Raw genomic sequence first — 72,089 nt, forward strand, 5'->3', positions numbered from 1 at the left:
AACCGCAGATACACCTAGAGAAATGGTCAAAATCAAGACAAATAAGCACTCATAAGACTGGAATCAAGAAGCCCTTTATGGCCTTAACCAAGTTTTCCAAAGAAGGAGCAAAAGCTGAAACCATTTCAAAATCTAGACCACTTCCGATGACTGCATAAAGGAAGGAAAATTTTGCTAGCCACAAATTGGGTACAAAATGAGACATCTCTGGTCTCATTTTCCAGGACCCCAGTATCTCAGCTGGCCATCTGTACACAAAGGCCTGACAACCCATGTGCCACATGGACAGAAAAATGAAAGGAGACAAATGTTTTGACAACAGGAAATTAAAAAGCTGTCTATGGAAGAAGAAAGGATTATAAACAAATGGATACCCCCAAAGGTCAAGAGTCATACAAATATAAATTAAAAACAATTTAAACTAATTTGTATAAATGTTTTTCTTTTCCTTAGTCAAAGGATTTACATTTGCAAGGGACTGATTTCATGACCTGGAATGAAACTTGGGTTGCATTGGAGAAAGTGCCCAATCCTAGCCATTAGGCTACAAAGTAAAGTGCCTTTCTTCCAAATTCTGCAGAAAATCCAAAGCAGACAGTTTGAGCTTTCAAAGGATTTTAACTTTTCTGGGTCAGATTTCTGCTCTTTAATTTTTTATCTTTTACCTAATGTGATCTTTCTTTCCATAAATACAAATAAGGTAATTGTTTAGAAAGAGACATCTGTTTTTTTTTTTTTTTTTTTTTTTTTTTCAAATATAGGAGACTTTTTAACTTAAAGATCCATTGTCTGGCCACTGATGACTTGAATGTCTAATGATGTACTTGTTTTAATAGTGACTCAATCTAATAAGGCTCTTTATGGAAAGACCAGAAGGTAATTGTCAGGCTTAGAAAACGTTTTACCATATAAGCAAAAGGAATTCCTGGAAAGAGTATTGAAGAAACAGTGCTCATGATCACCCAAAATTAACGCCTATAAATAGACTAAGAGAGCAAAAAAATGGTTACAGTCACAGATGGTTGAGAACGGTGTTTTCGTGTATTGTGTCTTCAGAATCTCACAAATTTGTGGAAGGCTGCCAGTTACAGACCCGTTAATCTGTGATAATGGGCAGATGTCCTGGAATTGGACTTTCCCAGTACTAATCAGTTAGCAAGAGTTGAGACAGCAAAAGCCCTTTATGGATGGTACTTTTTATTAATATAAACTCCTATGAGACCTTGGCACATAGAAAGCAAAGAGAATGTTGTTTAAAATTATACATATCTTGAGGTTTTCAGTCCTTCCAGACTAATCATCAGATGAGACCCAAAAATTATGTCCCTCAAATGGTGGAGATGAACAGAGTGCTCCCACTTGGTAACAAGTCAAGCCCTTAAGAACATAAAACAAGACAAGAGGAGAAACTCCCCAGTTTTTTTTATTTTTTTTTCAGTGACCCACACAACAAAGTTTGTCTGAAGTGCAGATCTGATGAGAACTGTAAAACTTCCCAGTCTACGGAGGCTGGCTCCAACAACAGACTCTCAGGGATTTTAGGTCTGTATTTTATTCTATGATAATCCTCTTTATAACAAAATGACAAAAGAAGGCAAAGGGAAATCTGTCTTCCGAAAGACCGCTAGAGTAGCTAAATAGAAAAGAGTGTCTATTGTTGGCAATATTGTTTTTCAAGCCAGGAAGAGGAAATCTCCAGCATGAACTTGAAGGTGCTCTCTTCTCAAAGAGGGGAAAGACAGGTTGGGTTTTATGTCATTCAGGGCCTGTATCATACTTATTTAGCAGCATTAGGGAAAAAACTACACATATTTTTTGTATATGAGGGGAGTGGAATGCATGAGCAATGGGTAAACATGTATGTAACATACACACCATGTTTATTCAGGGCAGTGTTTTAGCATTAACATGAGGTGGAATTTGGCTCCTTATATTAAAAGGCAAACTGCAGGACACAAAGACAAAGACAATTTGTGCACAGCCTCTGTAAGATGGCTGAAACTGGCTTAAGAACTGTAATAGCGTATCAGGAAATATTTTAACGTCAGTACTTTGTCCAATCAGAGTTGTAGTGGTCTTGGTTTGAACCAGGTGATAGCTCCTATTTTTAGGGAGCTGAGCAAGGGTGTAGGTTTTCTTATTGTAGTAGGAATTTAGAATTTGCTATGTCAGCCTGTCCCTGAACCCTTGACCTGTAGATGGCTTTTTTCCCCTTAAATGAAGGGCCCATCCTACTTGATAAAGGGGTATCTATTTTGGTCTCTCAGATCACAAAACATATTTTTCTGGGAGAAAAATGATCAGCCAGTATGAATATTTATATCAAAAAGACACCAGAGTTGTAACACGTTAGACTAGTCACAGAAATGCTTTTCTACTAGCAGTCTTGCATTTGGGAAGGAAAAGAGAAAAACAGTAATATTTATCATCTGCTTGACTGGATTCCACAAAAACACATGCAGAAATCTGGACTGGTAAGAAAATTTTACTTATTTGGCCAGTCATGGTGGCTCATGCCTTAAATTCCAGCACTTTGGAAGGCTGAGGGAGATGGATCATGAGGTCAAGAGATCAAAACCCTCTTGGCCAACATGGTGAAACCCTATCTCTACTAAAAATACAAAAAAATAGCTGGACATCATGAGATGAGCCTGTAGTCCCAGCTATTCAGGGGGCTGAGGCAGGAGGATTGCTTGAACCCCAGGATTCGGAGCTTACAATGAGCGGAGATCAAGCTACTGCACTCTAGCCTGGCAACAGAGCAAGACTCTGTCTCAGACAAAAAAAAAAAAAAAGAATATTTTACTTTTTTTTTTTGGCCAACTTGTCAGGTTCCTGTTTCTGTAGACTGTGGTTTCTAGAAGAGCAGAGCTGTTTGGTTACCCTGCTTGCAGTGCCCAAACTGTAGGGACCAAGAGGAAAAGCTTCTCCCTTTAGCTTCTGAAGTTCACTTAAAATCAACTAACAAAAGGCAGAATAATAGTAACAAACGCTATACGAAGTTGCTTTTAACATTCATAGCCTGGGAGAATTGCAGGAGCATGATCACCCAGTAACCTGATGTAGTACAGAAGCTTATATCCCCTTCTTCATAGGGGAAGGAGAAAATGGGGAATTTAAGCAATTATTTTGAAGAACAGTTAATAATTATTAAGGAGAATGAGTGAACCCAGTAGACAGAGTAGACAGAAATTAACTTGTAATTGATTCTCATTGGACTTTGAATGAGCTGAGAGGCAGAAATTGCTTGAAAAAAGCCGTCCAGGTATGGTTGCATTCCTCAGTCATTTTCTGAGATAGATAATGAGATTTCAGGAAAGGCGTGGAAGGCAATTGTGTTCTTTAGGGGTCTGGTATTTAGGCAGATGAGAAAACTTTAGTGAACAGTCTCATTTTGTGCTTTGGGAACAACAAAAGCATTGAGACATAGTAGTGAGGATGTGTTTAGGGGTGAGGTTAGAGAGACCTTGAAATTTCTTCTTTAGCTTAGCATATTAAAGAAAGTGCCATATTTGGGGACACAGTTTTCTCTGTGCCAAATTAGCATGCCTTGCAATATTTTTAAAAAAAAGCTGGAATGTTGACTTGTGTAATGGGAACTGAAGTGAGTAAGCCTTTTGTGTATGCTTTTGATATGGTTTGCCTCTGTAATCCCCAATGTTGGGGGAGGGACCTGGTGGAAGGTGATTGAATGACAGGGGTAGGGGATAGATGTCCCCCTCCCTGTTCTTGTGATAGTGAGTGAGTTCTCAGAAGAGTTGGCTGTTTAAAAGTGTGTAACACCTCCCCCTTTGCTCTCTCTCTCCTGCTGCCTTGTGAAGAGGGTGCTTGCTTCCCCTTTGCCTTCTGCCATGTAAGTTTTCTCAGGCCTAATGTGGCCTCATAAGGCCTCTGAGTCTTTAATTGACCCAAAATTTAAAGCATGACTTTAAACTATGGGTCAATTTAACCTGTTAAGCCTGTAGAACTTGCTTCCTGTTAAGTCTGTGGAACCGTGAGTCAATTAAGCCTCTTTTCATCATAAATTACCCAGTCTCAGGTAGTTCTTTATAGCAGTGTGAGTATGGTCGAACACAGACTTTATGGTAATCCAGCTAAGAGTTTGACTGTTTACTGTACACTGTAGCTGTGGGTGCCGAAGCCTTCAAATTCCTCTAACATTCTTATTGTTGCCTCCCATCTTTGCTTGGAGTTTCCCTTTTTTCTGCTCCTCAGATACTGTGTGTCTTGCAGCTCGTTCAGCCGTAACACACATGTTTTACTGAAGTTTGTTGTCATGGTCCTGAAGTATGGGGAAAGGGAGTCTTCTCTACTCTTCAGAGTAAATCTCAGTCTGTACTTTGAAGCTGTACCCTTCCTAAGTGTTTCTCCACTGGTGTAAGTTTCCTTTCCCTGCCCTCTATTTATCTTCCTTGGCTGCAGTCACTATCTATTTCCTTGAAGCCCTGGTCCCTGTGATCATCCCCCGTAGGTTTCACAGAAAGACAAGAGAAAGCTGTAGCTGGGATGAATTCTCTTCCCTCTGCTGGGGTAATGCTTTGGAGTTGAGCTCTGGAAATGTCCTTTTCCTGGATGCAAGGCCTTTGTGATAAGACTATAAATGAGCCTAGAAGATTCTAGGCTCATTTCCCAATGGTAACTCTTCTCCCTTGCCAGAGCTATGAAAGTTTTTCCTGGATTCTCACTTTGAAAATCTGGTGGGGTTCTCAGAGGAAAAGCCCACAAAAGTGTGGTATTCTTCATGAGACTGCAGCCCCTAGAGGTTCTCACTCTCTTGCTAGTTGACCTGCATTCTCCAATCATTCATAAAAATTACCATTTAAGTGATTTTACCAGCTCATGGCTTAATTGGCTTCTCCTCCACATCAGCACCTTTTCCAGATTTCAAGGTGGCCATTTTCCTTGTGACATCAGTTCCTGGAAGGGGCAAAAAAGAAGATGATTTTCAGCTTGTCAAATTTTATCTTATTGTAAAGATGAGAGTGAGAACTTCTAAGCTCTACCTGTGTTTCAAAGGTGAAACTGGATATTCCTTCTCTGCTTATTCACTTATATATTTATCACAATCTAACAGGTTTTATCTATTTATTTACTTATTTATTGTAAAGTTTCATGAAGGCAGGACTTTCTGTCTTTTCAAGAGGCTTTTACTGCCGTATCATTAAAGTTTAGAGTAGTATCAGTTTCATAATATTACTCAATGATGTTTATTGATCTAATGAGTTCACATTATTTTATACATATGTGTATATATATGTACATATATACACCCTAAGTATCAAGTAACCCTACTTTCATTTAATCTCCTTTTCTGTTTTTTTTTGTTTGTTTGTTTGTTTTTTTTTTTTGAGACCAAGTTTCACTCTTGTTACCCAGGCAGGAGTGCAATGGCGTGATCTTGGCTCACTGAAACCTCTGCCTCCTGGGTTCAGGCAATTCTCCTGCCTCAACCTCCCAGGTACAGGCATGTGACACCATGCCCAGATAATATTTGTATTTTTAGTAGAGACGGAGTTTCACCATGTTGACCAGGATGGTCTCGATCTCTTGATCTCATGATCCACCCGCCTCAGCCTCCCAGAGTGCTGGGATTATAGGCATGAGCCACTGCGCCCAGCCCATTTAATCTCTTTTTCATTTCTTTCTTTCGATATCACTTTCATATGGCTTTCTGTCTCTATAACATTCTACTTATTGGCAGCAATCCAAGATGAATGCCTGCTCATTCATGAAAAAACAATTGGTTGGATGGTGGTTGTTTAGGTAATTCAACCATTTCTGGAATAATTGATTTCAGAGATGAGAAATAATTCTCATCTCATGTACCAGTTCTATTAGGTTAGTAGTAATTGCTTAGAAAGCTGAGCTATGAAGTATAATGTAACCAGATTGAAAATTCCATTGTCAGTGAGGTTTGCTGTTTTACTTGGTAGGAAGAAAGAGTTATAGCTCTTTTGGTCTGTACACACCATTTCTGGCCACTGGCACAAAAGCTTAAGTTAATAATTTTTAAGTAGGTGGCACATGGTTTCCGTAGTTCTGTCTTAGCTGTGCACTTTCTAAATTAGTCAATCCCTACAACTATTTGTGTATAATTTTAATACATATTAATTACTACTACTATATAATTATGTCATAGAATTGCCTATTTAAACAAATACATTTAACTTGATTTTAGTTCTTTCCAGCAAAATATCTTTAATTTTTGTTTTATTTTAAAATTTTATTATTATTTTATTATTATTAGAGACAGGTCTCTCTTTCTATCTCTCTCTCTCTCTTTCTGTTTTCCAGGCTGGACTTGAACTCCTGAGCTCAAGTGATTCTCCAACCTCAGCCCCTCAGTAACTGGGGCTACAGGTGTGTGCCACATTGCCCGGTTCAGAAAATACCTTTAACTTCCAGTAACTAGTGAGCTTTCTATAAATTTGAGTCATCTTAGTTCAGCTTACTTACATTTCAGTTGTATTCTCAAATAGCTTATATGTGTTAGATTTTTCATTTGAATCAAATTTTCATTAGCCCAATAATATTACATTCAGTAGGATTAAATGCAATCAATTTTAAAACTATTTAGATAGATGTGATTTCTGGGAATTCATATACAGATAAGTGGTTGGAATTTAACATCTTTATTTTAAATGGTAAGAACTTTCAACAACTGGCAGTCTGAAGTTATGAACATAATTACTTAAATCCTTGGGAAAGCCTACCAGATAGCATATCCAATGCAAAATAACAAGGAGGGTTTTTGTATTTTGCACAGAATACGTGTTGAATAGAATATTTTAAACATTTTCCTTTTTCTTCTTGGTACAACACTATCAGTAAAATCATTTGGACAAAGAGCTTCTACATTTCATTTTTAAGTCTAAAAAGTATTAGGAATTTTTTTTCCACTATACTTTACTTGCACCATAAAATATGGTGGCTATTTTTTCTCTTTGTAAAAGCCTTGACACAATATAGTCTGGCTTCTTGTCACTGACATATTTATTATTATTACATTATTTGGTAATTTTATCTTTTTTGAATTAAAATTAATTCAGATTACTGGTCATATTTTCAAAAATTAGCAACCCTAAAATAACCTTAAAACAGTTAAATGCAGGGAACTAAGTCTGTATCATCTGAAAGCAATGTAGGTTTGATTTGCTGAAAGATAGAGATGAAGCATGAAGTACAATAGGATGTATACCATTGATGTATTTGGACTGAATCCAGGTCTGCTCTAGAAATTCCATTATTTTTATCCCATGGAGTAGTTCAATATAATTGTTTGATATCCTGCCCTTACTGACCTTCTCCTACATTACGCCCTTTTTGGTTCCTTGGGCTGGCATTTAAGGCTTGAGAGTAAAGCACGAAGTAAAATTAAACCTGGTTATATGTTCTACAATGCCTTAATGCAACTGGATATATTAAAACCTAGCTTAAGAAAATTAGAAGAATATTTCAGTTTTAAAAGTCACTAAACTAGAGCTAATCTCTCTAATATGTCTAGGGATAGGCAATATCTTTCTTTTTCCCTCTCTTGATTTACTTTGCTTTGGAGCTATGGAGGTATTAATTTCGTTCCATCTAGTTTTTAAATATTAATTGCATGTGTCAAAACAAAAAATTTCTCCTGGAACTGGATGTCATATAAAAATGTCATACTGAAAGAAACTGAAGCATGAACTCTAAAAGCTTTGGTTAACTAAATGAATATTGACTGGCAAATACTGCATGTAATGAAAAGCACTTTATAAGATCTTAATTAATAATATGAAGGCTGTGTCTAAGTTACCAATGTTTTATCACATCTAAAACATCGAAGATTTAACTTTATTAAGATGGTCAGACTGATCTGAAAGTATTTGTGACCTCCTATTTAGTCTATCAGATGTGTAAGGACTAGACTAGAGTTAAATATGTAATTCTCTTCACTATGTGCAATTTGTTGTGATGGCGAAAGTGCTAGAGCTTAAGTATTTTCAATTGTTTTTATACTATACAATGAAGAACAAAGAAGTTGCATCATAAAATGATTATCACATCAGAAAGTTACATCATTGGCAAGGTTATTCATGCAATGTTCATTTAACAGCAGTTTATGGAATATGTTATATACTAAAAAACAGTTCCAGGAAAGATAGGAGGTAACATTTATTCTGTACCAAGGATTGTACTGAGCACTTTGCATGGAATAAAGCACTTAATCTTCAAAAGTACTCAGGACAGCATGTTTTTATCACGACTTTCCAGGTGCAAAACACTGAGAAAGCACAGGGAGCTTAAGTCACTTGCCTGGCTCCCTAGGGCCACATGATTAGTAAATGGATGGTGGGATTTGGATCAATCTCAGCATACTTTACTTTCTGCCCTATTCTCAAATACAATAAGCTATATTCTTAGAAACATAACTAGAGGCAAAAGTAATTAAGGAGTGATTTGAAACATAGTTCATCCACTATGAATATTAGGTCTCCTCGCCCTGATTTATTTCCTTTGTTGCTGCTGTGTAGATGTAGTGTGGTAGGCACAGTAGCGGCTCCCCAAAGATGTCTTTGTCCTAATTACCAAACCTGTGAATATGTTACCTTACAAGGCAAAAGGGACTTGGAAATGTGATTAAGGATTTCAAGATGGGGAGATTATCCTGAATTATCCTCATGAGTCCAGTGTAATCACAAGGATCCTTACAAGTGAAAGAGGGAGGCAAGAGAGTCAGATGATGGAAGGTGGGAAGAACCCAGTCCATCACTGCTGGCTTTGAAGATGGAGGAAAAGGATTGTAAGCCAAGGAATTCAGACAGCCTCCAGAAGCTAGAAAAGGTAGGGAAACAGATGGTGCCCTAGGGTCTCCATGAGGAATATAATCCTGACAGCATTTTGGTTTTATTCCTAAGAGAGACATTTCAGATTCCTGACCTCTAAAACTATAAGAAAATAAGTTTGTTGTTTTAAGTAGCTAAATTTTTAGTAATTTATTACAGCAGCAATAGAAAACTAATATATAGACCCAAAGCAAAATCTTTATAAGGAAGTCTTCCTCCCCTCCCTCCCTCCCTCCCTCCCTCTCTTTCTTTCTTCCTTCCTTCCTTCATTTCCCCTACTCCATATTCTATAAAAGGCTTGGAATGTTTGAGCAACACATACTTCACTGAACTTTATTACTTTATTACATAACTTCACTGAACTATCCTGCTTAAGAGATAATCAAAGCGTCAATCACTGCATTGCATGCTTTGAACCTGCAACATTCTGTCACCACAATCCCGTACCCCCTACCCCGATCTCTGATGTTCTCAATACTAGTTCATTTAAGGCAAAAGATGGATTTTCATTTCATTTGCCATGCTGATCCTGATCAAATGCTAGTGTAATCTTGAAGTGCAAATTTGAGAATGACTCTGAGGCTGTGATGAGGTTCAGTAGAAAGAAGTGCTGTGGTCAGTTATCAGTATAAATATTTGTCATGAGCCCAGAAGGACAGAAACATTGCCACAACCAGAGGTGAGAGAGTGAGAAGGCTTACTTTAGAGAAATGAAGGTGAATTGAGTCCTCGGGAACTTTTAGAGTTTATAAAGAATCTTGGAGGTATTGAGTAAATGGTGAGAGAAGTACTCAAAGGGAAAGATCTTGCTTTATTTTAAATATGTTTTTCTTAGGGATTAGTTGGAATGGTATTTCCTGGACCTCATGACTTGCTTAAGAGTGTGCATGTCACCGTGTATTTGAAAACAGACTTCATAGCCTTCAAAGTTTCCAGCCATCTGTAATCCATGCACAATAAGAGTTCCTTTGGTTCAGGGAGATTTACACACTATTCAAAACCATGAGTTTTTTTACTCAGTTTTATAGTTGATAAAAATACTGTCAGGAACTTTTTGTCACTATCAAGTATCCCAAACTTATAAGGCATATGGCCAAGGAAAACCTGAAGATTAAGTGGCACAGTTATGAATTTTGGATTGTGTTTGTTGGGCTGTAGTTAAATATCAGATTAGTGATTTTTCTCTCTAATTCAAAAACAAATTACTTGAAAAAAATTTGTGTTAATGATTTGTCAGACGTTCCATTTCTTCATGACAGCAATGTCTTAAAACTAGAGAAAAAGATCAAAATACCAATTTTTGCTTGAAGTTCTCAATGTTTCCTATCTGCAAAAGCTGCAAAGTTCTTAGCTTCAGGGAACAGGATGGTCCAGAATGCATTATTAAGCAAGGGGCATTGCTTCTCAAATATTAAATTCTTGAGTTTTCATTTTTATTTGCATATACCATATGTTTCCTTAAGTCATTTTTATTTATTGTTTTTATTAACAGATTTATAAACACATTATTATCCAACTGTAGGGGAAAAATCTTCTCAATTAATGTGTTTATCATTTTAATTGGACATAGTTATAATTACATAAACTTGACAAAGGACACATTTACAATTAAAGTCTCTCTATATTTGTTGTGACATTAGCTTTCTATGAGCCAACTCAGCATTTCAATCATGTGCTAATTTAATGCTAGATACATGCTGCAATTGAAATGTTTGCAGTAACAAAATATTAGTAGGTAAAAAAGTATCTCTTTTATGCAAGTAAGTCCACAAACTGGCAATCTATTCATGTTGAGTTTATGGCACATAAACTTATCACCAATCAAATTAATCTCGTTGCCAGGTTAAAAAGAAAAAAATAAGTACTCTGTGAATATTCAGAAAATATAGATTCCTAACATATAATAATCATTTAAGACTCAATCTAAAAGTCTGTGGTTACATATAAGTAGGGCATAACACAGGGAAATGAAAAGAGAGCAATGTTTTAGGGTTGATATACAGTGAATAGATGCTTCTGAACCTACCTTAAATAAAGCATCCGGCACATGATAGAGATGGATCGCTTGCTCTCATAAATCTGGCATTTAAACTGAACTAGTTATGAATATTCCTGACAGAAAGATTTAGCTGTATGCCTCATCCCCCCTACCAGTGACTAAATAATTAGTCTTTCAGTTAATCTTCATTACCATTGTCATCTTCCACCTTGTCCTTTGAAAACAAGATTGAAATAGAAGGATATCTAGAAATTCATGTTGAGAAATATGAGGGCTGTAAGCCATTCATATGACAAAGGTGCTTAGAAGAGACAGCAAAAGTTATTTCATCTAATCTATAGATACACCAATTTAAATTGATTAAAATTTCAAAGGAGATTTCAGCGCATGGTAATGCTGATGAATAGTCCATGAACAGCAAAGGGTAAGATGAAATGCAGGCTAGGGGGAAGCACTAAATTGTCTTTCACATTCTTTGTAGCTCTCTATTGTTCCTGCTCCCTGCCTTCCAACATATCCAGCTATTACTTCAATCTTACAGTACAAATTTGCTACTGGAAAGGAGCTTATGTGATATGAACTAAGGTCACAGATACGCTTGTTGGATTCTCTCATGGGTTCTGTAAGAGAACAAGAGAGACTGATTGAAACTTACTCTTCGGAGTTAAATACTCATCAACAGAGGGCAACTTCATTTAAGCACTGTTGACTGGTAAATCACCAGAAATAGATTTCCATTAATTTAAAAACAAAAATCAAAACTAAAACTAATTATAATACTATTTATTAAGCATTTACTAGGCACTTGGCAATTTGATCACATGTTGTCTAATTTTTACCACCATCCTACCCTATAGATATTAATTCCTTTTAATAGATGAGAAAATTAAGGGTAAAGAAATAAAGTAACCTGTTCAAAGTAATTGCAAGTTTGTGGTTGAATAGGAGCTTGAAATGATATTTCAAGCAAAAAATTGTCAGATGGTTGTACTTGTTTGAAGCACATCTCATTGACTTTTTTTTGGTGAATCAATGAGAGAAAAAGGGCATTGAGAAAAATTAAGCTATGTGAAGAAAATTAAAAGTAAAGTGATCAAGGTAATAGACAATCAAAGGGATATAGAGTTTTCTTAAGGTTAGATTGTTAACCTGCAATTATGCTACTGATCACTATTTCATTAATTAAAATAAACCTTTTTGGCTGTACGTCTGTCCGGGAATCACAAGTTTCTGTGTTGGCAAGTTGCATTGATACTGGCACTTATGAAATACAAGTTGAAGCTATTGATAAAATACTGAAGTTTCATCCTTTTTGGTTTTTACATTTACAGACAGCTTTTTAAGGAGGTCCTCTGAGCTCCTTACCTGACCCTCCATTCTTTGTTTACATGAGTGCATAAACAGAAGTTTTATTGTCACTCAACCAGAGTGAATCTTTTCAGTGACATTTAGAGAATTCACCTTCCTGTCAATAACAGATTTAAGAAAGTTTTGTTTTTAATAGTCCTACGTAACCTGAGTTGCTTAGTTTTTGATACTTTCTTTCAGGAGCTACTACCTAAATCAAGCAACAGCATCTTTCATTGTCACCAAGTGATAAATTCATTTATGAAAAAGGTGTTGCTCTTTTGTTTTTCCTTTAGAAATAAAGAAATGCATTTTTCTTCCTAGACGTAAATTAATTAGTGCTTTTCTGTCCCAGACGTCTATGACATGAAAAGAATGTAAATCCACAGCTATCAAGGTGATTAACATTATAAACAGAAGAGTTGCATTTGAGAAGTCCAGCAATAAGTTTATAAACTAACAAGACTATTATAAGCTAATAAAATATGTTGTGAATTAAAAGGAAAAAGAAAACTCATTTGATTCCTGATGAGTTACTTTCTAGCTTCGCTGTGTTATCTTCCATGTTATCTTCTTGCCACAGTAAGCTATTAAAACTGAAGTAATTGGTTACTTTAACATACAAAATTGTGACATTTTCAGTCCCCAGTCTGGAAGAAACAAATGCCTATAGGTGTCCCTTCCTTGGTAGTGAAGTTTCTTCTAATCAGTTTAGAAAATTAGTTATGATTTAAAAGTAGAAAGCTTTTAGAGATGTAAATACTTTGAAACTAAACAGCAACACAAAAGCATAGAAGTTTGGGCTGTTTTCAAAAGTTAGGTTCAGGGAGGCATTCAGCCATTCCTTAAAAAACTTTTAATTGAAAACCTGGATTACTGTAAATCACCAGAAGAGTACCTAATTAGGTGACATTAGTTCAAGTCAGGGAGAATAAATATGGGGTGCTTCATCATTCTTCCAGGTCAAGGAGGACATTGCTCTCTGAGGCCACACTGATTCTAGAACTGGCTATAAACTCATTTTGGAGAGTATTATGTTTGCTATGTTCCCTGAAATTGTATTCATAAAATTGTATTTTAATATTACATTGCCAAGTTTTCTTAGAGGATGTTTAAGAAAACACAAAATTTCTGTTTGTATTTGCCACACAAATTTTGAGAACATGAATCTCAAGAATAAACCTTGTCTCTTCCTGATAAATTTAAAGTCTTCCTCCTTTCTAATAAGATCACATAACTACGTGCTATGGTCTGAATGTGTCCCCTAAAATTTATGTGTTGGAAACTTAATCTCCAATGCAACAGTGTTGGGAGGTGGAGCCTACTGGGAGGTGTGGAGGTCATGAAAGCTCCATCCTCATGAATGGATTAATGCTGTTATAAAAAGGTTTCTGGGAGTGGATTTCCTCTCTGCCACTGTTTTGTTTTGTGAAGACATAATATTCATCTCCATTTGCCTTTCCACCTTCTGTCATGTGAAGTTGCAGCAAGAAGTCTTTCACTAGACACAAGATGCAGTGCCTTACTCTTGGACTCCTACCTTCCAGAATCATGACAAATCAATTTCTATTATTTTATAAATTACCCAGTGTCAGGTTTGGGTTGTGGCAGCATAAAATGGACTAAGACATGATGTTTTCCATTTTGATTTCACTACTGGAAAATTCAGATTTTTTTTTTTTCTAGCCTCACCCAGGCTAGAGTGCAGTGGTGTGATCTCCTGCCTCCTGGGTTCAAGAGATTCTTCTGCCTCAGCCTTGCGAGTACCTGGGACTACAAGCCTCCTGAGTAGCTGGTACTACAAGTGTGCACCACCAGGCCTGGCTACTTTTTGTATTTTTAGTAAAAATGTGGTTTCACCATATTGGCCAGGCTAGTCTCAAAACTCCTGATCTTGTAATCTGCCGGCCTTGGACTCCCCAAGTGCTGGGATTACAGAAATGAGCCACAGTGACCAGCCCAGATTTTAAGCAAGCACAATCACTTTAGATATGCAGACACTTGTTCTCATCAATATAGCTTTACAATCCTTTTCCTTGGTTCTGTTTTCTATTTCTCTTTTACTTTTTCTTCTAAGTCTTTTTTTCTTCTTCTTAGAACCTGCTCTAAGTCCTCTGTTGAAAAAACAGACTATTTATAAGTAAAAATTAACAAAAAGCCAAAATGGTTTTGGACCATACACCATCAACTAGAAAATTACCTACTATTTTTTTCAGTGATATTTTCATTGAAAAAAAAAAAAAAAAAAAAAAGGATTCCTGTTCCAAGTAACTTTCACATATTTGAATGCTTAAGATTCTAAAGCTTATGCAATGTATTAAATATTAATGATGACATAAGAACCTGGGGTTTTGAAGTTCTTAACACCTTGGTCCCAATCCATTTGCATAAACATGTGTCTTTATATTGTGCTTTACATTTACTGTGTTTTTTTTACAAATTGAAGGTTCATGACAACCTTGCATCAAGCAAGTCTATTGGCACCATTTTTCCAACAACAGGTGCTCACTTTGTGTCTCTGTGTCACATTTTGGTAATTCTCACACTTTCAAACACTTGTATTATTATTACGTCTGTTATGGTGATCTGTGATTGGTGATCTTTGATGACATTGTTGTAATTGCTTTGAGGTGCCATGAACCATACCCACATAAGACAGTAAACTTCATAAATAAATATGTGTAGTCTAATTGCTCCAACAATCAGCCATTCCTCTATCTCTCTCCCTTTCCTCTGGGCTCCTTATTCCCTGAGACAAAATATTGAAATTAGTCAATCAATAATCCTACAATAGCCTCTAAGTGTTCAAGAAAATGAAAAATGCTACTCCAGTGTACACACAAATTATAAGAACGTGAAACAACCTTATTGCTTAGATGGAGAAAGTTTGAATGGTCTTGCTAGAAGATCAAACCACGTAAAACATTCCCTTTAGCCAGAGACTTAATCCAGAACAAGGTCCGAACTCTTTTCACGTCAGTGAAGGCTGAGAGAAGTGAAGCTTCAAAAGAAAAGGTAGAAGCTAACAGAGGCTGGTTCATGAGGCTTAAAGAAAGAAGCCATCTCCATAATGCAAATTGAAGCAGTAAGTTATCCAGAAGATCTAGTTAAGGTCATTGATGAATGTGGCTACACTAAACAACAGATTTTTAATGTAGATGAAACAGCCTTCTCTTAGAAGACATCATCTAAAACTTTCATAGCTAGAGAGAAGTAAATGCCTGGCTTCAAAGCTTGAAAGGAAAGGTTGAATCTCCTGTTAGGAGCTAATGCCGCTAGTGATTTTAAATCAAAGCCAATGCTCATTGACCACTCAAAAATCCTAGCACCCTTAAGAATTATGCTACATCTACTCTTCCTGTGCTGTATAAATGGAACAACAAAGCCTGTATAAATGGAACAACAATAGCAGATCTCTACAGCATGGGTTACTCAGTACTTTAAGCCCACTATTGAGACCTACTTCTCAGGAAAAAAGATTTCCTTCAAAATATTACTGCTTGTTGACAATACACCTAGTGAATCAAGAGCCCTGATGGAGTACAAGAAGATTCATATTGTTTTCATGTCTGCTCATATAGCATTTATTCTGCAGCCCATTGATCAAGAAGAATTTTACTTTTAAGTTTTATTACATAAGAAATATATTTCATCAGACTATAGCTGCCATAAATTTCTCTGGTAGATCTGGGTGGACTAAATGGAAAACATTCTGGAAAGTATTCACTATTCTAGATGCCACAGGAACATTTCTGAATCATGGGAGTAGGTCAAAATATCTATATGAACAGGAGTTTGGAACAAGTTAATTCAAGTTTTCATGGATGACTTTTAGGGGTTCAAGCCTTCAGTGAAGGAAGTAACTATAGATGTGGTAGAAACAGCGAGAAAACTAGAATTAGAAGATGGAGTCTGAAGATGTGACTGAATTGCAATCTCATGATCCAACGTAAACAGATGAGGAGTTGCTTCCTGGGAATGAGCAGAGACTGGTTTCTTGAGATGGAATCCTCCCCAGTGAAGATGTGAACATTGCTGAAATGACAACAAATAACTCTGAATATTACAGAGACTTAGTGAATAAAGCAGTGGCAGTTTTCGAGATTGACTTTAATTTTGAAAGAAGTTCTACTGTGGATAAAATGCTGACATCCCAGCCTTCAACAACCACCACCACCCTGATCACTCAGCATACATTAACATTGAAGCAGTACTGTCCACTAGCAAAAATACATTACTTGCTAAATAAAGAGTCGTTAATATTTTATGGCAAGTATGTGTTTTTTAACTAAAACATATAGATTTTTTTAGACATAATGCTATTTCACATTTAATAGACGATAGTATAAACATAATTTTTATCTACACGGGAAAACCAAAATATCATGCGACTTACTTTATTGTGATATTTGCTTTATTTTGATCATCTGGAACTGAATTTGTAGTACCTCAGAGGTATTACTATATATATGAATTTAGCTCTATAGCATGAGTTTCCCAAAATTCTCATGAAGGTTAGGCCTGGGTCCTATAATTTGATTGTCATGCCTTAGTTCTTTAAAACTTACAACCTTAGCTGTAAAATATAAGCAAATTTTATTGTCATTTCTGTTCAAAACTGCAAATGACTGTCACTTACCTGTAGAAATTAGGTGGTAAAGAGATATTACATAAAGGTTCAAATGAATAATTTCTCATTTTAGGGAAAGGGAAATAATGTTAAGTTCTAAAACTACACAAGCATGTAGACTCTAAAAAGCATTACAAATTTGTTATTCAAAGATTAGCTTACTAACTTTAAGAAAAACATTTCATTCTTTTGTTTCACATACATGCTTATTAATGCATAAAACATATGATAAACATACTTTCAAACATCATATAAGTTCAATAGGAATTTGCAATTGAAAAAAATAAAATATTTCATTTAAGTCTAAAATGATTTTTTTTTGTTTTTCAAAGCAGTGGGTTCTTTTTTTTTTTTTTTTGCCATTCAAAATAGAAAATATTCCCTGGTTTCTTTTCCTATGCTTTTTTACAGTACCAGTCATCTAAGGCAGTGATTGTGAGATTATGATCCATAACAACTAATTTGTACCCTGAAAATAAAATAGTGACAATTAGCATCTTAATATTTCACAAACTAAAATTATTTTCCTATGTATTTTTGACAGAGTTAAAAATTTATTATTGTAAATCCTTGTATTTATGTGACCCATTTCCTAACATCTCCAACAAATAATCTGTATCTCTCTACTTTTAATGCATTTAAAATATTGATAAGAATTGTTATTAAACCTTTCCAAATTGTTTCTTAAACTGAAATAATTTCTTTTATGAAGAGTAATTAACATTATAGAGATGCAGAACCAGAACAAGACAATGGTTGCCAATGTTTAGTACAGGTGAGCTTGCTGTGATTATCAACAGGCAGAATGAGGAATTCCTTTGTAATAAAGAGCCGACTCTGTATCTTTGGTTATAAGAATACATACATGTGGTAACATGTCATATAATTATACATGAAAATAAAAGAACACATTCAAAAATTGATGAAAATGAAGACCTGTAGTCTAGTTAATTGTATTATGCCAATTATATTGTTTTTTTATGTATTTATTTATTTTTTATAATAATGTAGTCTACTTATGTAAGATGTCAACACTGGGGAAAGTCGAGTACCCGGGATTTCCTTAAAGTACATCTGTAACTTCTTGTGAGTCTAAATTATTTCAAAATAAAAACTGTTTGTGTTTTTAAAAAAGTAATTATGCGGCCGGGCGCTGTGGCTCAAGCCTGTAATCCCAGCACTCTGGGAGGCCAAGGGGGGTGGAACACGAAGTCAAGAGATTGAGACCATCCTGTTCAACATGGTGAAACCCCGTCTCTACTAAAAATACAAAAAATTAGCTGGGCATGGTGGCGCATGCCTGTAATCCCAGCTACTCAGGAGGCTGAGGCAGGAGAATTGCCTGAACCCAGGAGGCAGAGGTTGTGGTGAGCCGAGATCGTGCCATTGCACTCCAGCCTGGGTAACAAGAGCGAAACTCCGTCTCAAAGAGAGAAAAAAAAAAAAAAAGCAATTATGCTAGCTGAGAAAGTAAGGTAGGTTTTGGTGATTTTGTTTTCAGTAGACAATCACTTAATACATAACAAAAAGAAAATGACTTACGTGTCAAATAAATAAAGGAACCATTTTAAAATATTTTTGAAATAAATTTGCTGCATTTTTATTTTAATTTGATATTATAATTGGCTAAAAATTTATACTCTATTTTATTCTATTCTCTGTCACAGAATGTAAGATTTTCAATTCACTTATGTCTTAATTTAGATGGATGTGAGACTGCTTCACATGTAATACCATCGTTACTGAAGAAACTGCAAGAACATCCAGACTCTGTGCCACACATTCTCAAAAGGCTATTTCCACATCTTCTTGGGGTATGTGATGTAATTTATGGTGAATGTCTTGTCAATATTCAACAATAACTTTTTAATGTACTTTATGACAATAAATAGGACACATCTATTGCATACTCATTATAGTAACAGGGACTGTGCTGAAAACTTTATATATAAATTATATAAAATCACCCGGTGAGATGATAGGTTATTATCATTCTAGTTTTACAGATGAGGAAACTGAGGATTACTATTAAAAGAGCAAACTGTAGGTCAAACAGTTAAATTATGGACCCAGAACAGCTAGAAAAATGATGGTGTCAGAACTTCTATTCAGGTCTTTCTGGTCTGCAAAACAAATCTAGCCTGTGAAGCAAAGGCTTAAAGTCACCATTCTTCACTAACCAACTCTAACATATATGCAGAGTTATGAGTGCATCTGTGGATGGATATAACCAAATTCCTGGTGAAATTCTGAGATCTTTGGAATAAAATAAATCCATATTTTCATGTTCAAAATTACTTTTATAAAGCAACCATATAAAATGTGGAGCATATCTCTTCTTGGTTAATTTTAATTTTTATTCTATTGAAAAATGTTTTTCCTACTGATTAAGCAATTAAAGAAAAAAATAATGGTGTTACAAATGCAAGAGAAAATTTTACTGTACTCTAACACTAACACAATCTGAAGAACGTTTCAACTTTCATTAACACAAGGTTGCCATAATATGGCAGAGGTTTTCTTTGTAAAAATGGTCTGGGTAAGTACTGTATGGAGGGTTCTAAATATTTACCATTAACCTGTATCTACTTAAGCGTCGACTTTGAACTAAAGTCCACACTGTCTATTTTGAAACAGCGTCATCATCTCAGGCTAGCCACAAAACACTGCAACTTTTAAAAGTTCTCTACCACTACATTCAACTCATTAATTTCTTCCCACTCATCAATAAAACTAATTTATTCAGCCCATTTTATAGTTCAGACTTCCAGAATGAGGTACTATTGGCAGCATCGGCACCCCAAAAGGGATATCTCTTATCTACTAGTTGAAATTTTTCTGTCCATAGTAAGGGCCCAATGAGACTTGCACAGTTGCCCTGATTTATAAAAAGTGATTTATTCAGCTAGACTTCAGAAGGCTTCCAGTTCAGTTCCCAGTTGCATAACTAAGGCAGGATTTAAAAAAACAAAACAAACACTTGCTCCAAACTTTAAATATGCAGATTCCTCAAATTTTAAAATGTTGAAAATGACATAATAAAAATATAACAAAAACTACACAGAAGATTGACTCATTTTTAGTGAGAAATTTATTGACTTACCACATAGATTCTGTATAAATTAGATTTTTGTGGTTGATTTCAGTGCAACACAAAACTTGTGGTAGTCAAATAAATCTTGCTATTTCTTATTATTGTTAACTTTAATTCATCATTTTGAAAATTAATTTTTTACAGCTTTAGCTCTTTAAAGTTCTCTGAGAGTAATAACAGTATGAACTCACTTCCACAGTAAATTTCTAGCATATAAAAGACCCAGTAAATATGTGATGAATTAATATTTGTGGATAAAAAGTATAACGGTTTTTTTAAAAAATGCTGTAATACTTCAAAACCATTTAGAATAACTGAATCATGATATCTCTTCAAATTGCCACTATTAAGAAAAATTCTCTTTTTCACAGTTCTATTGTTCTTTTTTTTTTTCTTTTTCTTTTTTTTTCTTTTTTTTTTTTTTTTTTTTTTTTTTTTTGAGACAGAGTCTCGCTCTCTAGCCAGGCACCAGGCTGGAGTGCAGTGGCACGATCTCGGCTCACTGCAACCTCCGCCTCCCAGATTCAAGCAATTCTCCTGCCTCAGCCTCCTGAGTAACTGGGACCACAGGCACGCGCCACCATGCCCAGCTAATTTTTTTTGTATTTTTTTAGTAGAGACGGGGTTTCACCATGTTGGCCAGGATGGTCTCGATCTCTTGACCTCGTGATCCACCCGCCTCGGCCTCCCAAAGTGCTAGGATTACAGGTGTGAGCCACTGCGCCCGGCCCACAGTTCTATTGTTACATGTTTCTATGGGGTATAATGTGTTATGTGTTATTTGATATAAATCATTATAAAATTATTTATGTACATATATGTTATGTATATATTCATTATGTATACATATTTAACTTATTCTCCTTAAAATACTAAAATTTTTTAATAAAATAATTACAAGTAAAAATCAAAGTAGTAGCTAAGTTTAAAAAATCATGTTTGGGTCAATCTCTGTTCAACAAGTAAATTGGCTATTATTTACTATTTTTAATATAAATTTTGGAAAATTTACAAATTTTTCAGTTCTGTAGGCTTCTACATAAAATGAGCAGAATGTCTTGAACAAGCAGGGGAATGAGGATGCAGAAAATAATTGCCATGCAAAACAATTCAATTGGGATTTAAATTTCTAAACAAACCTGTTGTTTCATAGTTTTATATTAAGCCCTGTTAAAAATAGTGCTTTAGCCCTAATTCCCCCTCCTGAATTATTAAAGCATAAACACACAGAGAAATGTATGTAGGAGAAAGTGAAAAGCATTAATAATCTCAACACCCAGAGATAATTGCTATTAATGTGTTGGTATGTAAATAATGATCCCAAACCAAAAGCAACCTAAATGTCCATCAGACAAAGTGTGGTACACCTATGTGATGGAATACTATTCATCAATTAAAAGGAACAAACACTGACACATTTTAAGTCATGGACAAACTTCAAAAACAATATGCTAAGTGAAAGAAACCAGAATGAGAGATCACATACTGCGTAATTCAATGATATAAAATGTCCTGACAAGCCATATTTATAGAGACAGAAAGTAGATTGTTGGTTGCTAAAGGCTGGTAATGGGAAAGGGAATTAACTAACTTTAAGAGCTCACAAGGAAGATTATTGGGGGTAATAAAATGTTCTGAAATGGATATATAGTGATGATTCCACTACCTGGTAAAGTTACTAAAACCACTGAATTGTATATTTCAAGTTAGTAAATTTTGTGATATTAAAAAAACAATAAAGTGGTTAAGCATATATATGTGAGTATAAAACTTTCTCAACCTTCTCTCATGCATATAAAGGCCATAATATACATGCTGGTTTACTACACACACACACACACACACACACACACACACAGACACACACACACACACATTTATTGAGCATATACATTGGACATTTTCTACTTCAGCATGGTGCTACATCACCATTTTTGAAAAACTATAATACTCTATTGTACAGGTGTATAATTATTTTTCTAGTGTTTCACCTTTTATGTTCTTGTAAATAACAAGAATATTTTAATGTATGCAAATAATAAAACCAATGTTTGAAGGTACATACACATATAATTTTTCTTAATTTTTCTTACGTATCTATCTCTCTATATATCTTTACAAATTGTTTATTTGAATAAATTGAATTCCTATAATTTGAAGTTCTGAGTTACAGTAGCAAAATTATGTATATATTTATCCATAAAATTATGTATTATACCTATCTATATCTACTTTCTATTAGCAGATTGTCCTCAGAAAATTATACAAATTTTTATTTCATTTTTATATAATAGAAATAGCCATTTACCTTTACCCCTTAGAAGGAAATGGATATTGTCAATCTTATTAAATCTGAGCCCATCTTTAAAAGAGTAAATCTGTGCTACATTAATTTGTAGTAGTTACATGGAGAGGTTAAACGTCTCTTTATATGTCCTATGGTCATTTGTATTTCTTCTTTTATGAATTGCCTATTTGTTTACCATTCTCAGTTTCTCAATTGAGTTGTTTGTTTTTCATTTCTTGCTTGGTAGTATTTATTGATTAACATTATTAATAATATTTATTTCATATAGTTTTCAAATATGGTTTATAATTTTTTCTATTTAAAATTTTAAATATTTATCATATAAAAGGTTTACATTTTTATGTAATCAAATCTATTAAATTTTATAATTGTTTTTTCTTTTTGATGTTATGCTTAGGAAATCTTCGTTTCTCTAAGATTATAAAAACATTCACCTAATTTTTTTCAGTACCTCTTTGGTTTTCATGCTAATTTTAACTATTCTAGTAATTTGTAATTCAGGCTGTGTATGGTGACTCAGGTCTGTATTCCCAGCATTTTGGGAAGGCTGAGACAGGTGGATAACTTGAGGCCAGAAGTTGGAGACCAGCCTGGCCAACATGGTGAAACCTTGTCTCTACTAAAAATACAAAATTTAGCTGGGCGTGGTGGCACACACTTATAATCCCAGCTACTCAGGAGGCTGAGACATGAGAATCACTTGAACCTGGGAGATGCAGGTTACAGTGAGCCGAGAGCGCACCACTGCACTTCAGCTTGGGTGACAAAGCGAGACGCTGTCTCAAAAAAATAAAGAAATTTTTGATTTAGTTCTATGTAAGTATTATGCAAAAAATCCAACTCTACTTCTCACCTTTATGACTCAGTCTTAGCAATAGTGACTGAATAATCTATTTCTTCCCTAACCTAGTTTGCAGTCAGCATAAACCACTCTGAGGTAACAGACCTGGATTTCAGCTAAATTTGAGAAAGTACATGTATTATAAATCTCTGGCATAGTATTCTAATTCCTGAGAGACAATTTTGCAGCTGTTAGTTATTGTCACCAAAATTGATAAAAATTTATGGCAATGTTTTCTATTTGAGAGACAGCTCACTGTCAGGTACATCTACAGGGACAGTGAGCTGTCTAATAGGAGAGAAGCAGTGCCCTTTGTTACTTTTCATAAACTTCTGCTTTATCACTGATTGTAAGTGAATTCTCTCTATGTGTCACTCCTTTCTGGATAGGGTATTTTAATTCAAAAGAAAATGTACAAATCCCTATGAATTATGGTAGATATAATAAAACTATAAATATAAAATAAAAGATTAGAATTACAGTACTTAAGCATAGCATTTCGAGCAGTAAGTTTGCCATGCTTTACAACGTGTTATAGGGTAACGTACATGTAGCCAAAGATGAATTATAAAGAAACTTTTGAAGAAACCACTTTCCTTCTAGTCCAGAGTAGAAAGGGCCCTTGGCTAGAAATAATAAACACTGGTATCTATTGAGTGTTTTCTCATTGGTAGGCACTGTTCTAAGCAATTTATAGATGTTGACTCCTTTGATCCTCACGATAACTCCATTATGAGTCCATTGAAGCACCAAGAGATTAGGTAACTTGCTCAAGGGCTCACACTTATAAAAGGCAGAGCCAAGATTAACTCCAGGCTCTCAAGTCCACGTCCTGAACCACTCACTCCTCTGCCTCACTCTGAAGACTCCGGTGATTCCCAGTGCTGCATCCTTAATGGTCTTGTGCTCTTGGAATGCCACCTGCTTAGGCAGATTTAAGTTTCAGCTTTTATTAAAAGTATAAATATAAAAAACAAATTCAAATGTTGAACATACTGTTAACAAGTTAAAGCACAACACAAAAGATGAGTTTCTATCAGCATTACAAAAAATTAATTCCTAATCATTTTATGCTGTTCGTAATGAAAGCCCAGAGTTAATGACTGTAGACTTTATGCTTACATATACTTTCTACGTTTACTCATCCATCATTCATTCAAGTAATAAAAAAAAATGAGAACTTATTATGAGTCAGTGTTTGTAAGTTGGAAATATAGCAATGAACAAGAGAGTCCCTACTCTCATGGAGCTTCCGAGAAGTTAGGGTAGGAGAGGAGGGCTTTGCAGAAAATAAGCGACATTTTAGGAGATGTAGAGTTCCAAGATGATGCTGATTAAATTAATCCAAAAGAAGCATAATTTTCTATACTTAATACCATGAAATTCAATTCAACTGGAGAAAAATTTTATGAATTCTTTTCAGAATTAAATCCATATCATGTTAGAAGGCAGAGTAATTCTTTAACATGTGGAAAAATGCTTTAAAGCTGCTACATCTCAAATCACTGTTGATGAAAATTATGTCATTCTGGAAAAATATTCTTAACAAGAAAACTAAGACTGAATACTGTGTAATATCATTGTGTAATTTTTTTTTATTTTAATGCTGGGTTAAAAGCTAGTATGTGAGAACTAAGATTTTGAGCCTTACTCTAAACCAAAGATAGCAGTAACCAAGTACAGACTTTTAGTTTCCTGTTTGTGGAAGAGGCAGGCTACAGAATTAGCCAAATTGACAATTAAGCATCGTGTCAATATCTGAGAACAAAATATTAGATTCAACTAATCTTAATAATTAGCCAGGAAAAACAACAGAACTTCAATCAAGTAAGATAAATAGGATTTGTAATGCCAGCAGATGTACTTTACTGTAAGATCAATAAGCCAAGATGTTAATCTAAGCCTAGTTTTTGGTTTTATTTTATAGTTGTCTACTTAGATAGTGCCCCCAAACCAATGTGACCAGAAAAGGAAGGAAGCTAAGTAGAAACCATACTCCAAGACAAATTGCAAGATGTTAATAATCTTTTAAATATTAATACCTTGCTGAGAGACATCCTGCATGGTAGTAAGTCTCTATCCTCTTAGCTCCTCATGGGCTTCCTTATTGTAGTTTATTTATGATGCATTTCTATATGTATGCATGTATGTATTTTTCTAGATACCCCAGCAGTAACTTCCTAACATCACAATCTAATGAACAAGGTTAAGCTATGAATTTCTGAATTTAATATGAAATATTAAAACCAATTCATTTAAAACCACCCCCAAATATCACCATCAGCCATTATCTGAACTGGATTAGTTGAGTCAACTTCTTCCAGTATCTTCAATTCTCATATCTACCTTTTCTATGTTTTCTGTCCTTTAAACAGGACTCAGGTTAACTCCTTAATTTGGTATCTCAGCATCTTGTGCTTTTCCTGATATTGGCTTGTCTGCATTTTGGACTAGAATACCAATGTGCACAGAGTATAACTAGTGCCTTTTAATTCACCATTGCATCATCATCTTACACTGGGACTGATAATAGGTGTTCAATAAATCTTTATTTCACAAAAGAAATAAAAACAAAAAATACATATTCCTAGTAGTCTGATGTGTTATTAGTGATTAATATTTTGAAAAAGTGAATTCAATTTAGTAAGATGAGTTCGCGATTTCACAACAGGAAGTAATTTGAAATGTTAAGAGTTGTATTCTGTTATTTTTTATAGTGTTCCATTCACATGATGTATGGAATGCTCTTTAATGAATTAAAGTACTTTCATCTTTAAACTTCCAAAAACCCAATCAAGATAAGAAAACTTAAGATTGCTGTTGGCACTAACAATTATTCCCTCCTTGTCCCTGCCCCTTCCACCAGCACACATGCACACACACACACACACACACACACACACAGCAAAAACTTGGTGTTCAAAACACACAACAAAAACGTGGTGTTCACAATTTCCAACTAATTCAACACTGCTAAAAGTTTTAGGAGGAAGCTTTTCGGAGGTGGAGCACGTAGAAACTTTCCTCAAAGGAAGGATTTTTAATCAAAGGAAGGATTCATTTCTGAAAGCTGTCCATCTGGTTCCTTTCATAAGCTCTAAATTCACATGATAAAAAGGCAGAAATGTAATTAATATATTTTCCAAAAAGAGACAGTTTTAGGCATGTACTTCAGCAATGAATTGTGAAACACTTGACACATCTACTTTTGAAATAAATGTTTCCATCCTGAGACAGTTGAAGGAGAAGGCAGGGCCTATAGCCTTTTGCGTATGGGAAGATCTTTTTAGTCATCTATAGCTGCAATCCACGAGAAGGTAGTTTCAATTTTGCTCTTGAAACATGCATCAAGCCCTATTTCCAACATAGTCTTTCCTGTCACACGTCTTCTGGCAGCATTACTGCATTTGAGTCTCTTCTCTTTCAAATCCAATCTGCAATTGCTAAACCTGGCGATCTGCATTTTAAGAAAAAAAAATGGTAGTGACTGTCATAATTTTATGCCATTAATATTCTCAAGAAGTGAAATTACCAGAAAAGAGTCTACTATAGTACAAGGAAAATATGCGAAAGAATCCCATAGTATATTTTCAAAAATGAAAAGTTTAGGACGAAACAGGATCAGATTGTCAGTCTTTGAAGGTTAAATACATTGATTTCACTGCAGAGGTTCAGTCACAACAACATCAGCATGTGACTGACACATACAAAAAGAGAAAGAAGTATATAGTTGCTGAGTAATATGCTGGAAACCTGAGATCTCTGAGTCATAAATACTAAATTCACTAATAATTGTTGCATGGCAAACTGCTTGATTTCTGTTAGCATTTTCTATAAAATATTAGACATGGGTTGAAACTACCTAATAAAATTCTTGTGATTAGTGCCTGAACTGGAAATGATATTGCTGGAAGGAGACTTATAGTTTGGAGGCTTATTCTTGCTCCTTTTTCATTGATAATAGCTGCCTATAAATGGAAAATAAATTATTCTTACTGTATTGCCATTCAAGGTGTTGTCCAACAGGGGTGTCCAGGATGCTGGGAGTTTCAGAGAAGTGTATTAGAATACAATTCTGTTAGAAGCTTTCACAAATACACATGAAAAACTTAATGAGGCTGGGGGTGGTGGCTCACACCTGCAATCCCAGCTCTTTGGGAGGTTGAGGTTGGCAGATCACAAGGTCAGGAGATCAAGACCATCCTGGCTAACACAGTGTAAGCCCGTCTCTACTAAAAATATACAAACTTAGCTGAGCATGGTGGCGCACGCCTGTAGTCCCAGCTACTTGGGAGGCTGAGGCAGGAGAATCACTTGAATCCAGGAGGTGGAGGTTGTGGTGGCTGAGATGGCACCACTGAGCTCCAGCCTGGGCAACAGAGTAAAACTGACTCAAATAAACAAACAAACAACCATAATGAACCAGATTCTTCTTCACTGGGTAATATGGGTTAGCAGAAAAGGTTTGAAAACAAGCATTGTTGTTAGAATATATTTATGGAAAGAAGAGAGAAGTCACTTATGCCTGCATATCCATGCCAACTGCATATTTTGAGAAATGGCAAGTTGTTGTCTCAGATGGGTTAGAAGGTACAGTTTCAGCTTCCATGCCCAGAGAATAATGCCTGATCTGGCAAGAGAATTTCCTTTTCCTGGCTGCTGTCCATCTAGGAAACATAGACATTCATGGAAACTTGAACCCAGTTAACTCTTGACTGAAGGTAGAAAAAATTACAATGTATAAGAAAAGAAGACACTCTAAGTAGAAGCTAATCATAACTATTAGTATAGTCATCCCATGGGAGAACCAGAAGTTTTTGCCTAGATTTTTTTTTAGTGGGTGTTTCTTTTTTCTTTCTTTCTTTCTTTTTTTTTTTTTTTTTTTGACAAATCGGAAGTGGATTGACTTATGTATTCACATCAGCCCCTTTTCAACATGTCAGTTATTTTTGAACGTGTAAGTCAATTTTCCCTGTAATTGTCCAGTCATAAGCAATACTTAAATTAGAATTTGGAAACCATATTCCCTGGTGTCTTTATACATGTTAAATATGAATCTCCAAGAAGGGGATTGGGAATCTGCGTTTTTTGAGATGGCGTTTTGCTCTTGTCACCCAGGCTGAAGTGCCATGGCCCAAACTAGGCTCACTGCAACCTCCACCTCTCAGGTTCAAGCAATTCTCTTTCCTCAGCCTCCCCAGTAGTTGGAACTACAGGTAAGTGCAATCATCCCTGGCTAATTTTTTTTTTTTTAATTTTCAGTAGAGACAGGATTTTACCATGTTGGCCAGGCTGGTTCGTGACCTCAGGTGATCCACCCACCTTGGTCTCTGAAAGTGCTGGGATTACACGTGTCAGCCACCACACCCGGCTGGGAATCTGTATATTTTAAAATAAAAATCCCAAGTGGAATTCTAAGACAAGTTAGGAAAACAAAGTCCCAAATTATTGCCCTTTTCTAATATCTCTGAGCCGTCAGAATTCCACATACTGTATAAACTATATTTACTCTTCTGTGTATGTTTTATACTGAAGGCAATGTAGGGTCCGATTCCTTGAAGGTGACAGTGACAGTCTATGTTAATAATTATGTTGTTGAATACTAACATAATTTAGGTCAAAAATTCTGAATAATCTGAACCATTTGTACAATTTATGAGAAAAATGATTTGTCCTTCTTTGGACTTACTAAGTAATTTTTAGCAGATGTTCTGAGTGACTTGCATTTCTCCAGTCAACCAAATTACATGAAAAATGTTAAATTGGATCGGTGATCTGTCATCATATTTTAGTAGTTCTTAGGCACTTATGGAATACTTTTATAACCTTGTGTTAATTACTAACTGCCCTATTTGTGGGAGAAAATAACTAAGAGAATGAGGACTAGGAATTAGTTTTTGGTACTTAATAAATCTTATATTTGATGCTATTTGTCTTTAGTTTGCTAAATACATTTATTCACACACTGTTATAAGGTAAATAAAACAAACCAAAAAAAGGGTGACAAGGTGGGATTTAATCTTCCAATAAGCTATTTCCCAAACAAAAGTTTATAATATAAAAATGTCAGCTATATTTTCTTCTAAAAATTTCTACAATGTCCCCTACCATATGATGAAATTATCTATTAATTAAGTCACTGATGTCGATTCAATGAATAATTGAAAATCTGCAATAGGTTAAGAGCTGGAGAAAATAAGTCAGACTCAGACCTTAACTTCCTAGAGTTTATAGTCAGGATGGAGTCAGGTGGTAGATGGGTTTTTTATTGACTTGCAAAAGTTCTGAAGCAAAGAAGGAAGTGATGCTTTTACAAAACACCTCCAGTGTCATGGATACAGTTGCACTTGTGGTCAGGAACATAGTCTTGAGGCTGACCTACATCCCTGTTTTCATTGAGTGTGTACTCCTCCTTGGAATGTACATGTCTGTTCATTACACGTTTTGTGGAAGTCCCAGTTTTCTAGGTCTTTGTTACCAGGACAATCAGACCTACCATGCAGTGCCCATCCTTCAGCCTAATGTCCTCAAATTCTACCATGCTCTGATCCACAAAGACCTCCAATCTATAGTACTTTAGGTTCTTCAGGCCTGGCTTCAAAGGTATATGACCTACCCTGCATAGACAGGTCGGTGCTTGGTTTAATTCTTCACTGCCACTATCTTGAAATTCTTAATTTTAAAACAAGGGGTCTCACATTTTCATTTTGCACTGGACCCTGATAATTTTCTAAAAGTCCTAATTACCTGCCCTATCACTGACACATCAGATCCTTGAGATGAGGATTTTGGCCTACAATTGTTAATTTAACTCTTCAAACAGTGGTGCTTTTTAAAAAGATCTTAGCAGAAATTTTATCTTCTCAGAGAAGTTTTATTCAACTACCATTTTTAAAGTTCTATCTGCTCAGTCACTTTCATTTATGTCATTGCTTATTATCTTTAATGCATCTAGAATAATATTGAACTATTTTGCTCTTTTCTTTACTTATTTTTCTGCTGTAGATATGCTTCATGAAGGGAAAGACCTTATTTAGTCTTATTCGATACTTTATCTCCATGCCTTACAGTGTTGAGCCATATTTATTAAGTAAATGAATGTATGAAATTAAGTGAATCTGAAGCCTTGGAAGCATTAGAGCAAGTGAGATGAGAAACACAAATTAGGGCTGTTTGTCCTTAGCCTCTCAGAGAGAGGAGATATAAATTTGCGTGATTTTTTCAATGTTATGAAGTTTGAAATCGCATTTTTGTTTAAAACTGCATTTCCTGATAAAACTCTATTTTTCATTATAAATCATCATATGTTCCGGTACTTCACAGAAAGGAAAAATAGGAATAATTGATATTTTTAAGCTTTTTGGACTTCAGAATATTTTAACACTCACCTTAAATGTGTAATAAACACTATCTTTTGAATATGAGAATAAAGTAGACCAGTTATCCTGAATTTGGTGGTACTTTAAAAAATATAGCTGCCATTTTGCCAGTATTTCTACCTTTTTTTTTTCAGGGAATATAGAAAAGAAGAAGAAATGATATCTAAATTAAAATCTCAATGGTCATTGTATGTATCACCAAATTTCCATGTCATTCAGCACATGATAGTAACTGCAGTCCAAAATTATACTATTTTTTCTTGTGACATCTTTTTTTTTTCCTGGGCATGTATTCTTTTCTCTGAAAAAATTATATATTCAGTTAAAATGATCTTATAATCAAGTGAGTAGGTGTATAGAAATGTCAAATAGGAATGATAATATTTCCCACCTACTTGCCTTCACAGGGTGCTATGAGAATTGATATGAAAATGTCTTTGAAGTGTTTTGAATTTCTTGAAGAAAGATAATATAAATACAGAGTTGTATTTTTGAAAGTGTGATTCCAATGGTCCCTCTGATAAGTCCTGTCACTTTTGAGCTAGAAGAGTTATAGTCACTTCCTTGTCCTAACTGCTCCCCATGGATTGGAAGCACAGAGAGGTGATCTTTTTACATGCCACTATGATACCTTATATTTTTCAAGCAAGAGTAGACATTGATTCAGTGGATACTTAGCATTGATTTCATAGGTTTGGGCATTAAAGGATGTTCTACTGACATCTCAATGTATTAGCTGGCTAGGGCTATTACAACAAAATACCACAGACCAGGTGGCTTAAACGACAGAACTTTATTTTCTCAAAATTCTCAATGCTAAAAGTATGAGATCAAAGTGACAGTACATGTGGTTTTTCTGCGGTCTCTCTCCTTCGCTTGTAGATGGCCATCCTCTCTCTCTATCTTCATGCGATCTTCCCTTTATATCTGTTTCCCTGTTTTCTTTGGAAAATCAGTCCTGTCGGATTAAGGCTCATCCTAATGACTTCATTTAAACCTAATTACCTATTTAAAGACGCTGCCTCCAACAACAGTGGCATTCTGATGTACTCAGGGTAAAAACTTCAAAATATAAACTTGGCGACAATGCAATTCAGTCCATAGCACTGGGTTTGGGCCTAACATGGGTTAGGGCGTAGCATGAAGCATGAGCTGGGCATAGCGTAATGTTGCTTATTAGTTATTCTATATGCCCAAACATATGGCCTTTTAATGTTTCCCATTCTTAGAATAAAATGTAAACCCCTTCCTACAGCTCACGTGGACCTGTATCTCCGGCTTCGGTCACATGCCGTTCTCCTTTCCACTGGCTTTTTTCCCAGGCACACTGTTCTCCTTTTAAGTTCTGAAACATAAGGAGCCCTTTCTCTCCCAGGATCTTTGCATTTGTCAGGTAGGTTCTTCTTCCTCTTTTTTTTTTTTTTTTTTTTTTTTTTTTTTGAGACAAAGTCTTGCTCTGTTGCCAGGCTGGAGTGCAGTGGCGCCATCTCCACTCACTGCAACTTCTGCCTTGCCGGTTCAAACGATTCTACTGCTTCAGCCCCCCAAGTAGCTGGGACTACACACGCCACCACGGCCCAGCTAATTTTTGTATTTTTAGTAGAGATGGGACTTTGCCATGTTGGCCAGGATGGTCTCGATCTCCTGACCTCATGATCTGCCCGCCTTGGCCTCCAAAGTGCTGGGATTACAGGCGTGAGCCACTGCACCGGGCACTAGGTTGTTTTCTAAGCTCTTCCTGTCACCTCCCCTCAGGTTTTAGCTTAATGTTGTCTTCACAAAGGTGTCTTCTGGGCCACATTATGTAAATTAGTCCTAGTAATATTTATCACCATTTTCTGTTCATTTCCTAGATAATCTGTGAGAGAAAAAAAAAAAAAAAAAAAAAAAAAAAAAACAGTAGCCTTCAATGTTTAAGAACTACTATGACACTCAAACTTAAGCCTCAATATTATTATTATAATATTATTAATACAAAGTGCTGTGACTCTTATAGCTAAGCCATGTCGTTCTCCTGTTGAACATAAAAATCTCACAGAACATTCCCATCTGGGCAACTGGGTCACTGGGCAATCCACAAAATAAGAACCAATCCCCTTTCTCACTGAGTGGCTACTACTTTTCTAACTCAGTTGTAGTTTTAACCCTGCCCTAATCTGCCCTTTCTGCAGATAAGATTTATTGAGATATTTCAGGGTGTAAAATCACCCCTGCTCTATGACAGAACTCAATCTAGAGCAATCTTGCTCCCTTAAACTCTTCCCTGTGTTACTCAACTAGAGCACAAATTACAAAATAGTTTTTCTCTAGTGTGCGGTCATTGAGATGCACCAGCTTTCAATAAGGCATATGCTCTCCCTCCCTGCAACAAGTAATACACACAGCATGCTCAGCTGCAGGTGTTCCTGGTAATCTTGGGCTGAGTTAACTATAATCTAGGTTGCTTATTTGGAAGTGCAAGCTACCTGAGGGAAAGATCTAGGCTTTCTTTCTCACTTCTTCATTGCTAGAAGTTCTTCCAACTTTTACTGTCCCAGGCACATATCACGACCTCAGTTAATATTTGATGAATGAATCAACCAGTCCATGCCAGAATATTTGTGACTTTAGTTTATATACCCTTCAGTGCCTCTTATCATAAATTTTAGGCTTTTCTAGTAATATAGCTGTACTATGGTGGGAGCATATTTCTTGATAAGAGACTGACATATTGTAAATGGTGTATGAGGAAGTTTATTCCTGCTGCTGGAGAAAAAACTGGTTCCACAGAAAAAGCATATAAATATTATTGTGTTAGGTAATGAAAATGAGGTTTCAGATGGACACTAGGGTAAAGTAAGCACATGGCCTGTTTGAGAAATATACTACATAGTAGTGTATCTTGAGCATATATTGGTTATAAGAAGCCAAGATAGTATGTTAGATAAAATAACTACAAGATTGTGAGTCTCCAGAGTTATCATTACATTTCTCATTGTTCTAGTTCAATATTCACTGTTTGTACCTGTGATGGAAATCTACAAAAAATGTCAACTGCTTTCTTAGTGATTGTAAACTCACCTTGTAGAAATGGCTGTATCTAGTCTTTTTAAAGTCATTTTTTATGTGGGATAGGTAAATGAATTGTGCATATTAAATCTATATACTTTAAGTTATTATGTGAAAACATTTGGTAATTTATGTGTCATGTAGTTCTTGGTTATTAAAATTGTTTGCTTTCAAAAAAACTATAGCTACACAATTCATGGAAAAAAGTCAACACAATTAAAACACTTGAGCTCAATTTGGAGATCTTGTTAGAAAAGAAACTATATCGTATCAAATATAAAATGTATTAATAGAAAAATATTTAATTTTACAAATATCTTTGAGAGCTTAGTTTTTGTAAAATGATGTACAACATGAGAATAACAGAGATCGAAGAAACAATCTCTGTTTTGTATCTAATTTATATGGGCAATCCACATAGCAAATTCTAACTCTAAATTTTGAATTCTAGATCTATTGCTTCCATGCATTTAGGATAATCCTATAGAAATAGATGTTCTGGGCCGGGCGCAGTGGCTCAAGCCTGTAATCCCAGCACTTTGGGAGGCCGAGACGGGTGGATCACGAGGTCAAGAGATCGAGACCATCCTGCTCAACATGGTGAAACCCCGTCTCTACTAAAAATACAAAAAATTAGCTGGGCATGGTGGCACGTGCCTGTAATCCCAGCTACTCAGGAGGCTGAGGCAGGAGAATTGCCTGAATCCAGGAGGCAGAGGTTGCAGTGAGCCGAGATCGTGTCATTGCACTCCAGCCTGGGTAACGAGCGGAACTCTGTCTCCAAAAAAAAAAAAATAAAATAAAAAAAAAAAAATAAAAATAAAAATAAAAAATAAAAAATAAGAAATAGATGTTCTGAATTTTATAATAAGATTATAATTTGCTCAAAAAATTAGAAATATTGGATTACAAATAATGAAAAATGTGTATTATTTTATCTAGAGTAATGTTAATTTAAATTTTTGCAAGTAATAATAATATGTACCCAGATGTTTTAAATTTCACATAATCCTTGTTTTAGACTTAGTGAAAAGCAAAACAAAACAAATAATAAAAAACAACAACGACCACAAAACCTCTTATGATTGAATTTAGCAATACATAATTCTATATGAAAATTACTTCTGAAGTAGTTAATAGTATTATACTTATGTTTTGTAAGAATAAAAATAGACTCATGTATGCAGTATCTACTAGAATCTATTACTTTTGGCTAGGCATGGTGGCTAACACCTGTAATCCCAGCACTTTTGGAGGCTGAGGCAGGTGGATCACCTGAGGTCAGGAGTTTGAGACCGGCCTGACCAACATGGAAAACACTGTATCTACTAAAAATATAAAATTAGCTGGGCAGCTAAAAATATAAAATTAGCTGACACATGCCTATAAAACCAGCTACTTGGGAGGCTGACGCAGGAGAATTGTTTGAACCTGGGAAGCAGAGGTTGAGGTGAGCCAAGATCGCACCATTGCACTCCAGCCTGGGCAACTAAAGCAAAACCTCCATCTCAAAAATAAAAGTATCCATTTTTTTTTTTTTTTTACTTTTTATGAAATTAAATTTGTTTTATTGACAAATAATTAAAAACTTGTAAGAAATAATTTTATTTCTTCTAATATATATGTCTGAAGGTGTCATTTCTAAATATGTACATTGAAAGCTTAATGCTTCCTTTCCATGGTTTAAGCTTCTAGGAACTTTTCAACTTTTACCATGAATGACTGTATTTAATCTTATGTCTTAAAATCTTTTGAATTGTGAGTTACACATTTAAATCTCCTCAAATGTATGCTTAAAATGCATCGTGTCTTTCGACAGGCAACTTTACTTTATGGAGTGTGAACAGCTGTGCTAAATACTGACCTAATGTTAGAATCACTGGGAACAAAAGCGTAGAGTTTTTGTTGCTTTAATTAAAAAACATAATTTTTTCAAGTTCCACTTCCATACATATGACACAGGAACAAAAGTAAGAAAAAAAACCAACAGAGACTATATTATTCCTTCATGTGTCTGAAGAATAATCAACCACAAGGATTTGCAGCATCCCACCGTGAGTTCTCTCGTTATAATTTTTTGTTTGTTTGTTTATATCTCTGCATGCAGCATCATGTACTCGAATATATACTTGTTAAAACAGGGTTTTTTTTTTTTTTAACTCCGATAATTTCTGAATTAGTTTTTTGGTTCTCATCTAACTAAAAGTGTTGGAGTAGAAAAGGGATTGTGGTGCGACTTTCACCTGAAGAGGCAAGGTTAAGGCAATATCAAGGGAAGGCACCAGTGGGTGTTTCTGTCAGGAATTTATCTCGAATGGTGTTTGTAGTCTCTGAGTCATCTTGCTTTAAACAGACACAAAGAACTCCTTAATCGGGGGAGGACAAAAGAATGGTGGGGTGAGAGCTCTAGAGCTTTTTCTTCAGCAGATCTCCAAACGAAGACTATTTGCTTATTTTCACCCGAATATGAGATAGGAGTAGCTATAGTACAGAAGGTTTATGTTCCCGTTTTTAAGGGTTAAGCATGGGACACTCATGTCTCAAATTTGGGCAGAAAGAATCAGCTTTCCACTTGGCCATTTTCTCCTTTCAGACTTCCAGTATTTGGGGGAAAGAACAACCAGTAGCCTTTATTTTTATGATCCATTCCATTGTTAGAATTAAAAAGGAAAAAAAAAAAAAAAAAAAAAAAAAACAAACCCTGTATAGCTATCTATTTAATCCAATTTAAAGTATTTGGTTCAGAAATTTTTGGGGAGGGTGCTATTTTGAATATTGGAACAGAGTGGGATAATATTCTCATTTATGCCTCTATCTACTAAATAAGTGTTCTGCCTACTGAGTCTCCCGTTCTTTTATAATGTCAACATTATTGGACATGGATTTTCCAAAAAAAAATAATAAATGCATTCCTGAAGCACAACCAATTAAACACTAGGGACTTACAGGATAGTCCTTGTTAAAGCTCATATTTATGATTTTTTGAAAAGGATCAGATTCTTGCTAAATAACATTTTTATCTTAAACATTCCACAATTCATGAATGTTCATCCCAAAATTACTGCATCTATTTTACTGATATTAGCTCTGACAAATCTACTTTTACTTTGCTTTTTTTCATTTCAACAGGATTTTACTTGTTTTACTACCATGGGTTACGCATAAATATATTTTTGAAATTAATAAGTAATCTTGAGATATCATTCTCTGAATTTTATCATGTACATTTACACATTCTTTTCAGTATTTATATAAGTTCTAAAAGCAAGAATATATAAAGAAATTTGTTTTTCACTTCATCTGATACTTTATAAAGACACTATTTGACAATCATACAGCAAGTCAAGTTTTCTGCACAATCTTAGCCATAGATTGTGGTTGCGCATAGGTCTCACACTGACATTTTCTGACAAATTTTATCAGAAAAGGCATTAGACTATCTCAAACTAAAGCAATGATAAAATTATTTCAAACAAAACAATGGTGTTCCCTAAATGCTTTCAGATAAAGGTGAAGTAAATGGATTTCCTCAGGTATCAGAACACTGAGCACTAGGACACAATAAACTCATCTTCTACTTTGGATACGTAATCATTAGGTCTTACCAGTCTGTCAGGCTGTCATCTATGTTTCTACCTTAGGTAAGCACTAGATAGCATACCAGCAATAATGCATTGGAAACTGGAAATCTAATTGCAAACTTATATTTATAAAACTTTCTTCATTTTTTTCTCACTTAAGCTCACTCATCTATTTCCCTAATAATTAATTTCCAGAACTGTAAAATTCTGTTTCTTCAAATAAGCTAAATGAATACTTTAGATAATATTAAAATATTTTAAATTCCATTCCTGTCAAAATATGTGTCTGTATATGTCACTACACTGGCAATTCCCAAAGTTGTCTCATCATCAGAATTACAAAGGAGAGTGAAAAGATGGAAAAAGGGGAGGGAAGGGAAAGGAGAAAGGAAAAGGGAGAAAAAGAGAAAAAGAAGAGAAGGAAAGACAGAAACATCTTTAAGTAGATATTTGGATTCTATAAATCTGGATTGGAGCTTAGGAAACTATTTATTTAAGTACCCTAACTTATTCAAATTCTAATGGATATTTGGAACCACTGCACTAGATTTGTTTATTGATCTTTACACATACTTTGTAAAAATAATAAAGCTAATTTTTACTTAATGTTTTTAATAGCATTTCCTGTTATAGATAATTTCTACTAGAAATGAATCACAGCTTTCTATGACTTGTATGACTTTGTGTTCTTCTTACTGTTGTACTCAGCTACTTACACACAGAAATACTAATGAAGTTTAGTTGGCTGATTTGTTAGCTACTTTCTATCCTTGGCTCCTCTTCTTCCCTTGTCCATTATTTGTGGCTTCTCAGAGTGTTTGGCCTCTTGGCTCTTCTGCTACATTCCTGCAGTTGAAGATGTTATCTGCCTGCTTATATTTAATAATCATTTGCCAATAAATATATTTTAAGTCTGAATCTTGAGCTTGAACATCTTCATGCTCCCTGCAATTTTATGTAACTCTAAATCCAAAGTACAATGTATGTAAATTCAACAAGTGCTCAACAAATGTTGAATTTATTGAACGTTGATAAACTATTTGTATTTTTGTCCATATCTAGTATAGAATTTCTCAGATAAATTTATAAAATAAATGATGCTAACCTCTAGAGACACCAAGGTATCTATCACTGTAAGACACCAAATCAATCTTTACTAAGTTAGGAGTACAGAAGAAAAGGATGGAGTAGCAGAAGTTAGAAAATTGAAGACACAGGGTGTGAGCTTTAATTCTGGTTTTGACATTTAGTACATTAATTCAAGCTATTAATTTCTCAGAATCTCCATTTTCTTATTTTATTTAAAAATACAATTATATTTTTTGTTTGAAAAGAAGATAATAATGTCATACAGGGTTGTCGGAAGATTAGACAAATTCTTATGTTGAATTAGCATATTGTAAGGAACTGCAAAATGTTATTTATTTTTATTGTTGTTGTTATTACTACTCTATTTTTCATTACCTGCAAGGAATCTGATTTTAAGAATAAATATCTTCTTATGCTTTGTGTATACTAAGCATACAGGACAAAGTTGAATTCAGTCTCTAAAAACCAGCTTGTTTACTTCTTATGGCAATGGGACTGACTTATCCTACACTGCGTATAGCTTTTGACTAGAGTATCTCGGTAACTATATAATCATACCTACTGGTTTTTAAAGAACGACTAACAACTTGAATGTGGTGGATTATACAGGAATACATGTAAGGAGGAAGAAAAGGATTTTCTTACATTTTAAACCTTTCATTGAGAAAAGGAAGGCCACAAAGTCAAAGCTAAAGCCATCCAAAAGGCAATAGTTATCACAAAACCTTTACAAAAACACGCCTTGAGGCAAAGCATATCCTTGAAATTTAAGAGCTGGTTGCATCCTAAGTAGTATTAGGCTGTCTCAGTTGTCTACAAGGTATTTGCCCAAGGACATTTTGGCATCCCTTCCATGATTTTCACAGGCTTCTGATGTACTTCTGAAAAATCAAAGTTCTGTTCAGTAATTCATGTTTGTAGTTGACTGTGTGAAAGACGAAGAGAAACCATTAGACTGATTTCCCCTTCCTTACAGTTTTCCAATATTCTATTTTGAGGAGTGATCATGCTATGCAGAATATACTATTATCTTAGTTTCGCTAAATACATTTCCAGAAGGTTGAGACATTTTCAGTCTTCCTCACTTCCCAGCCCACTTTGACATGTTGTCTTGTTCTCCTGTTATATTACCTGCCATGCTCTTTTCTGAGATTTGTAGAGGTAGATGACGTAGATTTAATTAAGAGTAATTTAAACCAGGCCTAGAAATGGCTTAGGAAAATTAATAATCAACCTCTAGAATTTGTTTTGTTTTGTTTCTTTAAAGGGACTGGGTTTCACCATGCTGTGCAGGCTGGCCTGGAATTCCTGGGCTCCAGTGATCCTCCTGACTCAGCCACCTGTGGACCAATCCAACCAGCCTGTAATTCATTGAATTTTGGCTGCTTTGGCAATGTGCCAGAAATGAAAATCAGAGCTAGATTCCAGTATCTACACTGTCAGTATATGTTATAGAATTTTTTTCTTTCATTTTGATGTTTGAGTATATTACCCATCTGTCCATAGCTGCTGCCTTTTCTAATTATTTTTTTTCCATTTCAGTGTATAGAATACAATCTCACTGCTACAACAGTTGTACAATATATTTTATTGATCTTGAGGAGGATAACTAGGAAGGCAGAAACAAATAATAGTAGAGTAATGGTTTTTGTTTCAGCAAAGAGGAATACTAATGATAAATTTCTTTTCTAGGGGACATTTAACAGAAATAAAAATGTGAGTATGTCTGCCAAGATATCAGAAATGCTGAAGGAGCAGAAATAGATGATGTCTGTTAACCCCAGAATCAGCCAAAGTACGGTAACTCTGGTCATTTCAACAGGGAGATGGCACGTGAAGAGAGGAGTAAGGTTGGAGGTGGATGATACATGTTTTGAGAAACAGTAAAGTAGGTAAGAGGTGAAGTCCATCGAAGATTAAAACTCCTTCTCCACTACAGTAAATGATCCTGAAACTTCAGTCAGATTCGCCCTTAGGTTCTCTTCCAAATGCCCACAGAACCACTGTCAATGTAACCAACCAAAAGCATTTCACCCTTCTACTAGAGGTAGCCCGGAACTTCATTATGGAGTAATCAAAAAAATTGTGGGTTCAAGCCCAGCTCTGATCACTCTGAGACCCTGGGAAGTCACAAACCACATAGTTCTCAGTTTAATCAATCACTGTAGAAGAAAACTGTTGAATAATGAGCCCAATTAATATAATCCTCGAAAAATAATCAGATCGTTCCCATTTTAATTGAGTAATAGGATTTTGGAAATAAAATAAGGGTTATTCCTAATGAGTTAAGCTTTCAGGTAAAAAATGCTTTGAACTAGAGATGAATTATCAGACTTCATGATTCCTTATGGCTTACCCTGTTTATCTCTCAACCAGTCTATGTTTAGAAGTATTTTTGTCATACAGCTGTACTTGCAAATAACATTTTACATAACATCATTGTTTTGGCTTTTTGTTTTTTGACATTGTCAATTTCTTATACTGCTATTAGCTCCTAAGTAATTTGTAAATTATGATATCACTATACAGTAACACTAAAATCTCTATCACCAATCATAGGCCATCACAATAGAAGTAAAATAGAGACACCGATAGAGACAAACAACATATAAGTGTATTAGTCATCATTGACTGAAAATTTCTGTACTTTTGTTAAACAATATGTTTCAAATTCACAGTTTCAAATTCACAGTTGAATTTCCCTAAAAGCCTTTTTATAAAAGGTGTGTGACTATTAATGGAGATGTCAAGTTGCTAAAAAATACAAACAGTTTGATATCTTCTTGTATCAAACTAAAAGCATGTATAAAAGACTGTAAGAATGAACTGAAACATTAGGAATGTTGATATGTAAGTCTGTGTTTTAAAAATAAATTAAACATTTTAAAAATTCAAGATTTTAGGGCTTAACTGTATTCATAACTAATATTCTCACTGCTGCAACTAAGTTTTAAAATTTACTTAACAATGCATGGTTGACCATAGCTTCTGCCCATTTTAATGACACAAGAGCAATATATTTTGACATATTCGATTCTTTTACTTTTAAACAGAAGATAAGATGATAGGGAGGAGCTGGAAAGAGAAAGATGTAAATATGTTTTAGATTATTTTATGATTACTATGCCTATGAAATATTAAAAAATAATTACATCAATATGTTTATTGTATTACTTAGAAACTACAATTAATATTTCTAAAATGTACTTTTTCTTTGTAATACATTTTCCAGTACATTGCCTTTTAATCTCAAAAATACATTTCATTTGTAAATCAAAATGGTGAAAGAGCTTGCTTTTCTTTCATTGCAATGGTTGAAAAACTAGAAATTGTCTGATTGGTTTGGTGACTAAGAGACAAAGAGGTAAATATGATCAGTTTCATTTCTAAAAGTTTTTTTCCAGATATGTATTCTGATTCCTCTAGTCAAAAGTCCATTTTATGGTTATAGAGAGGTAACTATATCCAATTGGTGGTCATTTGCATGTTGTTATGTGGCAGGAGACTATTTGCTGTAAAAGAGTCAGGAGGTGGGGAAGATGGTTTCATTTATTGGCTTATTTGTAGTTTTCAATGGAAAAAATGTGTACGTAGTTGTTTAATCTGCCCTAGGAAATGCAGAATAATTAGAGGCTTCAGGAAATTCTCATTGATGGTATTTGTGAGTATAAAGTAAGACAGAAAAGCCTCACATCATTCCTTGGTGTTTTTTGTTATTATTATTGACAGCTATTGTTACTGTCTTTAGGTCTCTGACAAAAGGGGGACTCTTACAAGGATTGGACAGTAGTGTACTATGGGGGGAATGTTTTTTATACTCAGCGATAGCAATTCTACCAGGAAAATGTTTAGGTATTGATCCGATTGACCAGTTAGCTTGTAGTTTTTGGAAGGAATTGAAAAAGCTTAATACAGAATTCAGCTTTTGACTGCAGTGACTAAAATGTTGTTACCTACAACCAGCTAATCTTTTTTTTTCGTTAATAGTGGATTCATTTAAGAGAAAAAACAACCCTCACAGAATCTCTATTTTACCTGGAGAATTAGTCATTGTGTTTTGCCTTTTGATGTATTGTTGCAATAAGGCTATACATATAGATTCTATTAAGCTTTGCTAATGTTCTATCAACTCTGGGACCTGCAGATTTAACCTATAGAGAGAATGTAGCTTTCACTGCCAAAATCAAGTTTTCCCTAAAGCACACATCAAACTTCCATCTTCCACTCCAGGGCATTTCCTTTCCAGAAAAGGTCTCCTAATGGATATTAGACTAAAATAATAGCATAGCAGCTAAATTTATTGTTTCTTTACAAATGTTTCAATACAGAGACAATGGTAATGTGCTAATTTCCCTCCTTTTAGTCTCACTTAAAAATTCATATTAACCGAGTACTTGGCAATCAACATTTAATCAAACAACAACAGAGAAATTATTTGTAAAATAAATGTGATCTAAACTGTCACTGTAAAAAGGCTAAAGTAGAATTCATTTTATGTAGACCTCAAGCAACTCAACTTAATTTCTGAAGCATGATTTTAATGGTGGCCTTTACTAGAAAGTATATTTTAACAAGGCATATTTACAGTACATAATATATGTTTAAATTAGATTAATTAGTATGTATAGTTGAAGCTTTCTTACTGTTTAGAATTATTTGCCTTGCTAAAGTAGTATATCTAGATGAGCTGAGCACTCAAATGATTCTAATAACAACACTTGGCATTTGTACAGTTCACTATATTTTCTAAGTACTTTATAATTACAGTATTAATTAGTTAAGTGATACAGTGATCTTGTGGAGAGGTCTGCATCATTATCCCGTTTTACAAAGGAGAAAACTTCAAATGAAAAGAACACAGCAATTCACATAGCAAGTAAATCAGGTTAAGAGTAAAACAGCTGTTGCTTGACTTGTATATGTCTAGTGTTGCATTTAATAAAAAACAATTTATTTTGATGTCATGTTCTCTTCGCCCAACATAGCTTGGTAATAACCCTATGTAGTAGGTAAATATTTCATCCTGTATATATATTTTTTCTCAAAGCTGGCAGATTGAAGAAGAAATAAGAAAGAGAAAGTTGTTTAGTTTCACTGTAGTCTGTCTCCCATAATAAACTCTCATTGTGTCCTGTAGTCTGAGTTGTTGAGCATGGTATCTTGATGAAGCACTGAGCAGCCTCCTGAAAGGACACTTGATGTCATATCAGAAAGAAGCATAAGTTGTCCATTTCTGGAGCATTGCTAGTGTTTCCTGGCAGAAAACGGGAAAATAATAATTTTAAAGGCCGGTGAGGCTTAAAAATTCACTGGAAATGTCAGAGGCATTTGAACCAGAGCAACTCCATCTTGAATAGCAGCTAGGTAAAATAGGGCTGAAACCTCCCAGGCGATTAGTCATTCTAAGTCACAGGATGACATTGGAGGTCAACACAAGATACAGGTCATAAAGACCTGGGCGATAAAACAGTTTGCAATAAAGAACCCGGCTGAAACCCACAAAAATCATGATGACGGCAAGCATAACCTCTGGTCTTCCTCACTGCTACACTCGCACTCATCCCCATGACAGTTGACAAATGCCATGACAACATCAGGAAGTTACCCTATATGGTCTACAAAGGGGAGGAATGAATAATCCATCCCTTGCTCAGCATATCATCAAGAAATAACTATAAAAATGGGCAAACAGCAGCCCTCGAGGCTGCTCTGTCTGTGGAGTAGCCATTCTTTTATTTCTCTACTTTATTAATAAACTTGCTTTCACTTGACTCTGTGAACTTATCCTGAAATTTCTCTTTCATGAGATCCAAGAACCATCTCCTGGGGTCTGGATCTGGACTCCTTCTTGGTAACAAAATTTCTTTGGTTTACAATCTCATGGAAATTAGGTAGGGTTTCCAAAATATTATGAAGTAATTTTAGGTTATTTTAAGAAAGCAATTTCAATAAGGATTATTTATATTCACTTATCAATATTCTGGTTAGGCTTCTGGACTAAGGTGACTTGTAGCTGAATAGGATATAAACATGTAAACAAATTGGAGCAATATCCAGCAAATATTTATTAGGCATTTGCTAAATATCAGGCATATTTTTAGAAAATACAACAATTAACAAGACAGAAAAATTTCTACCTTAGTGTAGTATACACTCTAGTGGGTAAATAAAAAATATAGGCACTGTGATACAAGAGGGATGGAACACTAGCAGGTAAAACATGAAGGAAAGGATGGTCAATATTTATTATCTGAGAGATATTGTCATCAGCAAAGGCTTAAAGATGAAGTGGCACTTGAATTTAATATTGTAAAAATGAGTAAATTTTTATTTGACAGCAAAAGAGAAAAACTTTAGGTTAGCCAAAGGGATTGGAGGATGTAGAGTGATTCAACTGAGAAAGAGTTAAGTGTAGAGAAGACATACTAAGCAGAGAAAGTCTAGCAGACAAAGAGTTCGTCATAGAAAACAATCAGGAGTCCTGCAAGTAATTGACAAAGCTAGAACTTAGAGTATATGGACAGTTGGTTTCGAAAATTAGTACAAAAACTACAGACCCACACAATCTGGAAAACTAGTAACACCTTAATTATGACTGTTCCATACATTGGCAAAGAAGATAGCTAAGATAGATGGTGCTGGCAAACGGTTGCCTGGGAGATAAAGGAGAATGACAAAGAAGGGATAGGCGAGGTTAATAAATTTTCTGTCTTTATCTGACTTTACAAAGGAAGCAGTAAATAATATAAACAAGAAAACAAAGAAAAGAAAGCTAAACCACAGCAACAATGACAAAAACTTTTCTCATACTACCCTTTATTTATTTACCTACATCTTTTTCTTCCTCCAATTATATGTACTAAGTGATCAACTGAGCATTACCAAAAGCAAAGCCAAGCCTAGCCAACCAAACACCATTCAAATTCACAGGATAAGATGAAACAAATAATAAGATTCAAAAATAGATAAAGATTAAACATAAAATGGAATCATGTTGCAGACTATTTCACAAGTGTCTTTGTTTTAGGGAAAAAAAATTTGAGTTATAGAAACATTGAGTGGTTTTCTACATTTTTACAGATCATGAAGACTTTTCTTTATTTGGACTTAACAATTTCACATACTCACAGTGTTCACTAAGAGCCTATGAGAAATGTAATATACTTTTTTTGTTTTTTTTTCCTGTCATTATGGCTAGTCCCACTGCTCAAACAACTACTTTTGTTGTTTGTGGATCATTTTTTATTTTTATTAATCTATCTAGTATCTAGTCCAAGTGATTAGTACATAGCAAGACTCAAGTGACATTTATTTGTTGAATGCATTATAGATAAATTTCCAAAATGTTGCTTGCAAAGAACAGTACTGATGCTGAATATAGGAATTAATGGGTGTTAAGCAGGTTCGATGTGCAGTGGTTATTAACTTGTCTAATGAGACAGAACACCCACACACATAAGTTACCTAAAGAATTTTTATGATTTACAGATAGGCAGCAAGGAACAGTAGAATCTTAGGATACATTATGAGCCAGTCCCACAAGGCTCAGGAAAGCTGTCTAGAACAGATGGAGTTTCATCTGTGCATACTGTACAGGTAATGAAGACGAGGGATACTGGAAAGTTGTCTACTCTGCTTTTATACCTTGGGAGTCACAAGACATGCTGGGTTAAAGCCTTGAGGGATGCCCTGATTCCAGGGTGGGAGACTGGAAGACAACCTGAGTTGTTCTGACCAGCTCCCCTCATCTCAGAATGTTGCATTCTTACCACAATCTATAGTTATTCTCGAGAAATACAAGTGAGGAAGGGAACAGAACTGGGTTGGTACAAGGCCACCTGGAGAATTGCTCTGCAATGGAGAATTAGCACCCCAGTGGGATTTTAATCCCCTTAACTCTTACTTGTTGAAAGAGAGATAATCATTACATAGGGGAAATAAAACACCCTTGATAAAATGGATTTTGGGTAGTGGTCTAACCTAAGCATTTTCCATATTTACTGTTCTCATGAGTGAGGAAGAACAGTTTTAGTATGTCTCACTTGCTTGATCTGTAAAGTATATTTGTTTTTAAAAATCTAGTTTTAAAGTTAGAAGTCCAAAAACCCTCTACCTACAAATATCATCAAAATCTATGTGTACTTGTCTTCTAATCATTGTTTTTTTTTTCAAGTCTAATGTAACAACAACAACCAAATATTGAATACGTTGTGTCCAGTAACATATTTTTTTCTTTATTGAAAATAGCTCTATGTACATTCTTGAGTGAAGAATAATTTCTCTGGATTTAATTTTATTTATTTATTTATTGAGATTAAGTGCAGTGGTGTGCTCTCGGCTCATTGCAACCTCCACCTCCCAGGTTCAAACGATTCTCCTGCCTTAGCCTCCTGAGGAGCTGGGTGGGTTACAGGAATGTACCACTGCACTAGGCTATTTTTTTTTTTTTTAAATTTTAGTAGAGACAGGGTTTCACCATGTTGGCCAGGCTGGTCTCGAACTCCTGACCTCAATTGATCCACCCGCCTCAGCCTACCAAAGTGCTAGAATTATAGGGGTAAGCCACCGCACCCAGCCCTAATTTTCTTCTCATGTAAAAAATAATGAATTAATATTATCACTATGAATAATGAATAATGTAACAATTTCCATCACCATGGTTTAATAATGGTCTTGGAGTACTAGGCAATGAAATTAGACAAGAAAAATACGTAAGGTAAATGCTGACAAAGAAGAAAATATTATCTAATTTTAGGACTTTATACCTGGAATAGCCATTAAGACAACATAGTAAGGTTGCTCATTATAAAACCAATATAAAAAGTTCATGGCTTTCCTATAAAAACAAAATTGAAAAATAATCCATTTGTAATAATAATATAAAAGATGAATATGCTATGAACTGTACTGTCTTCCCTCCAAAGCCATATATTGAAGCTCTAACCCCAATGTGACTTTATTTGGAGTAAAAAGGAAATTAAAATGGATCATAAGGATTGGGGCATAGTCCTATAGAATTAGTGTCCTTATAAGAAGAGACAACATAGAGCTTGCTTTCTCTCTGTCTGTCATGTGAGGATACACCAAGAAAGCAGCTGTCTGAAAGTTAAAAAGGAGTTCTCACTAGAAACCAAACCTTACTGAATCCTTGATGTTGAAGTTTCTAGCCTCCAGAAATATGACAAAATAAATTTTCTTTATTTAAGACACCTAGTTTATGATATTTTTAATGAAAGCCTAAACAGGTTCATACAGAACATTTAGGAGTAAAATTAGTAAACAATGCATATGAAACATTTGAAAATAAGCTGAGTTAAGTAGATAGAAATGTTAACTTATTTGAGAATAGCAAGACTAAAATATTATAAAAATAGCAATAATCTTTAAATTACTATACAAATTCAATGTTCATGAATGAAAATTTCTTAACAATTAGAAAACTGCTAGATAATATATGAATATATGCTCTAATATACAGAACATATATGAATAAACATAAAGAAGTATATAAGAACATTTCAGGAAGTGAGAATATTGAAAGAGGAGTAACCAAAAAGTAATAAAATTTAATAAATAAGACATTGGCCCTTGGAAAAATATAGACAAAATAAATATGAAGAATACATAAATGATAAGAATGGCATTCAAATTACTTGAAGTAAAACAAAATATTTAGTCAGTCTTTTCAGGGTACCTAGTTTGCCGTATGCATACAAAATAAAGTGGTATTATTGCATCATATTTACATAATGGTTTTAAAAGGAAACAGTGTATGTTTTATGTAAGATAATAAGTAAATGTATTTATAATCTTAGAGAGAGACGGTATTTCTAAGCAGGTTGCAAACATCCAAGCCATAAATAAAATAATTGACAATTTGACTAATGAACAGTCAAAAAGACAAGAAGAAAATACAAGCAGAAACATTTTGTTTTTAATTTTTGAAAAGCTTTTGTATATTGATAGGAAAATATCTTGTTATTTAAAAATGAAAAAAAGATATACTTCAGAGAATAAGATATATGAACAAGAAATAGAACAGCTGTTTAACATTTGTTATAATTAAAGTAGTATAAATACAAACTATAACAACATATCATTATCGTTAGACATAGCAAATCATAAAATTTTTTATTCAAGTGTCGAGGTTAGAAAATAGGCAATCTCAAAAATTATTGGTGGAAGTAATAAACGGATGAACTCCGCATCAAAATTGAGCAAAGTACAACAAAATTAAAATTTCACATATTATTTAAGTGTATCTATTGCTCAGAATTTATTATACAGAAAAATGAACATAACCACCTGAGATTCATATACAGAGAAATTCACCGAAGCATTATGTGCAGTGGGAAATAAAAGAAATTTTAAAAATGAACTTTGGTTTATATTTCTGCTTAGAATGCAAAAACTGCACTTTTATCCTAACAGTGAGAAAAACGGGCAATCTACAAATCATGATTTACTTTTTGGTCTATTAAAGAGGAAGATCACAAACAATATCAACTAAATACCAAAGAGTAGCAAGCTCTGCTCCCTGGAAAAACTTGACAAACTTTTTCACCTTTTGCCAAACATGGGAATAAGAGAAAGCAACCATAAATGCAGGTAAGAATAAAACAACAACAAAAAAAATTGCAAAGGATGAATGTGAGCCAATGTGATAGTTTTTTATTAATATCATCTTGGAGCCCCAAACCTAAGGGGAGTCTGGACTTACTTACATCTCTTTTCTATAGGCCTGTGCTGGGGACTCAAAAAAGACGAGGGAAAATGCAGAAGATATAAGAGCTGGTGCAGAAGATCAAAGAGAGCTGATGACTGTTGATGGAGTTATGAAACTGAAGAGCATGGGGATACTCTACACCACATGAAACAAGCTGTCTGCCACTGGGATGGGGCAGGAAACTCTGCTGATCACTGGTCTTGGGCAAATGTCAACTGATGCTGAAATAGTGGTAGAAGCCAAATCTGTCTGCTTTTGGGAATCAGGGAGAAAATTCTCCTGAAACCTAGCTCCAGACATCCACTAGGGGAGGAATAGAAACACCACACCCAGCCCCATCCTCATTTGGACTGACGTTAGATAAAGCAGGGGTCTGCTGCCAAGCAGGGGAGGGGCAGAAAGCACATTCATGGCCCCAAAAGCCATGATATATGGCAGAGTGTGAATGTCACATGAGGGGAAGGGAAGAGATCTATGTTTGTAAATCAAAATATTAAATAATTTGATCGTGTCATCTATTCCCAAATTGATCTACTGATTCAACACACAATAAAAGGTTTTGTTTTTACAGAAATTGACAACCTAATTTAAAAGTGTATAAATTTTCAATCATGAGTTGCATAATAATGTTTTGGTTCCTAATAATAGACTACATATATGATGGTAGCACTATAATATCATACTTTTCCTGTACTTTTTCTGTGTTTAGATACACAAATAGTTACTATTGTGCTACAATTGCCTACTGTATTCAGTATAGTCACATGCTATACAAGTGTGTAACTGAGGAGCAATAGGCTACACCATATAGCTTAGGTGTGTAGAAGGCTATACCCTATACGTTTTGCAAGTACACTCTATGATGGTCAAACAACAACAAAATCATTTGAGCATGTGTTTCTTAATATGTATACACATGATTTAGGAATGCATGACTCTAACAAGGATAATTGTGGTAAATAAGAACATAGAGGATTTATGCACGTGATTTAAGACTTATATAAAGCTTCGGTAATCTAAAATACAGACCTCAGAACACCACATATGTAGCCAATTAATTTTTAGAAGAAAAGTGGAAGATAACTCAGTGGGGAAAGGTAGCCTTCCAAAAAGTAGTATTACAAAAACTAGATGTACATGTGAAAATAAAACCTTGACTCTTACCTCATACCATATAAAGTTCACTAAAGATAAATCATATATCTTAACATGTGAGATAAAACTATAAACATTCTAGAAAAAAAAATTTGATAAAGCTTTTGTGACTTGCATTAGGCCAATATTTCTTATATAGGATGCAAAAGGTACAACCCATAAAGGACAAAAAAGTTAGCTTTTATCAAAGTAAATTAAATTCTACTTCTTGAAAGCCACTATGAAGAAAATATAAGGCAAGAAACAGACATGAAGGATGTATTTTCAAGATACGTATCTGATCAAGAACTGGTAAACCTAATATAAAGAACTCTTAAAACTCAATGCTAGGAAAATAAAAGCCACTTTAAAAAATGGTTAAAAAAATTGAACAGGTACTTGTATAACAAGAGATACACTAATGAAAAATAAGAGAAATATGCCTAGCAGCATTCATTATTAGGGAAATGCAAATATTTAAAACCCCAATGAGTTTATTGCCACTGGGGTGGAACAAGAAACTCTATTCCCCAACTGTCTGGCAAGAGTCAGCTCCTGTTGAAGTTGTGGTAGAAGCAAAATCTATCTGCTTTTGGGAATCAGGGAGAAAACTCTTCTGCTAGAATGATCCCCCTCCCCACCAAAAAAAAGAAATGAAATGAAAAAAATAAAAACATATCAAAGGCTTCCAAGGATGTGGAGAAACAAGATCTCTCAGATATTGTTGGTAAAAATGCTAGTAGTTTGAAAAGAGGTTATGTAATGTATACTACAGTTAGACATATATTAAATATGATCCTGTTACCTCATCCTAGGTATTTTCCTGAGAAAAATGAAAACACTGTACAAACAAGGAACTATGTGTAAATGTTGTTAAGTCTTTTATTTATAATCCTTCCAAATTGGAAATAACTCAAATGCCCATAAACTGTGCCACATCCATACAATGGAATAATACTCAGCACTAAAAGGGAATCAAATGCATGCAAGATCATAACTGAATCTCAAAAGCACCCAGCTAAATGAAAAGAGCCAAACATGAAAGACTGTATACTGTTTCAATCGACTCACATGGCTTTCTGGAAAAGGCGATACTGTAAGGATGGAAAGCATATCAGTGGTTATCTACAGGAAGAAAATTACTGAAAAGGGGTAAGAGGGAACTTTTGAGGAAATGTTCTACATACTGATTTTGATGATGTTTACAAGACTGTATACATTTGCCAAAACTCATTGAAATGTCGACTTATAAAGAATAAGTTCATTGCATGCAAACTCTATCTCAATGAACCCAACTAAAAATGAATTTAAACACCCATGAAAGGGGATTTAAGGGGCTGGTTGAGGGAAGTAAATTATAGTTAAACAGATTGTAGAGTTCTTTACAACTGTCAAAAATAATACGTGTTGTAGAAAAAAATGGGTTCTTGTCACACAACCAGGAAAAGTTAAGTACACAGATACTTTGAAAGGAGAGAAGGAACTGAATTTATTGAACAAAATGGAAAAATAAAATTCTCAGCAAAGTGAGAGGAGCTCCTGTTAGCAGGCCCCCATCTCACAGATTGAATCTCACTCAGGAACAGCAGGGGACAAGCTCCTTCCCTCTGCAAACAGTGTGGACTTCCTGAGGCTCCACCCCATCCTCCCAGCGTACAGGTGGGCATTATTCAGAAAGAATCAGTTGGGAAACGGTGGGCTTCATCTGGGACCAGCTATCCAGTTTTTCAGCCTCCGGGCTGTTTTAGTCTTGAAAGCAGGGTTTTGCAGGGGGAACCCTTGGCTGACTTTTGTCTCTATCATAAGGTAATGTGTATACAGAGTAATGAAGACTTTTCTTAGGTATATCATGAAGTGTTTTTTTCTTTTTCTTTTTTTTTTAAGCAAGGTTCATACCATACCAAGACTCAAAAATGAAGAAACAGACCAATCTAAACAGATATATAAACTAATAAAGAATGTGAGTTAATAAATAAAAGTCTCCCAACAAATAAAAGCCCAGCCCATATGGCTACTCTGGTGAATTCTACCAAACATTTAAATAATAATGAATACAAACTCTTCCTCGAACACTTAAATTGAAGAGGAGGGAATACTCCTAGACTCATTCTATGAAGCCAGTGTTATATTGATACAAAGCCAGACAGATACTACATGAAAGAAAACTGCAGACAAATGTCCTTGATGAAGATTGATGCTAATGTTTTCAACAACATACTAGTAAAGAGAATTCAACACAACATTATAGGAATTATATGCAATTATCAAGTGTGATTAGTTCCTGGAATACTAGAAGGTTCAACATAGAAAAATGAATCAACCTCTTCTCAGGAAGCTGGCCAAATATGAAGAGCTCCAGTCTGCAGCTCCCAGTGAGACCAATACAGAAGGTTGATGATTTTTGCAATTCCAACTGATGTACCTGGTTTATCTCATTGAGACTGGTTAGATAGTGGGTGCAGCCTCTGGACAGTGAGCAGAAGCAGGGTGAGATGTCATCTCACCCAGGAAATGCAAGGGGCCAATGAACTCACTTCTCCTAGTCAAGGGAAGCCATGAGGGACTATGTCATGAGGGACAGTGCTATCTGGCCCAGATAATATGCTTTTCCCATGGTCTTTGCAACACACAGACCAGAAGACACCCTAAGTGCCTACAGCACCAGGACCCTGGGTTTCAAGCACAAAACTGGGTGCTTAACAGACACTGGGCTGGCTGCAAAAGTTGGTTTTTGTACCCCAGTGATGCCTGGAACTCAAACTAGACAGAACCATTCACTGCCCTGGAAAGCAAGCTGAAACAGGAAGCTGAGTGATCTTGCTCAGTGGATCCCACCCCTAGGGAGCCCAACAAGTTAAGATCCACTGACTTGAAATTCTCACTGGCAGCACAGCAGTGTGAAGCCAACCTGGGATGCTCAAGTTTTGTGGTGGGAGGGGCATCCACTATAACTGAGGTGTGGGTAGGCAGTTTTCCCCTTACAGTGTAACAAAGCTGACAGGAAGTTAAAACTGGGTGCAAAACCCACTGCAGCATAGCAAAGCCACTGTAGCCAGACTGCTTCTCTAGATTCCTACTCACTGGACCAGGCATCCCTGAAAGAAAGGCAGCAGTCCCACTCAGGGGCTTATAGATAAAACTTCCATCTCCCTGGGGCAGAGCACCTGGGGGAAAGGGTGACTGTGGGCGCAGCTTCAGCAGACTAACATGTTTCCGCCTGTCGGCTCTGAAGAGCACAACGGATCTCCCAGCACAGCACTCAGCTCTGCTAAGGAACAAACTGCCTCCTTAAGTGTGTCCCTGACTCCTATGCCTTCTGACTGGGAGATACCTCCCAGCAGGGGTCAACAGACACCTCATACAGGAGAGTTTAAGCTGGCATCTGGCAGGTACCCCTCTGGGATGATGCTTCCAGAGGAAGGAGCAGGCAGGGCTCTTTACTGTTTTGCAACCTCTGCTGGTGATACTCAGGCAAACAAAGTCTGGCATGAACCTCCAGCAAACTCCAGCAGACCTGCAGCAGAGGGGCCTGACTGATAGAAGGAAAACCAGCAAACAGAAAGGAATAGCATCAACATCAACAAATGGATGCCTATGCAAAAACCCCATCCAAAGGTCTCCAACATCAAAGACCAAAGGTAGATAAATCCATGAAGATGAGGAAAAAACCAATGCAGAAAGGTTGAAAATTCCAAAAACCAGAATGCCTCTTCTCCTCCAAAGGATCACAATTCCTCACCAGCAAGGAAACAAAATTGTACAGAGACCGAGTTTGATGAATTGACAGAAGTAGGCTTCAGAAGGTGGGTAATAACAAATTCCTCCAAGATAAAGGAGCATGTTTTAACACAATACAAGGAAGCAAAGTACCTTGATAAATGGTTAGAGGAATTGCTAACTAAAATAACCAGTTTAGAAAAGAACATAAATGACCTGGTGGAGCTAAAAAAAAATAATAATAAAATAAGAAAGAAAATTGGAACTTTGTGAAGCTCACACAAAAATCAATAGCTGAATTGATTAAGCAGACAAAAGGATATCAGAGTTTAAAAATCAACTTCATAAAAAAAAAGAATGAAGACAGGATTAGAGAAAAAAGAATGAAAAAGAATGAACAAAGCTTCCAATAAATATGGAACTATGTGAAAACACCAAACCTATGTTTGATCTACCTGAAGGTGACGGGGAGAACAGAACAAAGTTGGAAAAGACACTTCAGCATATTATTCAGGAGAACTTCCTCAACCTAGCAAGACAGGGTAACACTCAAGTTCAGGAAATAAAGAGAACACCACAAAGATACTTCTTGTGAAGAAAAACCCCAAGACACATAATTGTCAGATTCTACAAGCTTGAAATGAAGAAAAAAACGTTAAGGGCAATCAGAGAAAGATCAGGTTACCCACAAAGGGAAACCCATCAGACTAACAGTGGGGTCATTCTGCAGAAACCCTACAAGCCAGAGAGAGTGGGGCCAATATTCAACATTTCTGAAGAAAAGAATTTTCAACCTAGAATTTAATATCCAGCCAAATTAAGATTCATAAGTGAAGGAGAAATAAAATCCATTATAGACAAACAAATGCTGAGGACTTTTGTCACCACCAGGCCTGCCTTACAAGAGCTCCTGAAGGGAGCACTAAGTATCAGAAGGAAAAAAAGTGGTATCAGCCACTGCAAAAACATACCAAAATGTAAAGACCATCGAAGAAACTGCATCAACTAATGGGCAAAATAACCAGCTAGCATCACAATGACAGGAACAAATTCACAGATAACAAATATTAATCTTAAATGTAAATGGGCCAAATACCCCAATTAAAAGACACAGACTAGCAAATTGGATAAAGAATCAATACTCATTAGTGTTCTATATTCCGGAGACCCAGGTCATGTGCAAAGACACACATAGACTCAAAATAAAGGGATGGATACATATCTACCAAGCAAATGGAAAGCAAAAAAAAAAAAAAAAAAAAAAAAAAAAAAAAAAAAAAAAAAAAAAGGGTTGCAATGCTGGTCTCCGATAAAACTAACTTTAAACCAACAAAGTTAGTAAAAGGCAAAGAAGGACATTACATAATGGTAAAGGGATCAATGCAACAAGAAGAGCTAACTATCCTAAATATATATGCACCCACTACAGGAGCACCCAGATTCATAAGTTCTTAGACACCTACAAAGAGATGTAGACTCCCACACAATAATAGTGGGAGACTTTAACATCCCACTGTCAATGTTAGACAGAGCAAAGAGACAGAAAATTAACAAGAATATTCAGGACTTGAACTCAAATCTGGACCAAGTGGACCTAACAGACATCTACAGAACTCTCTACCCAAATCAACAGAATATGCATTCTTCTCAGAACCACATAGCACTTATTGTAAAATTTACCACATAATTGGAAGTAAAACACTCCTCAGCAAATGCAAAGATTGGAAATCATAACTCTTTCAGACCACGGTGCAATCAAATTAGAACTCAGAATTAAAAAACTCACTCGAAGCTGCACAACTACATGGAAATTGAACAACCTGCTCCTAAATGACTACTGAGTAAATAATGAAATTAAGTCAAAAATAAATAAGTTCTTTAAAATGAATGAGAACAGAGACACAACATACCCGAATCTCTGGGACACAGCTAAAGCAGTGTTTTGAGGGGAATATATAGAACTAAATGACCACATGAGACTGTGGAAAAGATCTAAAATGGACACCCTAACATCATAATTAAAAGAACTAGAGAAGAAAGAAGAAAAAAAAATCAAATGCTAGCAGAAGACAAGAAATAAACAAGATCAGAGCAGAACTGAGGAAGATAGAGACACAAAAAATGCTTCAAAAAATTAATAAATCCAAGAGCTGGTTTTGTGAAGAGATTAACAAAATAGATAGACCATTAGCCAATAAAAAGAGAAAAGAGAGAAGAATCAAATAGACACAATAAAAAATGATAAAGGGAATATCAGCACTGATTCCACAGAAATACAAACTATCATCAGAGAATGCTATAAACACCTTTATGCAAAATAAACCAGAAAATATAGAAGAAATTGATAAATTCCTGGACACATACACCCTCCCAAGACTAAACCAGGAAGAAGTTGAATTCCCAAATATACCAATAACAAGTTCTGAAATGTAGGTAGTGTTTAATAGCCTTCAATAAAAAAAGCCCAAGATCAGAAAGATTCACAGCCGAATTCTATCAGAGGTACAAAGAGGAGCTGGTACCATTTCTTCTGAAACTATTCCAAACAACAGAAAAAGAGCGACTTCTCCCTAACTCATTTTATGAGAGTGGCATTATCCTGATATCAAAATCTGGCAGAGACACAACAAGAAAATGAAAATTTCAGGCTAATATCCCTGATGAATATTGATGCAAAAATCCCCAATAAAATACTGACAAACCAAATCCAGCAACATATTACAAAGCTTATCCACCACTATCAAGGTGGCTTCATCCCTGGGATGCAAGGCTGTTTCAACATTCACAAATCAATAAACGTAATCCATCACATAAACAGAAACAATGACAAAAAACACATGATTATCTCAATAGGCACAGAAAAGACCTCCAATACAATTCAACATCCCTTCATGCTAAAAACACTCAATAAACTAGATACTGATGGAACATATATCAAAATAATAAGAACTATTTATGACAAACCCACAGCCAATATGCTGAATGGGCAAAAGCTGAAAGCATTCCCTTTGAAAACTGGCACAAGACAAGGATGCCCTCTCTCACCAGTCCTATTCAACATAGTACTGGAATTTCTGGCCAGGCCAATCAGGCAATAGAAAGAAATAAAGGTATTCAAATAGGAAGAAAGAAAGCCAAATTGTCTCTGTTTGCAGATGACATGATTGTATATTTAGAAAACCCCATCGTCTCAGCCCAAAATCTCCTTAAGCTGATAAGCAACTTCAGCAAAGTCGAAGGATACAAAATCAATGAGTAAAAATTACAAGCTTTGTATACATCAATAATAGACAAACAGAGAGCAAAATTGTGAGTGAACTCCCATTCAGAACTAATAAAAAGAGTATCAAATGCCTAGGAATAAAAATTACATGGGATGTGGAGGACCTCTTCAAGGAGAACTACACACCACTGCTCTCTTATGGAAATAAGAGAGGATGTAAATGAATGGAAAAACATTCCATGCTCATGGATAAGAAGAATCAATATCGTGAAAATGACCATACTGCCTGAAGTAAGTTATAGATTCAATGCTATTTTCATCAAGCTACCATTGACTTTCTTCACATAATTAGAAAGAGAAAACTACTTTAAATTTCATATGGAACCAAAAAAGAGCCCATATAGCCAAGACAATCCTAAGCAAAAAAAAAAAAAAAAAAAAAAGCTGGAAGCATCATGCTACCTGACGTCAAACTATACTACAAGGCTACTGTAAGCAAAAAAGCATGGTACTGGTGCTAAAACAGATATATAGACCAATGGAACAGAAGAGAGGCCTCAGAAATAGCACTACACATATCTACAACCACCTCATCTTTAGGAAACCTGACAAAAATAAGCAACGCAGAAAGGATTCCCTATTTAATAAATGGTGCTGTAAACTGGGTAGCCCTATGTAGAAAACTGAAACTGGACCCCTTCTTTACACCTTATTCAAAAATTAACTCAAGATGCATTAAATACTTAAAATATAAGACCTAAAACCATAAAAGCCCTAGGAGAAAACCTAGGCAATAGCATTCAGGACATAGGCATAAGCAAAGACTTCATGACTAAAACACCAAAAGCAATTGCAATGAAAGCCAAAACTGACAAATTGAATCTAATTAGACTAAACAGCTTCTGCACAGCAAAAGAAACTATCATCAGAGTGAACAGGCAACCTATAGAATGGGAGAAAAATTTTGCAGTCTATCCATCTGACAAAGGGCTAATATCCAGAATCTACAAGGAACTTAAACAAATTTACAAGGAAAAGACAAGCAACCTCATCAGAAAGTGGGTGAAGGATATGAAACACTTCCCAAAAGGAGACATTTATGGAGCCAGCAAACATGAAAAAGTTCATCATCAGTGGATAGTAGAGAAATGCAAATCAAAACCACAATGAGATACCATCTTACACTAGTTAGAATGGCAATCATTAAAAAGTCAGGCCAAATAGATGCTGGAGAGGATGTGGAGAAACAGGAATGCTTTTACACTGTTGTTGGGACTGTAAATTAATTCAACCATTGTGGAAGACGGTGTGGCAATTCCTCAAGGATCTAGAGCTAGAAATATCATTTGATCCAGCAATCCCATTACTAGGAATATACACAATGGATTATAAATCATTCTATTATAAAGACACATGCACATTTGTCTTTTATTGCACCACTATTCACAATAGCAAAGACTTGGATCCAACCCAAATGCTCATCAATGATAGACTGGATAAAGAAAATGTGGCATATATATACTATGGAATACTATGCAGCCATAAAAAAGGATGAGTTCATGTCCTTTGCAGGGACATGGATGAAGCTGGAAACCATCATTCTCGGCAAACTCACACAGGAACAGAAAACCAAATAATGCATGTTCTCACTAATAAGTGAGAGTTGACCAATGAGAACACATGTGCACAAGGCAGGGAACATCACACACTGGGGCCTGTCATTGTGGCAGGCAATGGGAGGTATAGTAGGAGGAATACCTAATGTAGATGATGGGTTGGTGGGTGCAGCAAACCACCATGGCATATGTTTACCTATGTAACAAATCTGCATGATCTTCACATGTGTCCCAGGACTTAAAAGTGTAATAATAAATAAATAAACATAATATATACCACATAACGAAATGAAGGCAAAAACTTCATTATCATCTCAATTAAAGCAGAAAAAGCACTTGACAAAATTCAGCACTTTTTCATGAGAAAACCACTCAACAAATTAGGTATTATAAGTAGAATCCTCATGTAATCTAAAAATTCCACTTCTGAGTATTTGCCCAAAGGAATTGAAAGCAGATTTTAGAAGAGGTATTTTGTACCCCCAAGCTTTTGCCAGCATTATTCACAATAGCCAAGAGGTGGAAGCAGCCCAAGTGCTTATCAGCTGATGAATGGACAGAATATGGTATATGCATACAATAGAATATTTGTCAGCTCTAATAGGGAAGAAGATTCTGGAACATCCTACAACTTGGATAAATCTCGCAGACATTATGTGAAATAAGCTAGTTAGGGAAAGACAAATACTGTACAATTGCACTTATATGAGGTACCTAAAGTAGCCAAATTTATAAAGACAGAAAGGGGAATGGTGATTGCCCGGAGCTAGAGGCTAAGCAGGAATGATTTGTTTTTATTTAAGGAGTGCAGATCTCAAATTTTACAAAATGAAAAGAATTCTGCAAATTGATTATACAACAAAGTAAATGTACTTAACACTACTGAACTACACATGATTATATGCTTAAGATGAAAAGTTTTTGTTATGTTTAATAGGCAAAAAAGCAAGGTAGATAATATTGTACCATTCATACAACTAAAAATCATAACTAAAAATTGAACTGGGGCAGACGAATTGAGGATAAGGAAGAAATAGGAGAACTAGTTTTGTGCTTTATTTTTACCTTTGGTGTACTTTCGAATTTTTTTCATGAGCATGTATTACCTTTAAGAAAAAATACAGGCCGGGCGCGTTGGCTCAAGCCTGTAATCCCAGCACTTTGGGAGGCCGAGGCGGGTGGATCACGAGGTCGAGAGATCGAGACCATCCTGGTCAACATGGTGAAACCCCGTCTCTACTAAAAATACAAAAAAAAACTAGCTGGGCGTGGTGGCGCGTGCCTGTAATCCCAGCTACTTAGGAGGCTGAGGCAGGAGAATTGCCTGAGCCCAGGAGGTGGAGGTTGCAGTGAGCCGAGATCGTGCCATTGCACTCCAGCCTGGGTAACAAGAGCGAAACTCCGTCTCAAAAAAAAAAAAAAAAAAAGAAAAAGAAAAAAAAGAAAAAATACTTAGGGGGGTAGATTGAAATAGATGGATAGATAGGTTAATAGATAGATATGTAGTGGGTTGGACCAAATAAATATTGCTGTTTGATCAGTTCAGACACATGACAATGGCAATCTCATAAAATTGAATAAAATAGATGAATTAAAAACAGAAAACAAGTAATTTGTCTAATATTTAAATTCCTTTTCAGTTTTGATTTTATAAATTAAAAAAATAGCTTCAAAAAGTAAATGGCAATATAGTGTTAATAAGTTAGATGTTTATCAAGTTTTTGAAATCAAAGCCCAAATTTCTCCATTTGCAATTCTGCTTGCGGTGTATTGGATTTTTTTTTTTTAAGGAATTCTAACTCATTGAGTTCTAAGATTAAAAATTAGACCTTACTGTATTGTTTGCACATGGCACATTTATTGAGACTTAAACAATGCAGAGATGTGTAGCATCTTAAAGAATTTTTTTTTTCTTTCTTTCTTTTTTTTTTTTTTTTTTGAGACGGAGTTTCGCTCTTGTTACCCCGGCTGGAGAGAAATGGCACAACCTCCGCCTCCTGGGTTCAGGCAATTCTCTGCCTCAGCCTCCTGAGTAGCTGGGATTACAGGCACGCCACCACACCCAGCTAATTTTTTGTATTTTTAGTAGAGACAGGGTTTCACCATGTTGACGAGGATGGTCTAGATCTCTTGACCTCGTGATCTACCCACCTCAGCCTCCGAAAGTGCTGGGATTACAGGCTTGAGCCACCGCGCCCGGCTTAAAGAATATTTTTAGACAGTCTTTGTTGATTATTATGGAATGTTTTCCATGTAATAATTACATCAAAAGAGAATAGTTGCATGTTTTAGAAATGACATTGCTCTTATTGAATCCACATCAGCATAAAAGATTCAGCAGAAAAACTGTGATTTGAATGAGGAGAAGTTTGTAGGGTCTAGTTCAAACAGTTTTTTTTTTTTTTTTTTGCTGGTGACACAGCTCATGTTCCTTAGGCAGTAAAAGTAATAGTAATAGTTGAAGCATATAATAAATATCCTTTTTTACTAATGTATTACATTTTATTAGCTAGATCAATATTGCTGTAATTTCTACCCATTAGCATCTCATTGCTGTAAAGTACATAAAAATATTTACATTAACACAGATCAAAATTGCAACCGCGTATATTAAAATATGAATGACATATAATCAGAATTTTCTGTTTCTACTGCCTCCAGTTATTTGTGACCCCAGATATGAAGTTCAAGTTTATACTTAATAGCACAATTATGTAAATATGTAATTCTAACACTGAATTACAGCTGGTAATGATCAATAATTATATTTATGTATGATGTGAAGTTAATACTGCCACCATAGATTAATGTAAACAACAAAATTATTTCTGCAGTCAAGAGCTAACAAATCATTATAAACAAAGAGAACTAAACCAATTTCTTCAGAGCCTAATTCTTCCAGCAGAGTAAACAGATTTTTTATTCCCAATGAATCTTAAAGCCCCGATTATGGAGAACACGACTCCACCATAAACATCACAATGTTTGAGTGTTTCACTACATTTTTTAATTCTTATTTCAGCCTTCAAATAAGGGAAAGTAATCTGATAAGGCTTTGTTGAGAAGACTGCTGGAAAAGATGAAAGAGAAAAGTAGAGATTTCAGAAAAATACAAGCAGCCAATTTAGAAAACCAATTGGCAATGTATATATCTTTTTGGTACAGTACAGATTTCAAGATCTTTTCACTAAAAAGTGTTCTTTGCAAATACAGCATACAATTGTATATAGCTAAGATGATGTCACGTCTGATCGTTATTTGAACTTGAGCCATGAATGAAAGGAACAAAAGCAAGACATGTTCCCTGTGAGGCAGACTTTAATTTTCAAAAATTAGAAATTTCTGAATCAGGGAGAAGACATAGGAATAAGACATAGGAATCAGGTTATCCATCTTTCCATAACCTAGCATTCTGTAAACAGTACATATTTCATAAACACACACAGTTGTAGAAGAGCCATGCTGTAGTACAATGAAATGCACCAAAGAAGAACAAATCCAGTGGTAAAATGATCACGCTCCTTGCTAGGACTACAATCAATGTCATATTTCCTGTTTCACAACTAAGGTTAAAAGAGGAGGAATTGACATAGAAAGATAGGCATTTTATGTCTGTTTTATTCATTCATCATTTACTTATTGTTTAGATCATATACAGTGTTTCCCATGGGGCAGGCACTATTTTAGGCACTTTGCATACAATCACTTATTATTTCCAATAATTACTCTATGAAGTAGGTGCCACCAATATCTTCGTTTTACAGATGAGAAAACTTGAGGTACAGATGAGCCCAAGTTTATGTAGTTAATAAATGGAGGAGGTAGGATGTAAACCAGATTTGCCTGAAACTAAAATTATGTTGTTTGCTTCAGATCAAGCTGTCTGTATAATGCAAATGGTCGGTATTATGTAGTGGAACTTTGTTAAAATGCAGCTTTTGGTTTCCTCACTTAGGCCAAGTTAGAGGTTAAGCTTCATCCCCTTCTAGCAGGGCTATTCTCCATAGAACTATTGATACTTGGAATCAAACAACTCTTGTTTTGACTAGTGTCCTCTGCATTGTAGAATGTTTGGCCTCATCCTTGACTTCCACCCACTAGATGCCAGTAGCATCACCCCAATTCAGTTGTGACAACCAAAATGTTCCCTGGTAGCAAAATCACCCCCAGTGGAGAGCCAGTGAGTCTTAGACAAATCTTAGCAACTCTGGATAGTAAAATGGATTTTCAATAAATGTTTATCAGTTAACATTCAGTAAGTGTCAGACATTATCTCCATTCTCAAACTGCCTAGAAAACTTCACATCTTGATTTTATCAAGGATAAATCTGGGAAGTGAAGACTGACCATAAGAATTAGTCATTTTAGTGTCATAACTTCTCATGATGATGTTGCAGGTGATGAGTGGCCTCCCTGTTTTTTATGAATTCACATGTCTGACATATCTTATTTTTCACTTGTGATTTTATTGACAATCTAGAGAAACAACGGGAAGGAGACAATTTCTACTCCTTTTAACCCATTGACACAACTACTTTATATATCCAAAGATCGACTGCTTCTGAAGTAAAGTTAAATCCTCCTTTACTATTTATTTTTCCTCATATTTTAGGTAAAGTTATGCTTTCTTTTAAAGATAGTTGTAACAGCATAATTCCATTCACTCTCATGATAAATACACATTTCTTGAGTTTGCAGGGGGATTGTTGGCTGTTAGCTCAAATCTCTTGAACAATCCAAGCCACCATTTAGCAAAGGGGAAAAAGTAGAATAATTCTAAGCCTTCTTGCAGAAGTTTCTTGTGGCATGATATTCCTCTTACATTGTAAATTTTCAACTAGTGACCTGGGCTGATATATTTGTACATTTTACCTGCTCCCTATGGGAATTTTCAGGATGCTTAATGAAGGACAATTGTGTTCTTTCTAGCTTTTCACTACAAAGATGACTCAAAGACAGTGCCTTTACAGGAAATTTATTTCTTCAATAAACATATATATAGCATGTATTATGTACCTGTCATTGATCTAAGAGATTCATAGAAATTAGCTAATTTAACTCATTAAGTACCTATGAGGTAAGTACTACTATTTTTATAATCAGTCTCCTTTAGAAACAAAGAAACTGAGGCACAGAAATTTTAAGTAACTAGCCTAAAGTCACATGGCAAATAAGTAGCCATGCACTACTAGAATTTGAACATAGTGTGATCCCATAGTGGGCATGCTGCCGTCCTAGAATGTTATGAATCATTTTTTCACAGCAACTGGATGGGGAGGTGCTGCTAACATCTGGTGGGCAGAAGATATGGATAAGGCCAAATATCCTACAAGGCAGAGGACAGCCCCCAAAACAATAGAAGAGTCTATTTCCTAACTAAAAATATCTCTACATTTCTACCAAGAAAGAGTTCCCCTTATTAATATTTTTATTTTTTATAAAAAATTTTATAATGGAGCCCCTAGGCCAAGGTTCTGCCTGCAGGAGTGTGTGTGTGTGTGTGTGTGTGTGCGTGCACCCGTGCGCACACGTGTGTGTGCGTGCGTGCACGTGTGTGTGCGTGTGTGTGTGTCCTTTTGGACCAAAGTTTTTACTATTGCATTAGTTCCCAACATTTAAAAAATTGAAAAATTTCTCAGAATAAATATGGATTTCTGGTTGCTCTTGGAATAACTGGAAGACCAAAAAAATAACAGATTCAGTTTTCTTATATGGCAACAATCTGTCACAGTTAAGCACTTGTACTTTTTATTTGGGACATGCAAGTCCAAAACTCTCTAGTGTCTTACATCTTGCCTGTCTCATTTACTGTTTCTGCTTAGCCTCTGGAAGAATTTGGGCTGAAGACTTCTACACTAATCCCTGAAAGGTCTGACAGGAGCAAAGCGGAAACTAGTTCTCAGAGGAAATAGGAGTCCAAGAAGGAATCAATTTCTAGAACCGGAGAATAAGGTGGAATCTTAGGCCCTTTCAGAGAAATGTCCAGAGACCAGTGATTAAATTTGGGTTACAAATTACAACATAAAAATCAAAGTCAGACTTTATGTTAAATTACTATGGCATTACTCTGGAGTAGGTATCATATCTTCCTTTTGGTGAGAAATAGGAATTGACTTAGCAAGTGGGTCAGAGTTGATTGATAAATTGGTCCAGATGTGCAGAGTGAAAGTTTTCAAGAGAAGGCTCTAATCTTGTCTTTCTATTATTGAACATGTAAAATGTGGTTTATGTTGATGAAAATTTCATTATGTTTCTGGACTTTTTATGTTACTTGAGCTTGATTTTGGCTGAAGAATTATATAAAATGTAAATTTTTCTACACGATTTTCCAGTAACATATAGAGGAGCATATTCCCTGAATTCCATGAAAGGAGTTAATATTTAAGGATTTACTAAGTGGGAGAGGAGAGCTATTAAAAATATTTTCATTTTTACTTAGCTAGACACTAGAATTTCACAAAAGTCCAACAGTGGTAAAATAGTTTTTAATATGGAATCGTGGACAATTAGTTAGATGAAGCAGCTGGGAGACTTTGTAACTAATCTGTAAGTGAACATAAATGACTATGTAGCGAGATTTAAGCAGAGCAGTTAGTGGAATGCTCTGAACCTAAATTTGGAGCACTTAATTTTAAACAAAAAGGGACAATTAAGAAAGAAAGGACCTATGAGTAAAGAAATCTTCAATGTCACACTCAGCCTATTACATTTATTTTCTATAGAAAGTCAGAAAAGCTGTAATATCCCTAGGGTCATAATTGCATCAGTCACTTCACAAATGCCATTTTTAAGGAAACATTTTGCAGAAATCCTTACACACTATAAAAGCATTTATTGTAATTGCATGGATGTACTCACTGGTCTTCTGGTATTTAGCATCAGAAATAGTTTATAGTATGGTATCTTGATTAATGATATCTATAAAACTGAGACTAGGCATTTACCAATTGAAGGCAGGCCAAACTTAATTTGCAATCAGCAAGTCAGTCTGAATATTAGAAGATTGAAATGTGTTTAGAGGCTAAAACCAAACCTTTGTGATAAAGGAATAGAATCCAAAGCAGTATGAGTAAAGAGAAACTATTTAAGACTTTCTGGTTAAAGACCTCACCAATTCCCAAATAAAGAAAGCTTGGTAGCTGCTGAATCACAGGATGCTTATGTCAACATGGTATCCTTTTTGGTATGTTTGCCCATGTATTTTTACATTGTACAATATATTTATTCTTAAATTATCTATTGAATACATTCTCTGTAGTTCACTTTAAGGTATAAATTTTGTCCTGTGTATTCATCTTTCTATGGATGAATTAATTCAAGTACAAAATTAACATGGTTTTTGTTTAAGAATTAAAGAGGAATATTTCCAGATGGATCTGAGTGCCATAAAGATTTTATTCTAGATAGTCCAAACCCAGGTCATTAATCCAAGGATCTACTGGGAAATAGAAGGATTAAGCATCTTATCTATTATCTATTGCTGCCTAAAAAGCCAACCCCAAAATATTCAGGACTTAAAATACTAAATTTACTAATATGATTACTATCTCTTATGATTTTGGACAGTTCCATTCTTGATTTCATCTGCGTTTCTCAAGCAATTGTATTCCACTAGAGCAACAGTCTCCAACATTTCGGGCATCTGGAACCAGTTTTGTGGAAGACAGTTTTTTCTGCGGTCATGGGGTAGGGGTGGGAGATGGTTTGGGGATGAAACTGTTCCATTTTAGATCATCAGGCATTCATTAGATTCTCATAAGAAGTGCACAACCTAGATCTCTCCCATGCACATTACAATAGGGTTCCCGCTCCTTTGAGTATCTAATGACGCAGCTGATCTTATAGGAGGCAGAACTTAGGCTGTAATGCTCGCTCATTCTCTGGTCACCTCCTCCTGTGGGGCCTTGTTCCTAACAGCCATAGACCAGTATGGCTTAGTGGCTCAGGGGTTGGGGAACTCTGTACTGGAGAATCTGCTAGGCTACAGCGTCCAAAATGATCTAAGTCAGATGTCAGGCATATGGTGTGGACTGCTGGCTGGGCAGCCTCCGTTTTCTATGTGGCTGCTCATCCTCCAGGAGTCTAATGGACTCCCCTTCACATGGCAGTCTCAGAGCAGCATTGTCCGTGGTGTGAAGGCAGAAATTGCCAGATGTTTTGAGGTCTAGGGTTCAGAACTTGCAGAACTTCAAGTTTGTTACATTTGTTACCGTCACAAGACTAGGCTTGATGCATCTTGTGATCAAATAGACTGCAACTCTTGAATAGGAAGAGTTGAAAAGAATCTGCATCTTTAAATATTAGACCAGAGGCATTGAGTCAATAGTGGGCATGAAAACCAGGAATTCACAAAAATATTCACCAGAGCCAGAGAATGAGGAAAACTAGCATGATTTTCAAGGCAAAATGGGGGTGCTTATATAGATGTTTGAAGTGTAATTCCTATGCCTACTTGAATATATGACTTGGGTATGTTTAAAATTATCTGGAGGAGTGGAGGAGGGAACCCCTATAGAATGTAACCAAAACATAAATTTTTCCGTGGCAGAACGGTAACTTTTTTTTCTATATACTGTATTTAATATTTGATCGGAACAGGTATTTCTGCATTTCTTTCACTATAGTAAGCTTTTAAATGCTTTGGTTACAAAATTTCCACTTAAACTGGACTTATTAATCCTAAACTCAAATGAACAAAGGATGTCTTCTATTGTTACTTACTTTTTGTTGAAAAACAAACTCAGAGAAGGGTTGTTCTCTCAGGAGCAGAAGACAATTACGCATGAATCTTAAAACTCCAGGGCATCCTTTCTGATATAATGGAGTTGTAAATATGGAATTTCTGGTTTTTGGTTGCTACTCAATGGAACACAAATTAAAGAACCTAATATTTTTCCAATATTGGTGGTGATTTCAATTAAAGAATAATGGTCCTTAGCATTTCTTTCTTTTTTTTTTTTTATTGCATTTTAGCATTTCTTATTTTAAATGAATTTTATAACAGATTTATGTAACTGTGTGAATTGAAGAATGGTTGGTTTGGTATTTTGCGTTGTCTACAACTGACCTAGGCTTATCTTTATGTGCTCATTGGATCATGTATCTCCTCACAGCACAGTGTCCTGAATAACCTTAACGAGTGAAAGTGATAATCTGATTTTATTCTTCAAGTGTCTACTGTATTCATATAGTGGTCTAGATATTTTAACCAATGAGACCTTGACTTAGTTTAGTTTTAATTTTCATTTGATGTCTTAATTATTGCAGATACTAGGTCTAAATTGCCTTCTTTAAATTAGATCAGAGAGGTATGATTGGATTATACCTATGACCAAAGCATCATTTTTCACTTGCTAAGAAAAGCATGAAAGATGATGCCTATGCCTCCATTCGCCACATTAAATTCTAAGTTTCCTGTCACTTTGCAAAGGTGACTCTCACTTCTTTTTAGTATTTTGTACAACAGCAAGTACATACCACTTTCTGTATTTAACATCTACTTGTATCAGGTTTAGGTGTGGCTGTGTATTTATCTCTCCATCGAAATAAGAGTGAGCTAATAAGTTGATTTTTCTCTCATGTTTAAAATGATCTGAGGTAGGCAGAACAGGTCTGTTTTGACAGCTCCACGAATTGCTTCAGGTACCAGCTTTCCTTTAGCTTATCCCTCTGTCACCCCTAGGATGTACCCCTGTAATTCTGGATGGCTAGTGGAACTCCAGATGTCACATGTGCATTCCAGGCAGCAGACGGAGGAAGAGACGAAGGACATCCCTGTCTTCTTCAAGTAAATAATACTTCATTATAACTTTTTCTTTTCTCTTTCTTCTTTCTTTGTTTCTCTTTCCTTTCTCTTTCTTTCTTTTTCCTTCCTTCTTTCCTTCCTTCCTTCCTTCCTTCCTTCTTCTTTCTTTCTTCTTCTTCTTCTTCTTTTTTTTTTTTTTTGAGACAGTGTCTCACTCTGTCACCGAGGCTGGAGTCCAGTGGCATGATCTTGGCTCATTGCAACTTCCACCTCCCTGATCCTCCTGCCTTAGCCAGGATTACAGGTTGCACCACCATGATGCCTGGCTAATTTTTGTATTTTGGGTAGAGACAGGGTTTAACCATGTTTCTCAGGCTGTTCTCAATCTCCTGGGTTCAAGTGATCTGTTCACCTCTGACCTCCCAAAGAGCTGAGATTATGGGCATGAGCCACTGTGCTCAGCCCATTATAACCTTTTGACCTGATCTTGGTCACATATCTGCATCTGCTTCAGAAGTTGAGAACTGTAGTCTTTTAGATGGGAGCATGTCAGCTTATTAAAAATTGAGATTCGGTTGTTAAACAAGGAGAGAATGGATATTGGGAGGCAACTGTCAGTCTTTTCTACTGTGCTTAGTAAGAGTTAATTGAATTGAATAGCAATCATTATGTAGAGATATCTGATACGTGTGCTTTGAGAATCACTGAAACTCGACAAGATATTTGAAATCACCTAACTTCATATTATCTGATGCTTCATGTTAGGTAAAATGTAACCTGCATTTAGATTATCAGAAGATGCTGGAACCTTATAAAGTATGAATCTATTTATCTTCAATTTCTGTACTGAAGGTAACAGCTGCATCTTACCAATGAACCCCATCTGATAGAAACATGTGTCTGATTTCTATTTTAGTCTTGGCACAGTAACTGTGAAAGACTTTGGTTGGCACTTGGTTATATTGCTAATATGTCACCTACTATTATTGCTGCTGCACCAGCTTTTCTGTCACATCTCTTATCATGTAACATATCTATAATTCCTATAAATAAGATAGAATTATATGCTTTTATAAAAAATATTAATCTTAATTCTATCCCTAAACATATACATACCCATTGACTTGTGCACTTCACATTTTGTTTTCTATTTTCACTCAAATTCTGATACCATTATTTAAAAACTGTCAAATACTCTAGAAAGACTGAAAAGAAGGAAATCAACTAGAAAATTATGCAGTTGGCAGCAATTGTGCTAAAGAATGATAAAACTGTATGTGCTTATTACTTTAAAAACAAGAGATGATTATGTTTCCTTTTTTTTTTTTTTTTTTTTGGTTTCTTAGACAGCACATTAAATGTTAAAATTCTTGCCTGACTCAAAAACCTATCCTTTACTGCCTTTAGGTAAAGCACTGTCAATACCCCAAGGTCAGAATCTCATGAGGTTCAAAACAATTTTTTTCTTTTTTCTTTTTTTTTTTTTCCTGATCTCCTGCACTGGCCATAGTATTTATTTAACAACTTCCCAAGACTATTTAATAATTACAATTATTCCATTTTTTTCTTATGCTTTTGAGACTTGTACTTCAGGTAGACAGTCCCAATGGATTGAATCTTACTTTTCTGATTCTTAGTTAACTACTATTTTCCATACAATCCATTTACCTAGGACTTAATTTTCAACTGCATCTATTTTTTAAAATGTAAATTTTAAGTAAAGCACACAATGCATATGGAAAATTTCTTATTCTAAATGTATATCTTGATGAATTTGTGTAAAACGAACACACCTGTTTTACCAGCAGCACCCAGATAAAAAACTAGAACATTATTAGATCCCAGATGCCACTCATAGTCACCTTTTCTAGACAGTGTCCACTCTCCTGGCTTGTAGCAAAATTAGTGTTACTTGTTTTTGAGCATTACATTAATGTGATTATGAAGTAATATCATTTTGTGCCTGGCTTCTCTGATTTAAAAATACGTTTTTATATTCCTAGATGTTTTGTGTGTGGTGGTAATTCATTCATTCTCTGAAGATTAATTTTTATGTTGTCTTTGTGTTGCTTTTTAACAGTTTTGCTGTGGTATGCTTTAGTATCATATTCGTCACAATTATTCTGCATGGAATTTGCAATATTTATTGAATTTATGAGTTGGCGTATTTTATAAGTTTTGGAAAATTTGCAGCCAGTATCTCTTCAAATATTATTTATCTTCCATTCTCCTTTTGTTCTGCAAGTCCAGTTTACACACATTAGGCTTTTTCATTTGTCCCACATTTTCAATACTTTTCCACAGATGTCTTTCCATTTCCCCCCTTTTCTTTGTTTATCAATTTTGATATACTTTTATCAACCTAGACATTTTCTATTCTGTTGAACAGTCTTCCTCTGTGTCTAATATGCTGTTAATTCCATTTACTATGCTCCTAATTTCAGATATTTTATTTTACAGTTTTAGAATTTCTATGATTCTCTTTGAAGGTTTAACTCTTTACTGTTAACATTTTCATCTATCTTCATTTCATTTATATTTGTGAATATATTTATCATAATTATTGTTGAATTCCTGTCTGCTAGTGCTGAAATTAGATACTACGTGGATCAAGTGGTTTTTTTTGTTGTTGTTGTTGTATTTTAATTTTATTTTTCTTCTAGTTTTCAGGCATGTGATTTTGTCTTTGATGTGCTGAGTAATTTTTGATTGGGTGCTTTATTAAATTATTAATAAAAATTATGGAGACTGAAGATAAATTTATCTTTGATATACAAAAATAGGAAAAATTAATCTCCTTAAACAAATCAAAGACTGCACTACTTTGATGCTGCATTGAAGCCCTCATATGGCTTAGCTTACCTCTGGTTCACTCTGGATCTTAGTTGTCAACTGATTAGATGGAGAGGTATTCAAGGTCTCATTTTCTTTAAAGATCCCATATTCTAATTTTTACTTTTAGAGCCTGGTGAAAATCTCAATCTACTGCGTTTAGCCTTATACTCTGAACAGGTCTATAACTTAGTCATTCTTCTAAGGTAAAACCCAGTCATATGGTTGAATCCACCTTTGAAATGTTACCGAAAGAAGCTCTAAGGATTACCAGTTCTTTTAGCTTTTCTGTTTCCTAGAAGTAGCACTCTATGTCCAAAGCCCCAATTCTCAGACTCCTGCCTAACCCTAGAACTGGCAAAAGTCCCATGATAAAATCAACTACAAAACTCAGTCAATTCACTCAATATTCTTCCCTCTCTAGTGTCTTCCACTCTCCAATCTTGGTGGCTTATCAGTTTTCCAATGCCTTCAAATAGATGATTAGAGTGTTTCATCATATTCTCCCTAATTTTTCTCTGTGGGAGCACTGGAATACTGAAATTACTCAATTCCACCTGGTATGATATTTTTTTTTAACTCATTATTTTTAAATTTTAGTTTAAATAGTATATTTTATAAGTTAAAGATTTGTCCCTCTATGTTTGTAGTCTGTCACTGACAAGTTTTAATTATTGAGGATCTGAATGTATACTTATGGTATTTGTAGAGAGGTTGTATGTTTGGATCTGTGTTCCCACCCAAATCTTTTACATTGAATTGTAATCCTCAGTGTTGGAGGTGGGGTATGGTGGGAGGTGATTACCTCATGGGGCAATTTCTTACAGTTTAACACCGGAAGCTCAGCAGATGCCAGTATCATATGTTCTGTATAGCCCGAAGAACCATGAGCCAGTCAAACCTCTTTTCTTTATAAATTACCCAGTCTCAGGTATGTCTTTATAGTAGTGTGAAAACAAAC

Source organism: Saimiri boliviensis, chromosome 1, assembly GCF_048565385.1.
Source record: "Saimiri boliviensis isolate mSaiBol1 chromosome 1, mSaiBol1.pri, whole genome shotgun sequence".
NCBI classification, from domain to species: Eukaryota; Metazoa; Chordata; class Mammalia; order Primates; family Cebidae; genus Saimiri; species Saimiri boliviensis.